Consider the following 70,832-nt stretch of genomic DNA (forward strand, 5'->3'; position numbering starts at 1 on the left):
CCTATATTTGTTATACAAGCAAATAATATTCCATCTTTAATACATCTGCGACTAAAATCACAATAAAGCCCAACTTTATGCTTTTCTATAGTGGGGATCTTTAGTACCTGAGGGTAGTGCTTGTGCCTAATATATGGAAAGGTTGCCATGGTAAAGAGGAACTCAACACTTGGTATATCTGCTGAAAATGATGAAAATGCTAGTAAGTGGATTCATTTTGTCCTTTATGTTATTTAGTAAATTCATTTTAGTGCTCATTTATTTTAAAAGGTTCAAAGTTATCTTTTAGGTTTTTACAAATGTTCAAAATGTCCTATTAACATTTTCTGTTATTAATGTGACGATAAGGATTAATTTGAATTGTTTTCAAGATGTAAAGCACCAAATTGGATTGTTTGGAAAAAAGTGTAAAATAGAAGATCAAAAAGTGGATTTTAGAAGGAAAAAAAAAACATTCAACCCCTCTTTGAGTAGATATCCAAATCCGTCCCTCAACATAGATCATTAATGCCAACCATTATTACATGAGTTAATCAAGAAAAATCTGATTTTAATCGAAAAATAACACCCAAAAACAGGTAAGATGATAGTAGTAGTAGTATAACTTAGTTTTATCAATTACTCACAACAATCTTAATTTCGCATTATCGATCTTGTAGATCAATTACACATAATTTTGTTTTTTGAAAGATAATTATGTTTTTTTAAGAACAATTAATTTTTGGATCATGTGGTACAATTTTTTTTAATCAATTTAAAGTGTACACAACTTATCATCATTGTGTGTCTCGTGAAAAAAAAAATGAAAAAAAAGAAAAAATATGATTGGTGTGCTAGTTATACGTGTTCCTCTACGCTCAGACCTGATCGATGTTACACAATCTCATGCGGTGTTTCTTGAAGAAGACTTTAAGAAGAGAATTTCAATTTTTCACCTTTTAGAAGGAAGTTGAAATTCCAGATTTTTAGTTGTTTAAAATTCTGTTTTAAAATTCCAAAATTTTAAATTTTTCATAAAAAAACATCAAAAGAATGAATTCTAAATTACAGAAATTCAAATTCTCTATCGTCAGTTAAAATTCTCTATCCAAACATATTCTCAAGTTAAGGTAAAAAATTTGACAAGTACATACATAAGTACTCTGTTGCCCGTGCAGCGTCTCCCGTCACGTGCCCGTATCCACGAGACCGTGACGACTCTCTCCTCTCACACAATGTTCTGAAACCAAATCGCTGAGTACTCTGAGTAAGTAGCGAACGAAAGTGAGAGTGAGTGATTTCCCATTTCCCAACGACAATGGCAAAAACCGCGAAACCCTAACCCCAAAACCCCTTTCAGCAAATTCTCCACTGTCTTCAAAAGCCACGGCGCCATGGACTTCGATCACCACCTCACGGAGCTTTCCGCCTCCTCGCCGTTCATTCCATCCGGCGAGGACTTCCACTTCTACTACAAATTCAGGAACTTCCGCCGCCCGATCGAGGAAATTGCGAGGAGAACGCAGTCGATGCTCGACAGAATCGGCTCCGCGGAGAACATTTGGGGCAGAGGCTCGGCGTTCCCCGGTGACGTCGACGACGCGTACGAGTGGCTCGTGAACGCGAACGACGACGTTTTGGAGCTGGTGGAGGAGCTGGTGGACGAGTTGCGGATGCTCAAGAAGGACGAGGGAGAGGAATGTGACGGCGCGAATCCGAAAGTGCCGTTTCATATACCGACGATCAAGAAGCCCCAGTATGCGTACAACATTGTGGTTGATAATTCAAACGAGCCTTTTGAGCATATTTTGTTGGAGAAGAGTGATGATGGTCAGCGTTACATTCATCCACTGGTTCGTTCACTCACACTGAATTTCCAAAAAATTAATCTGACTCTGGTCTGGTTTTAGTGTTTTTGATGTGTTGCAGATGGAAAAGAATTGTTGTTTTGAGTTATATTGATGTTTAAATTGGGGTTCTCATTTACTGTTAAAATGGTGTCTCGTATTTGCTTATGTTAGAAAGAAATGGATTTCAAAGGTGGGTATGGTGTTGGTGTTTATGTATGAAGTTGTTTCATGATAGGCTAATGGTGATTGAGTATTTGATGAGTCTAGCTTGCATGCAGTTGTGACATGGTCTTATTGAATTGGAAAGTTAAAAACTTGGGATGATTAGAAGAATATTTCTGTTACATTGAGTATTTTTTATACTCTGGTTTATGGGCATGCAAACATGTATCTATGCATGCAAATGCAGCATAAATTTCAGTAATATTTGGCATCCAAACTATCCATGATGATGTCAGAAGCTAAGAACTTTTTTATTGCCACTATAGTATGCTATTAAGTGCTCATCTGTGGTAACATTCTGTTTATTTTATTCATTATTTGGTTCTTCAGACAGCACATAATAAAATCAAACCATGAGATAAGAAACTCTTGTTTCAGCTAGAATATTGGGCTTCACATTTGAGAATGGCATTAGTTAGATTCTACTGCTTTCCTTTGATTGTAATGCTCAGAATATATGAGGTTATATAAAGAAAGCCTTTTTGGTATAAGAGAACCGAGCAGTGGCAGAATGGGGGTAAACAATGGGACCAAACTGGCAAATTCTTAGAGGAGTTTTGGAGGGATGCAAAACAGTGTGAATGATACCAACAAAACTTTTACTAGGAAAAGGGATGCCTATGGAGGAAGTGCGACTGTAGGAGCTGGAGTCAAAGAATCCAATAATGGAGTCAAGCAATGTGAAACAAGGAGAAAATACGAGGTTGGCAAATGCAAAAATGCAAGAGAAGATAAAGAGAGGGAATGTTTTAGATGTGACAAGAAAATTCAATCAAGATCATATATGCAAAATCAAGCAGCTTAGAGTCATGGTATTGATGGAGGAGTAAGGAGAGGTGGGAGATTGTGATAGTCCAAGAGAAGAGGGGAATTTCAGCTATCATTGCATAGTGTAGCTGGATTCACATCAAGAAGGTCCCTCATATTGTGGGGCAGTGGCTGGAAGAAATTGTGCTAATAGACTGTGGAGCAACACACAATTGTATCACATATCAATTGGTATCAAAGCTCAAAAAGGGCTACTTATGGAGGGCTTGACAATAAAGACTAAGTGAAACATCATAGTATGCGGGTGCCGAGATGTCGACTCTTAGGGGCAGGTGCTATAATAGGAACTTGGGTATTATAGGGTGCCTAATTCCTGCATCAAGTAATATAGTATGCTCAATGGACAATTTAAGTTCTTGGTTCTTCTCCCTTAACAGCTAGCTTTTAGGGAGGCTTCCCCAAGTACTTTGGTGCTTATCACCTGTGTATGTGCTTAACAAGAATCTTTCATAATTTAGCTAATGTTTTCTTGTTTGGTTTCAATTGGATTTTCGTAATTCTGGATTAATGTTCTTTTGCTCGAAAACCAATTCATATATTGTGCAAGAATGGTTCTCATTCAATCATTTTATTACATATCCACATCTTGTCCTATTTGGTCACTGATGATTTTTTCCCTTCAATTTTATTAGTCCGACTAGATTTGCACCTAATTTGTGTGACAAAAACTTCATAATATATAGCATAGTTATTAATCTGTTGTTTTTTAATTATATTCTACAATAATTAATTTATATTTCAGGAGAAACTCTCTGTTTTGGATTTTGTTGATAAAGAAAATCTCGAGAATCTTGTGCCAGTAGAGCCTCCCTCAATAGAATGCACCCCTTTCAAGCTTGTGGAGGATGTCAAAGGATTGAAGGAGGTGGCTGCTATGCTGTCTTCAGTTAATGAATTTGCGGTATAACATAAATGCTATTCATTATGTTTTACTAAAAAGCTTCCTTCATTTGTACTACTAAATTCTTGTTTCTGTGGCCTGATTGTACATTTCACTTAGAGCTTGTTTCCCATTATTTGTTAGCAGGGCCATGTTATAAAACAGATTTTCTTGTCTTAAATATGTGCAACTGCAATGGTTTGTAATACAAAATCAAAATTCATGCATTCACTTGATGAATTTCTTGGTATTCAGAATACCTTTGTTTTGTTTCTGTTCTGATTAAGCGAAAGAAATCCAATGAGTAGAATTACAATTCAGTTGCATATTGAACAGTTCTTGACAGGTGACAACAAACTCAATATCCCCGATGTTTTGGAGATCTAATGTAAATTGGACTATACACTGTGCTCTTCCTTGTGCCGTATCACATAATATGATTTGATTAATTATTTACTTTGTATCTTCCTTTTTTCAGCGATTTTCTTGTGTTTAGTGTAGGAAACTGATTGAGAATAGTATATCAAAATTAATTGTACTTTCCTCTAATTGTTATTGAAGTGTGTTTGATATTGTGTTGGCTGTTGAGTAGTAGGCATTGTTCAAGCTGGGCTCAATAAATTACACATTTATCAATTGGTTCATTCTATTTGAGAATGTGTACAGACCTACACAGCAAGTCTTAAGGTAGCCTTTCAAGCTTATTGGCATGGGCCATACATGAAAATAACCAAATATAATGCCTCTTTCTTTTTCCTGGTGTTTAGCTTTTGGCAGATGTTTCATTGTTAAGGTTAAGTTAGTATATGCTCATTGAGAAGTGCTAACGACACTCTTTCTGATACTCTTTTCAATACTCGTTCTGTGATTGACTGAAATTTGTTAAAGATCAACAATTTTGGTGGGTCTCACTTATCAATTGGTGATTATCAACAAATTTCAGCCAATCATAGAGAGAGTGTTGGAAAGAGTGTTAGAGAGAGTGTTGGTAGCATTCCTCATGCTCATTTTTCTGCATAGATGTATGTTTCTCTTCTTGTGATCATATTTATTTTTGGGTAAGCTGTTTTTTTTAGTAATTCATGTTTTGATCTTCTTTTGTATCTATGAAATTCTGTTACTAATTTGTTATTTTTTCTGAATGCTGTTTGTTTTCTATACATTTAATTTAATTATTGTCCCAGTATTCTCTCTTTTAGATACTTCTCCTGTCCCTTTCTTTCATTATATTCTTTTGACATTTTTATCTTGACGTGGAATGTTAAGGTGGATTTGGAACATAATCATTATCGGTCTTTCCAAGGTTTGACTTGCTTGATGCAAATCTCAACCAGGACTGAAGATTTTGTTATAGATACTCTGAAGGTCCGCAATCATGTTGGGCCATACCTGAGGGAAGTCTTCAAGGACCCTACCAAGAAGAAGGTCAGATGCACATGTTTGATGTTTCTTTAATTCATCAGATTTTCTTCTTTTTGTTGACTTTATTTATTGGAAATAGGTCATGCATGGAGCAGATCGAGACATTGTGTGGCTGCAACGGGATTTTGGCATTTATGTTTGCAATATGTTCGATACTGGCCAGGTTTGTTTGTAAAGCTCAGGATGTTCAATATTGGAATTACTTCCCATTAGTTATCAAGGAGATAAAATTGTATATTGAGTTATATAATTGTTACCACATTGTTTCTTATGTAAAATAGTTTCTCTAGGCAGTTGATACTTGCTCTGCATGTAGAGGGCATGTGAAAAATATTTGCAAAACTAATTTCTGTTTTACTTGATGAATTTGGCATGTAAACTGTTATTGTCATGAACAAACCATCCCAAAAGCTTAATTTGTTGGGTCAAAGCACATGATTGTTTTATATATACCAGCTATCTATGGTTATTTTACTTTATTTCTTGAAATTCATCCAAGAAGAATTAGCTCCATACATAATTCTTGAGCATTGTGTTTAATGTTGGATGAGTTTGATTCCTTAGAGTAATAAGATTGATTGTTTTGCTACAGCTTTGAAGAAAATTGCTGGAAATAAGTGCTGTAATGAGATCCGTGCCAGCTTTGCTTTTGTTTGAGACTTTTCTTGCTTGTCTTATCTAATGACTATTAGTTTCTGCACCTGATTATATAGTTTATGGCCATTTATATGAATATTCTGAGACATGTTTCCAGGATTTTATATTATACTCATGCTACCCTCGTACATTTACAAGATCAAAATTCGGCATCCCTGAAAATATTTCGGTGCTCAGCTTTTCATGCATCCATATTGTTGATCTGTTCTGTGACATTATTAAATGATGAGTAAACTTTAAAGTTCTATTGCTTTTTGATTATCCTTGTCATAATCCATGTTCCTTGATCGCATGCTGGGAATTCTTTCTATAACCTTCTCTTCTTTTTGTCAAATTGGGCTAATGTATATTTTTAATTTTGTTTCTCAGTCTTCAAGAGTGTTAAAGTTGGACAGATATAGTCTGCAATATCTTTTGCAACAGTTTTGTGGGGTTACTGCAAACAAGGAGTATGTTGTCTTTACTTTTTGGAATTACCCCCTTCTTCCAGTGTCTTAACACAGAAGCTTTATAATTTCTTATGGAATAACTATTCCTTTTATTCTTACCAACATTCTGGAAGGTTGACAAGTCAACTCCTTGCAGATACCAGAGTGCAGATTGGAGATTACGCCCTCTTCCTGATGTGATGCTAAGGTGCAACTATGTTTTAATCTTATCACATTTAATCCATTCTTGATTCTTCCTGTGGTTTAGTTTTTGGCCTGTCTTTGATTCTTTTGGTAGTACTGGCTTTTGGATGTGTAGTATTATAATTATAATTATAATACTACACATAGTACCCCTGGTACTGCTATCTTAATATATATATATATTCTATTTTGCTGATAAAAAAATAATAATAATTATAAGCACAAGGTATGTGGTCCAGGTTTCTGAGGACAGGTCTGGTAAGTTGTCATGTTCCTTGTACTCAGCTGGGGTTTATCTGTAGTTCACTTTAGACCAAGAGTTTGGCATTTATCGTAAGCAGAATCAGTCTTTGCAAGTGTATATGAGTGAATAACTCAGGTAGAACTCTATTATCTAGAGTTAGTTTAGTTAGTTGTAATAACTATAGTTAGTTGACAGTTGTCATTAGTTAGATGACAGCTGTAATTCTGTTACAACTGAATCTCTGCAGTATATGTACTGCTCTTGTAAGAGATTATGGTTTTTTTTTTTTTATCAGCAAAGATAGATATTATATATATAACAGAGTACCAGGGGTACTGAATTACAAATGGTTGGATGGCCATGTAGTTGGTTCCGAATCAGACTTAAAAGAGTCTAAAACGGAACCAAAACAGGCTGTACCAATGTAGATAACTATTGCTAATCTATGTGTCTATTCTTTACTAATACAAAAACCCTTCTCTAATGCTACTAGACCACTGATTAAAATGTGTTGAGAAGTCTTTCTCCAAATTCGATAACCATGTCCACAATAGGAATGCTGCGTCGTCAATCAGTTTGTTACTATCGAAAGAGTCATTGGAGAAAATCATCTTATTCCTCTGCTGCCAAATAGTCCAAGTTACTGCCAACCACCAGCATTTCCATCTAGTAGACCTTATCCCATCAACCATTATCAAACCATGTTGGAGGAAATGCTGCCTTGGGTCATTCGGAAAAGCTTCTCTGGTGTTCACCCATGATGATGTTTCCCACCAAATAGGGATGACTTTCTTGCAATGAAAGAACAAGTGTCCTGTTTCCTCTTCCATGTTTCTGCAAAATGGACAGCTCCTATCCGGGACCTCTATTTGTCTCCTATGTAAATTTACTTTAGTAGACAACCTATCTCTAAGGAGCCTCCAAGCAAATACTGCAAATTTGATTGGCACCTTTAGCTTCCACAACTCCTCAAAAGCCCTATCCTGTATCCCCTCAATTTCTGCCCCCCTCATTAGATTGTAAGCAGTCTTCGCTGTATATTGTCCACTTGGGTCTGCCTTCCACACCCACTCGTCCCTTCTGTTCCTCTGTATAGTCTTCCTCTCCATATCTGTTAGGAAGTTAGTAGCCATTGGTATCTCATTATCAAACAGTGTCCTCCTTCATGATAAGTTTCATTCCCACTCCACCCCCTTATGTCCACCCAACTGTTGGATTAGTTGGTTCTGTTGGCACGAGATTAGATACAATCTGGGATACTTTGTTACCAATGAGACCTCTCCATCTATCCACTCGTCCTCCCAGAATTTAATCCTATCTCCACTCCCCACCCTCCACTGAATCCCTTTTTTGAGCTCCTCGCCCTGTTGTGAGGTTTGAAAGACCCTTGCCCACAGCTGTCCTTCCTGCTGAAATAGATTCCACCTCCACTTGCCAAGCAGCGCAAGATTGAATGTGTTTATGTCCTTTATGCCCAATCCCCCCTTTTCTTTTGGTAAGCAAACTGTCTCCCATTTAATCCACACAATCTTATTTTTATCTGGCCCTCCTCCCCATAGAAATCTTCGTTGTAAGCTAAGTAATTTGTTGGCCACCTTCTTAGGAATCCTGAAAAAAGACAAAAAGTAAATGGGAATAGAATTTAGGACTAACTGGATAAGGGTCACTCTCCCCCGAAAAGATAGGTGTCTCTGCTTCCACTTAGACAATGCTCTCTCACACTTTTTTATAATAGGATCCCACATCTGTCCCCGCCTCGGGTTTGCCCCAATAGGTATTCTTAGATAGACAAAAGGAATGGACAGGAAACTAACAATTCAAAACACTGGCTGCTTCAAACTTCCATCTCTCCGGCATACCAATGGTACCAAAACAACTCTTTGCAAAATTAATCTTGAGGCTAGATACAAGTTCAAAAGACCTCAAGATTGCTTTAATGGCCCTCACATTCTCCATTGATGCCTCTCCAAAGAATATTGTGTCATCGGCATATTGCAAGATGCTTATATCAACACTGTTTGCTCCCACTGAGAAACCCCGGAATAAATTTCTCTTAACCGCCTCTCTTACTAGACCATTCAATGCCTCCGCCACAATATTGAAAAGAAAAGGTGCTAATGGATCCCCTTGCCTAAGGCCTCTCTGTGGTGAGAACTCAACCGAGGGGCTGTCATTGACTAGAACCGAGATAGATGCGGATTTTAGACATCCCACGATCCACTGGATCCATTTGGCGCAGAAGCCCAATCTTCTTAGCATATAAACCAGGAAATTCCATGAGACCGAGTCATATGCCTTCTCATAATCCACTTTGAAAACTAGACACGACTTCTGACTTCTTTTGACCTTTTCCACCACCTCGTTTGCTATCAATGCACTTTGTAGTAGATGCCTACCCTCTATAAATGTGGATTGTCTTTCATCTATTATGAGGGGCATAATCTTCTTCAATCTATTGGCCAACAGCTTAGCTACTATCTTGTACATGCATCCAATGAGTGATACCGGTCTGTACTCATCCAGAGTTTGCGGATTGGGCACCTTAGGGATTAAAACAATGAAAGATGCATTACATCCCCTTGGAAAAATTCCATTAACATAGAATTCATCCAAAAACCACAGAACATCAGGTTTTACTAAGTGCCAGAATTTCTTGATGAATTTGAAATTTATTCCATCTGGGCCTGGACTCTTCTCACTCCCACATCCCTACACTGCATCCTTGATCTCCTCCTCCATGAATCTCCCTGTTAGCATGTCATTGTGCTGATGCCCAATAGTCTGAAAGTGAATACCATCTAGGAGGGGTCTATTGTGATTCTCTTCTTTGAATCTATGTAGGAAAAATAGTCTGGCTGCCTCTTTTACTCTCGCTGGTTCTTCAGTCCATTCTCCATCAATCTGCACACCATGCAAAGAGTTACCTCTGCGGCTTGCATTCACCAATAAATGGAAGTATCGGGAATTGCAATCCCCTTCTTTTACCCATCTAGCCCTCGCCTTATGGCGTAGTAAGGATTCGTGATACTGTGCAGTTGCCCACAAATCTTCTTGAAGCTATTTCCAGATTAAACCCTCCTGAGGAGAAAGCTGTCTATGTATTGTGCTCACATCCAGCCGATTCAGCTCTCCCTCAATTTTCTTGTATCTTTTAAAAGTATCACCGAATTGATCTCTGTTCCATATCTTCAACCTTGCTTTCAACCTCTTTATTTTTTCTTTGAGCACGTATCCACCCCAACCCCTTTGCTGGTGGGTCGTCCAACACTCCTGCACAATTGAATTGAAGGATTTGTCCGACAACCAGCAATCAAGTATCCGGAATGGCTTTGGACCCCTGTGTACGAACTTGGACCTAAGCAAAACTGGGCAGTGATCAAAGAAATTCCTGTCTAGTGGTTGCTGTGTACTTCCAGGCCATTTTGTGAGCCGGTCTGGAGACACAAGGAATCTGTCCAACTTGCTCTTAGCAGTTCCATTAGGCCGGAACCATGTGAATTTCCTTCCTAACCATGGCGCCTCCTCTACCTCCATCTCCTCGATCCATTCATTAAACTCTTTTATATTACTCTCTTCTATCCCCCTTTGGCAAACTCCTACCCTTTCCGCAGGATCCCTTGTGTTGTTGAAATCTCCCAGAATACACCATAGCCCCCCCTGGTTTGCAGATTTCATTTGTTTGATGGCCTCCCATAGGTTTCTTTTGTTCTGTATATCACATGGTGAGTATACTGTCACGATATTAACTTGCACTGCCTCTTTAATCCACTGCCCTGACAGCCAAATGAATCCATTTCCGCTAGCCTTCCTTTCTAATTTGAATTTTTTATCACACCACAGGCATAGGAGTCCCCCAGCTGAGTTAACAGCCGGCTGCATCTCCCAGGACACTGCTGGATCACCCCATATTGACTGGCACATTGATTTCTCTATTGTCTCCTTTTTGGTTTCTTGTATGCAAATCATGTCTACGCTCTCCTTTTTAATTAGTCTCCTTATTGCTGCCCATTTCACCCCCCTCCCTAGCCCTCTCACGTTGTATGTGATAATATTCATAATATACAACTCTTATTCCCCACCTTATCTGCCTCCATCCTATCTCTCTCCTCCATTTCCATAAATCTGTCCTCCATCCTCCCCTGGTCTTCCGCAGCGGTTACCCCCAACTGGTTTGCTAATTCCCAAATGATTGTTGCTTCTTGCTTTACTGTTTCTCCTGAACATGTCTTCTCCCCTGCATCCTGGTGCTTTGAATTTCCACTAGAGCCATTCAAGTCTTGGTTTTGCGTAAACCCCTCATTGCTGACCCTACTCTGCTGCTGCAATATCAAATTGGTATTTTGTTGCTGTTGGCAGGTTGTTTTTTGTGTTAGTGGGCCATGTCGTTGGGCTTCCTGACTATCCCTGCATTCCTTCATTTGCTTGTGACACCACCTTGCTCGAGAATACACCTTCCATTTTTTTTTTTTGATCAGCAAAGATAAATATATATATAAGATAAAAGAAGTACCAGAGGTACTATTACAAAGTTGGGCTCCATATAAATGGTTCCTGAAAGCAGACAACAAGAGTCTGATTTGGAACCAAATTATGGAAAAAATACATATGTTTTAATAAAAATTGTAAACCCTACTACTGCAAAAAACCCTGTCTTAAGTTACTCGACCACTGATTAAAATGCAATGAAAAGTCCTTCTCCAAATTATGAAGCCAAGTCCATATTAGAAAAGACACGTCTTCAACCAGTTTGTTTCCATCAAAGGTTGCATTGGAGAATAAAATTTTGTTTCTAAGCTGCCAAGTGGACCATGTAACCGCCAACCACCACAACTGCCACCTCCTAGGTCTGATGCCATCCACCTGCAAGGAAGAATACTGCATAAAATGATCTTTTATGCTCCATGGAAGTGCTCCCTTCAAGTTTATCCAAGACATTGTTTCCCACCATATAGGTTGGATCTTAATGCAATGGATAAAAATATGGGAAGCATTCTCCTCCACCCTTCTGCAAAAGGGGCAAGTCAGATCCGAAATCTGCACTTGTCTAGCCCTTAAATTAGATTTTGTAGGTAATCTGTCCCACAGCATCCTCCATGCAAACACCACAATTTTACTCGGGATCTTGATCTTCCAAAGGTCCTCAAAATAATCATGAAGGTTCTCAACAGCTGCCTCCCCCCAAAACGATGAGTAACCACTACGAGTAGAGTAGATACCCGATGCATCTGCTGCCCAAACCCAAGTATCAGAACCTTGAATATGAATGGATATACCTTCAACTTCAGAGAGAAAGGAGATGGCTGTTTCAATTTCACTGTCAAACAGCTGTCTTCTCCAACTAAAGTTCCATTCCCACCCATAGTTGCTATGCTTCCCCAAGAGACCAATCAGCTGGTGTTGATGATTAGAATTCAAGTATAGCCGAGGGTACTTTTCAGCTAATGATTGGTCATGACTAATCCACCTGTCCTCCCAAAATCTTACCTTATCCCCAGCTTCTACCTTCCAATTAATTTGCTGATGAAGAGTCTTGCCATTGAAGGACTGATGGATAACTCTTTTTAAATCCCTCCACCAAATTGACTGTAAACTTGAGCTGTATACACCTTCCATGAGGTGGCTGTGTTTAAAAAATGGCATTGTGGATTAACTGTTTGGTGTGTTGGGCTTCTAGGGGGGGGGGGGGGGGGGTGTATAGTAAGGCCCATGTTATTTGAAATACCCTTGTCCTCCCGTGACCTCCTCTGCAACCCACTGCCACCTGCCCACACCAACCCGCTGCCCCACTTTCTTCTTTCGTGCACATTTCCTTGTTTTCAATGCTTTGCCCTTCCCGACATCCTCCTTGTTTCCTTACCTCGTATGGCACGAGATCACCTTTCCCCTTCAAAATTCCCATTGCACGTTCTGCCACGTTGCCTCCCTTTGACTCCACTGCAGCTCCTTTCTGGCTCTCCTGCTGTAACCCTGGGAAGTCTCCTTTACCCGCTGGATTGTGCGAGTCTCGTCGGTCCCTGGGTAAAGGCGAGCCATGACCATCGGTTCCTTCGCCGTGGGTGGAGGAACCCGGTGCGGGTCGATGGTGTCTAGCTGCGTCTCCGCGAGCCATGCTTCACTCTCGCACAGCCACTCCCTTGTTTTCTCCGAGGTTGGAGTCGCCATAAAGCTTCTGTCGAAATCTATGTCTTCCGATGGCTTTTGTAAAATCATTTATGATCTATGAAGCATGGACACCCCATCCCCTTGCCGTGTCCGGGTGTCCGACACGTGTCCGTGTTTGTGTCCGACACGACACCGACACTGACAAGTAAATTAGCATCCCATTAACTTTTTCAAGAGGTGAGGTGTCCACGTGTCCGGTGTCCGTGTTAGTGTCGGTGCTTCATAGTTTATGACCAATATACGAATCCCTTTTTCTCTCTTCTATCATTCTACAGTCATGATCATGTCAGCATAAGTTTCATTACGAAGCTTTTAGTCAGTAGTGAACTCCCCCAAAACTCAAGGATTCAATGAGCCTGGTGACTTGAACTTGAGCACCAATGAACTGACTGTTGGGCTTCTTTATTTGAAAAGATATGACTAGAAGTGTCATTCATATGGTACTCACTTTATAAAAACTCACTCTGAATTTTCCTTACAACTACCTGAATGCTTACTAACAATGAAGGTATCATGATGGACAAGGAAATAATGGGATGTGGGAACTGGGAAATGTGTATTAGGAAATGCTTGAAATTGGGATTATTAGGATGCCAAGTTGGCTATTTCTTGGTGCCAGTAAGGTTTCACTGTTTTTTAAGTTGATAATGTACTTAGGTACTCAACCTATGTTTTGGAATTAAGATTACTAATTACTTTTTTCCATTCTTCCTCCTTTCTATCTTTAGTTTTCCCTTAATCTTTCTCCCTATGTGTGTCAAAACATTAATTTATGAGTCAGAGATCTTATGTGATAATGACTTGTATATTGTCCTTGTGATTTGTATTACTACAATCTAATGAACTATTATTCTTATGATAGATATGGCAGAGAAGATACACACTATCTGCTTTATATATATGATTTAATGAGGATCAAATTATTTGCATTGTCTAAGGAGTCTGAAGGTTCTGATAATCCTCTACTGGAGGTACGTTGATATCAAACTAGCTGAATGAGCATGTGATCTACCAATTATTTCATCTGATCATTGGGTGCTCCTTTATTCCCTTGGTCTATTTTGTCTTAAGCATACTTAAACATGTCGTGGTTGATTAGACCTGTTTGACATTTCATTGCTGGCCAATATTTCAATATAGATAGTTGAAAAGGAAGCATTAAAGGGGAATAATCTCAATATTATTGCATGGTTAGAAATACAATTGTGAATCTACTTAATTATAATCAAGAATGACAGGAAATAGGGAAATAAAATATCCTAATAATTACAGGTAATGGTAATCAATCTCTGTCCTAATTAGTGCTAATTATAGGAAAAATATTCTGTCCTAAATTAATTATATATTAACAACATAGATCTTTAATCAAAATGCCAAACAACACTACAGAATGTCTGGTTTAATGAATATTCTCTTTCAGCCTTTTAACTAGAATTCCTTGTCACTGACAGGTTTACAAGCGCAGTTATGATGTCTGCATGCAGCTATACGAGAAAGAGCTGCTGAAAGAAGACTCGTACCTTCATATATGGGGGTTTGTTACCTTTTTTCTATTTTCAATCTTGCATTGTTAGTAGCTAGTTTTCCAGACTACATGTATACTTTTTATTACATTTCTGCCTCTTCTATGTAGAGCATGAGTTTTGAAGTTTTTGCATTGCACTTATTACTTTTCTATACAGGTTGCGAGGGGCTGGTTTTAATGCTCAGCAGCTTGCCGTTGTTTCAGTAAGTTTCTCTTTGACTTGCATACACAAGGGATAAGCATGTTTTTTTTTTTTTTCTTTTTCTCTTGAATACCATTTTTGCTGTTGATATGGTTAGTCCACTGCAATGTTGTCAAAATCACAATTTTACTAGTAGAATCCTACAATCGTACAATCCTACAAGTTTTGGATGGTGTTGGAAAATTGCCTTAATTGCCATCACCCCTAGCCCGCTTTAGTTGCGGCCTCTTTGGGGGCTGCTTTAATTGCAACCTCAAGGGTGGTAGTTTTGTCACACTTTGACTCGTGATATGGCTTAAATATAGCTTACAAAGCTTAGGTAGTTCTCACCTTACATGCTGCTGCTCTGGTTTTGTGATGTTGAGTTAGGCTCTAAGCCCCAATTCTAAGGAATGCATTGCATCTACTTTAGATTTATGTATGATCCACAAGTATTATATCTCACATACATTGTACATGTCTGACAGGGGCTTTGGGAATGGCGTGACGGTCTTGCTCGTGCAGACGATGAAGGTCCTGGCTATGTATTGCCAAATAGAATTATTCTTGAAATCGGTAAATGAAATTTATCTAGACTTCTATATTGTCTTTTGTCTGATAAGTAGAACTTTTGCACAGCAAACATCACTTCAGTTTTTTTTTTACCCATTTCAAAGCTAACCAGATGCCTGTCATTATAAGCAATCTACGGCGAATAGTAGGAAGGACAAAACACCCATATATTGAGCGCAGCCTTGATGTCATTGTCAACATTGTCAGACATTCTATGCAAAATGCTGCTGCCTTTGAAGAGGTTGCACTACGTTTGAAAGAAGAACATGCTGCAAGTGTAAGTAATATTTTAACAATTGACACCTTGCTAGAATGATGCAGGAATTTTCGGTGGTATTTCTGCTTGGTAATTTATAGTGATTTTCATATTGTTCTGAACAAATCTGAACGTTATATTCTTGGTAATTTATCCCCTGCACTTACTCTTAATTAAGTGATCAAGATGAGCTGGGATAATGTGACTTGTCAAATCAAGCCATGGGCTTTATCTTACTGTATTTAGCATGCAACATGCAACTAGTACTAAGAAGAGAATGGAAATCTTCAACCATAATCAACAATGGACATTGTATTTAATGTCTTATCAAATCTATAAGTGCTGAATTTGTTATTGTTTTAAAACGGATGAAGTTAATCATTGATACTTCTAACATTTAATTCACCAGATCTGATGATGTGATATCGGTAAATTATGGATATGCTTCTAATTTATCTACCTCTCGTTCCACTGTGTTTGGATAAGCCTTTTATCTTTTTATGTTTGTTTTCAAAATAGCTTATAAATTGAGATAGATTGTGAAAGAAAAAATTCTTTTAAAATTAAGCAAATCCACACACTATCTGATTACCGGCTTCTAGAAGTCTGTTCCCTAGTTTCTTGGAATTAGTTCTCTAATTGTTCGGTGCCCAACATGTTTCCTAAGCAGATGCTTTATGATTTTTTTATTATTTGTTTTTAATTACTAGTTTTTTACTTGTTGATAAATTGTATACTATCGTGATACAGTTGTCAAATGTGATACCCGTTAAGGATGGAACTGAATTACCTCGTACACTACAAAAGGATGGATGTGCAGCAAGAGGAAGCATGGGAATTGAAAATGGCTCCTGTGTTGATATCACACAAAACTGTATGCTTTCTTATGACCTAGAGGAAAAAAGTTTTCAGCATCAAGTTGAAGATGGACTATCCGATTCTCTCAATTCAGATCTACTAAGGGTCAGTCCCACTATTCCATACAAGAATCGGGATAATGCAAATGTTATTGTACTCTCTACAGCAAAGGTTGTAAAATAAAAATCCCACTTGTTATTCCAATATGGATAAAACAAAATTAAAAAAAGGCTTAATTACTGTTTTAGTCCTTGAATTTGGGGGTATGCTTTTTTTAGTCCCTAAACTTTAAAAATGCTTTTTTTAGTCCCTGAATTTTGAAAAAATACTTTTTGTAGCCCCCTGACACAGTGAATGGACACTGGCGGTTTTTAAGCACTTTGTGACTGGTTTTTTTAGCACACGTGTTTTTGTTTTCAAATGCAAATTCAAGTGGCTAAACAATAAAAATTAATTTAAGACAATTAAAAACTGTCACAAAGTGTCAATTTAGTATGTCAAGGACTAAAAAATGCAAATTTTAAAATTTAGGGACAAAAGAAAGCATTTTTAAATTTCAGGAACCAACTAACATATACCTCAATTTCAGTGACTAAAACAGTAATTAAGTCTTAACAAAAATAAATGAAAACTATTTCAATGTTCTGGCAATTAATCTAATCATAGCTAATTGGTTGATAAGGCAAGGGAGAGATACTAAAAAGGTGATGCTCCAGGGCAACCCACCCTAATGGGAGCTTTTGTCGTAATCTTTCCTTTGCCGTAGGGTTGAAAACGGGTTGTTTTTTTTTTTCTTTCAGGCCATCATTTTCAATTTTAACATAACTTTATTAGCAAATAGCAAAGCACAACTTTTTTACCACTAAACAAGCTAATTTAAACATGTACCATGTTTTTTGGTGAGACCTTATACTCAATTATTTAATGAGATGTGCATGAGGGTACCTTCTAAATTTATATTTGGACCATTATTTCTGTGTAATATTTTTCAAGATTGTCTTGGGTTTGATTCTTAGGTCAAGAAGGAGATCAAGCCAGACCAGATTAGATCGTCGTTAAATATTCCATCTCCCTTATTGTTGGGCAACAATGAGAAGTCAAGACTAGTTGCAGAAACTCCAAGTGTAACATATGAAACATCATACTCAAGGAAGAAACTTGTTTCAGGTTCACCTTCTACCTCCAACCCTATTGGGATGATGGTAATGGTAGATTCAGGCAAGGAAGAGAAGATGAACGATGAGTAAGAATAATGTCTAAGCTCCGAGGAATGATTTCAAACAAAAAGATCAGACAGATGGAGACAACCGAAGAATCCAAGGGCTTATAGAAGCTAGAAGCTTTCTTTTGATGTTGAAGTGGAAGGGGACAAGCTTTGCTTTTGGAAAGAGAAGAAAATGTGGAGTTAGTTACTCTACTCAAGATGTTGAGTTCAGAGATGTTTCAGATGTTTCATTTCATTTCTGGAGTTGCAACCATCTCATGGTTAAATGAAAATAGGTTAGATCATTATAAGTTCAAAATCAGATGTTGTCATTACCCATATCTTCTAATTCTAGATGTACTAAAATTTACTAAATCAATGAAAGATTCGAAATATATTCTCTAACTACCATGTATATTAGTTAAAGATCAAAGAAATAAATAAACAAAGGCTGCCTGTTATATAGGACTAATCTGAACAGGTGGATATGCTTGAAGAAAGGCTTTCAAACTCATTTTAACCTTTGGTCAACTAACTTGAAAGATGAACTCTCTTAGAGGGGTTTTGACCTATTTTTCCTACAACTTCTTGTTTATTGTTTATTGGTATGATGTGATAATAAAATAAATTTCTATTGATAACAAAATAATTTTTCTTAAAAATGTGTATATATATTCTTTAAATTTAAATATCAATGGATACTGTAAAAAAAATATTCCTAAAAATCTTATTTAAATTAAAATATATTTTTCTTTAACATATATTCTTCTTAAAAAAAAGTGGAATAGCAACTTGGATGACAACCAGACACTTGTCATATAAAAAACTTGAAATATTACATATAGATAGATAAATAAATAAAAAAAATCTGTGTAAAAAAATAATTAAAAAAATGGCTCATTAGTAAAAGATGTGAGAGGTTAGTAGGTGTTTAGTGGGTGCTGTGATGTGTGAATCACTCTTTTCATATTCTTAAAAAGCCAAATAATATTTAAATTTTAAATTAATATCTTCAGTGTAATTCAATTAAAATTGATTAAAAAATTATTATATTTCCATGTAACAAATAATATAAATAAATTATCAAATAATTGTCTATTTTACTTTTAAAAGATATTTGTACCTAAAAAGACAATTAAGAATTACATTGCTCAAGATTCAAATGAACTTCATAAATTAATAATATGCCAATCTATATTAGACATTTTAGTTTCATTCAATTAATTCTTTAAGATATTTTACATTAGTTTAATAATAATAATAATAACAATAAAGTATTTATCAAAATAAATTATCTATTTTTTAAGTAATATTTAAAGTATAACTATTATTTGAATCAGTTTTAAAAGAATGTTTATATTGAATATATATATATATATTATAACAACAACAAAAAGCTATGAAAAATATTAAAATAAGTAGGTAGATTGCGTTCAAAAATCAGAATTATGAAGACAAAGCCCAAAAGTCAATAAGATGAGATGGGGATTTCTTACTATAAGGAGGATTGTTTTGTTGGGGATATAAGTGCCACTATTTGCATATTTACAATAGCAATCGATAGGGTTTACATGTTGCATCATAAGAAAAACATGCATTCAAATCATGTGCATTGTGCAACTCTTATTAATTTCTCATGTACATATTGTGTTGCTAGGATTGTTATTTTTAATAAAAATTATTTGCTTATAAAAAAAATTCAAATTTGCTTAGATATAAAAAAGTGATTTTACCAAAGCAACTTTCAATCGAATATTAAGTGAATGAATATTATCGTGTAACTTAAATTTCTTAGAACGTTGATTAGAATATTAAGGAATTAGTGTAAAAGAATTTTTCTCATATTAAAATCTTAAAATAAATTAAAAATCTATTCATATTTTAAGAAACAACTTAATCTCAATAATTAATAAACTCATCAGGGATTATTGATCAATATTTTTTGAGAATAAAAAACCAAAAACAACGTCAAATCATAGTGTCATATCAAGAGAAAATATTGAGATAAAGAACAACCTTTGTAATACTTCTCGTGAGAGTAATTTTTGTAACCTTTAGTCACATGATTGGGTAAATGGTACTCCTGTAAATCACACAAAGATAAACTTTTGTAGCTCTTTAATTTCATGATTGTTTACAATTTAATGTAGTCCATTAATGAGTATTTATTCTTTAAAATTTTGTCTTTTAAATTTCATCACAACCTTTATTTTTAGCTTGCAATGCTTAATTATCATTTGACAAATCACAATATTTCTGTTATTTAAATCACACAGAGCAATCTTTGTAACTTTTAATTTTAGACGGTTTAAGTTTAAGGATAAATAATTATTTTTGTTCTGAAATGTATAGAGTATTAACAAATTTGTCACCGAAAAATGAAAATTTAAATTTTAGTATCCAAAAGTGAAAAACGTGCAATAGATCTATTCATCCGTTAACTTCCGTCCGTTACCGTTAATGAATGAGCCTATGTTGTACATCCATGGACGCATTTGTCAGTGTTCTACACATTCAGAGACGAAAATGACTATTTATCCAAAATATAATTTAATCTTCCTCTTTTCTCCCTTTTTTAATCGTTGCAAGTATAACATTACAATACATACTTACAAAATAGGAAAACAAACATAAGTTAGAATGAACATAATAATAAACATAATATTGATTAATAATGATAATCTATTGATTATTTTGAAATTTCTAATGTAATAGTACCTTATCCAAAATATGAGACTCAAACAAAAATACACCGTCATTAAGTTAATCCTTATAAAAAATAAGACAAAACTTGATTTTTCCAGTACATAATGTTGTCACAATAGAAATTTCAGAGTAATAGATAAATTATGTTTATTATTATGCTTGTTCTACCTTAGGTTTATTTTTTTATTTTTTTAAGTATTTATTATAATGTTATGCTTTCAACGATTAAAAAAGAAAAAAAAATGAAGATTAAATTATATTTTGGATAAATAATCATTTTTGTCCTTAAATTTGTAATGCACTGAGAACTTCGTTTATCAATGTGCCACGCAAGCTCTTGGGTAATAAATATTATCATATTTTTTTTACTTCCAAAATTAAAATTTGAATTTTTATAGACGAATTTATTCTAAATTTAATGCAGCCTATTAATGAGTGTTTATCATTGTAATTTATTCCCTTTAAACTTCACCACAATCTTTATTTTCAGCTTGTAACCCTTAGATATCATTCGATAACTCAGAGCCTTTGCGCTCTTTAAAATCACATATAGAGCACCATTTGTAACTCTTTAATTCCATGGTTTATGTTTGTTTACAATTCAATGCTACCTATTAAAGTGAGTTTGTCTTTTTAACTTTTATCCTTTAAACATTGCTATAACCTTTATTTTCAATGCAACAGACTTATTTAATGTTATTGTATTCTAAATGTATCCTAAGAATAAGCAAAAATAGAAACCTTAGTTACTAAACAATTTTCAATCTTCGTAACTCTTTGATTCCACCACTTTATAATTCAATATAACATATTAAAGTGTTTATCCTCCCCTTTAAATTTTACAACAACTTTTATTTTCAGCACAATTTATTTATTTCAAAAGTACTATAAGATTCAAGACTCTTTTTTCTAGTCTAGATTTACTCGGATATAAATATTTATATTCTATCAATTATTCTTGAATCTAACAGTTAGGAATTTAATGAATTCAGGTACTCGTTAGACAAACTTTACTTAAAATACACATTTGAAATGTGAATGAGCTATCTTCATCCAACTATACCAATCTATCAAATATCAATGCGTGTTTAATGTAGATAAATAAAAAGAAATTACTACTATTGTTACTGTGCTTCTGCACTTAGACGGAAATAAATTCCTCTCCGTTTAACAATTACTATTACAAGTTTAACAACTACTACAACATTTAATTACTACTTTTCAAAGTCATCATCCACAGAAAAGAAGATAAGAGGTGTCAGTACTGTATTCTCCGATTCAGACTCCTCGTGCCTGTTGCAATTCGGCAAATTTCCTGTAGAGGGTCCCCTTTACAAACTATTTACGTAAAGGGGCCCCTTTTCAAGTATTTAGAATAGAGGGGGTCTCATCTTAACAGGATTGGCGAGATAGGTGTGCCGCCATTCGGAATAACGAGAGATAGGTGTGCCGCCATTCGGAATAACGAGATGCGTGCTTGGCGGAGAGAAGATGGTGCCGCCATTGTCGTTGGCGAGACAGCTGACGTGGAAGTTGTTTCGCTGCTCCCACTGGCGAGATACATTGTCTCCTTCCTTCATATTGCTATATTGCATCCACCCAATGGACCCATGAATAAGTTTCGGTGCGGCAAATTTACTGTAAATGAAGCAACCTCCTACCAAACACAGCAAATGGAACAAAACACCAAATGAAAATAGACAGAGCAGCTCAAGCTATTTCCACAAACACACAAAGCAAAAACCTTGATGGGGGTTATGGTTTTAACAATTAGCCCTCTTCAATCTGCATCCAAAGCTTAAATCCCTCAAGCACAAAAAACCACACCAGCCAATTAATGTCTTCTCAACCTTCTACAGTGTTGGAGAAGATCTCCAATAGTTCTCAAATGCAATGACTTGCCACATACAAAGCAATGGGAAAACCCCAATTTCTTATAGAACACACTGATGAGATATAGCATCAACCATCAACCAAGAATTCCTTCGAAATCCAACCTTTGTTGAGACAAAAGAAACCTAGAAACAAATAAACACCCCCCCCCCCCCCCCCCCCCTCCCAAAAAAAAAAAAAAAGTTCTCCGCTTCAGCATTCAGCATTCCTAAAAACAATCTTAGGATATAAAATCATAAGAAACCCAAGAAAATTGAAGAGGAATTGCCATCTGGGTAGACATGAATTATTTGAAAAAAATGGAGTTATTGGGTTGAGAAAGAATGGGTACCTGAGATTGAGGTTGAGGCTGATGCACCACTTCACTTCATCACTGTGCCGTGTCTTTGCATTCAGACGACAGAGTTGAAATATACAACACATATAAGCTGTCTCGCAGGAAGCAATGACGGCACAATGGGGGAGGCTTCTCGCCAGTCATGCTGGCAGCACACCCATCTCACCGCAAATACTTAAAAAAGGGACCCCTTTACGTAAATAGTTTGTAAAGGGGATCCTTTACAGTAAATTTGCTGAGAAATTCCAACTTTCTTTGTGCTATAAATTCACAATTATAACCGGTTAAACAAAGTAGCCTTCAAAAATATAAAACTTTGGTCTTTGTAAATAAGATAAAGTCATAAAATAAAATAAACCATACGAAAACCAACGAATACTAAACCAAAAAAAAGTTCCTAAGAAATATCAAGCTGTCTTACAGTTATTCTACTCTCATTACGTAGGAGAGAATAGGCCACTTGGCACGGTTGGTCTATGAAGTGTGGAACAAGTTTGTGACACTTGTCACTTCTTTTCACTGTTTTTTTTTCCAATCTTTATAAGACCCAATGCACCCTGACTTTTGTTGTCATGCACTGATGCACATCACATTCATTGATTCATTCACTAAATACTGTCGATGGTTCAGTTTTATATTTCAAAAATGTTTTTCTTTTCACACTTTAGAAGGGTACATGTATACTTTTAAAGAAAAAAATTGAAAGGAAAGAGAGAAAAAACAATAAAATAAGAGTTTAATAAATATTTCATTTTTAATTTTTTTATGTAAATTTTTTTATCTAATTAATAATCAATTAGAGACTTTCTTTGATTTTTAAAGATAAATATTTGAGTATGAAATAACATACATTGAGAAATATTAGTCATTTAAATAAATTTTAGGTTTACTTGCATATTTTATCTTTATTTTTTTAGTTTTTGATAAATTTTATCTCTAACAAATTATTTTGTCGTAATTTACTTTTAATTTTTAAGAAATTTGTAAATTTTATCTTTATCATTTATTCATTGGTAAGAATAAAAGTTGGGAGTGAAATTTGTTGAAAATAATAAAAAATTAGGAATAAAATTAATTAAAAATAAAAAAGTTAAATGCTAAATTTTCCAAAAAATTAAAAAATTAGGTATAAAAAGGAAAATTATATTAGGAATAAAATAATAGTCGCAAGATTTTTAAAATTGAGGATAAAATACATCAAAATAATTAGTTACACATAAAATTCATTAAAAACTAAAAAATTAGAGATAAAAATTACAATTAAATATAAATTTTAATATATCAAAAAGTTAGTTTTTAACTCTCGATCAATTTTAATTTATGTAAAAATATAAAATTCGAAATAGAAAAAAAGAACAGCATTTATATTTATTTTACCAGAACTAGAAGAAGAAGGAAATTCCTATTGGGTTCACCATCTTGACCCACAAAACAGGGGTCGCTTTAACCGCCAGTTTCCAAACAATCTATGGGGGCGGGAATGAAATGAAAGTGCACCTACAACACTGGTTTTGCTTCTTCTTTTTTTTCATTGCTAATAACTATACAACTCAAAACAGTAGCACAATACCATGCCACATGCCCCTAGTTTTCAAACCATGATATTCTCTCTCTCTCTAGCTATTAATATAAACTATCATCTTTAATTTCTTCCTAGACTTCTCATCCTCATGCACTTTTGCACTTTTATTTATTGCTAAACTAAATATCAATATCAATTATCTTCTTCCTCTTTAAGTCAAACCATAACTATTCCATTTCTTTCCACCCCACAGTTTCTGAATTCTGGGTGTTGAGTTTCATTTTCTCCATTTTTTTTTCTCTCCCTTGGATGTGTTATTTTCAATCCAAAAGACCATGCAAAAAACTATATTTGAGAATCTGAAAGAGTGACTAGGTGGTCTATTTGAGCTTGTGAAGTTTGTGTTTGTGTGAAAGGTGTGAGGCTTATTATTCATAGAAGAGTTTGTGTTTGTTCACATAATTGATCGTGGTGTGGTGTGTGTCGGTGGCAATGGAGGCAAATTTGGTGGAGAGGGGTAGAGAGAGAGCTGGACATGTTAACAAGGTTGGTTATGTTAGAAGGGTCATTGCAAAGAAGAAGAAACAGCTTTATCGAAGGGTTAGGAGACCTGAGTTGAGTGTTTCAAAGACACTTCACCAATTATTTGATTCATGCAGAGAAGCTTTCAAAGGCCCTGGGACTGTTCCTTCACCACAAGATGTTCAGAGATTGACTCACATACTTGGTATGATGATGATATTACTGGTACTTTTTTTATTATTATTCTTATCGGCAATATTACTGATACTAATATTTGATGGGGTTGGATAAGAAAATTTGTAGTCACATGTTGGCAAGTTTAGGAAACAGAACTTTGCATTTGTTTGGATATTTAGGTTATTAGTTAAGAAAATTTATATTTTTTAACATCCACTTTCCCGAATTACATAAAATTACAAACAAGAATGCTCCCCTCGATCAAATTGTCTTTGGGACATGACGTCTTAGTTTTATACCCCACTTTCCCGAACTTTGCATTTGTTTGGATATTTAGGAGCATTTCATTAGTTTTCTTAATATGTACAGTTCGAAAACTATATATGCATCAATATTTTCGATGTATATTCTAGTGATGTATTGTGCATTTGCAATTTATTTTCTCTAAGAATTTAGGCATTTATTATTATTAATTCATGGTTGTATTATTGTATATTTATATCAACGTATTCTAGCTTAGTTGGGTGAGGAGTGTGCTTGAATTGTGGTAAATTCTCTACTGGTGCTGATTCTTAATGTCTTCAGATAACATGAAGCCAGAAGATGTGGGGCTAAGTAGAGATCTGCAGTTCTTCAAGCCTGGAAATATTGTCAAAGAGAACCAAAGGGTCACTTATACAACCGTGTACAAGTGTGACAATTTCTCAGTAAGTGTTTCATTCTCATTACTCCCTAATCACCAACACTCACCACTGTAATTGCTACTTGCTTAACTCATTTATGGGGACATTTTCTCTATGTGCAGCTCTGCATCTTTTTCATACCTGAAGGAGGAGTCATTCCTCTCCACAACCACCCGGACATGACTGTTTTCAGCAAGCTTTTATTAGGACTAATGCACATTAAGTCCTATGATTGGGTTGAGCCTGAGGCCTCTGATGATAACATGTTGCAACCACAATCTCAATGTGGGTTCTCTCTCCTTTTTGCTTTTTTTTTTTTAATTTTAAATGACCATGAATTAATGGGGTGTGTAATTAGTTCTTTGTAAGCTGACCCCCACACATGCGTTTTTTTTTTTTTTTTTGCAGTGAGATTGGCAATGTTAAAAGTTGATAAGGTGTTCACATCTTCATGTGACACTTCTGTGCTGTATCCAACAACAGGAGGCAACATCCATGAATTCACAGCCATAACCCCATGTGCTGTGCTTGATGTCATTGGCCCTCCTTATTCCAAAGAAGATGGAAGGGACTGTTCCTACTACAGAGATCACCCTTATACTTGTTTTCCTAGTAAGTAACTCTCTCATTGTGCACAATCATTGTATGTGAAACTTTTAGCAAATCACATTTATATTGTTTGCAAGTATGCTATTGTTTTTTTTTTTAAGAAATTGTATGGCACCTTCAGAAATTTGAGTATTTTGGTACTGTTATTGAGAGAAACTCTTGCGTTTCCAAACTCATTCAACTATTGACTATTTTTTGACTTAAAAACAATTGTACCAAAACTCATATATTTCTCTTGGTACTACAAATCTCAATTTCTTTTGCTCATTTCCATAATAATTTTTTGCTTTAAGGACAAGACTTACACAGTTCTTTGATGTTATTTTCCAAATCTATTTGAAGTTCATCTTGAATTAGATATAAACATAGGTGAAACTCTCGTTTTGATTAGAGATTTGTGTGCATCTAATTTTTGTCCTTGTCTTAAAAGAAATTAAAATGGGATTCAAATGTTTCCACTTGTCATATAATTCCAACTTATTCTGTCAAACTTTCACCTATTGAGATTCTTATCAACACACTGATTCAACTTGAATATCGAATTTGAAAAAGATAAAAAGGGTAACAATACATATGCACAAACATTAAACAGTGTTAGATAATGTTAGCATCAGATCTCACGTCTTCTTTTGTGCATCACTATTCCTACTTGACGAGGTGACACCTCCGCTTGTCCACTATTATTTCAGTGTCTGTCTGAGAGGATGTACAATTGTACATTACTGCCATGTCTCTGACCATTAATGATTTACCCTGCAGACCAAAGGATTATTGGTGAGGCAAAAGAGGAAAATGATAGTTACACGTGGCTGGAAGAAATTGAGATGCCAGAGAACTCTGAAATGAATGGTGTTGAGTACCTGGGTCCAACACCCTCTTAGTGTATGTTTGGGAATCACTTGAATCCAACTCCGATGGTCTTTCAATGAAAGCTACAATATGGTTGCTTTGAAATTTTTACATTGGAACGTGTAATTTCTCCGTGATTTTAATGCTAATTCAAACACACCCTTAGTAGTAACATCTTACCGTGTACTACTAACGCTACGGATCATACACAGAATCTCCCGTCGCTTTCTCTTTTTGTCCACATTCAATGAATGCGTGCTGCACGTGTTGGCTTTTGTTCTTTTATGTTGAAAATGTACCTATAATTCGCACATTTTTGCTATAGTTGGTATTTATAACATCATGGGACTTGTTGTCATGTATAGGAAAACTATGGGCTTGAGGTGGTTCAGCTGTCAATAAGTTGGGAGTTTATGATTCATCCTTTCCGGCTTCTTTTGTTACTTTTTTTTTTTTTTGCAAAGGGTCCACAGTGGTAACTTTATTGAACAAGTGGTGAACAAGGTTGACTCACTTGTTATGGAGAGAAAGCCATCCATGACTTGTTATGGGGAGAAAGACATCCATGACAGGCAATACTTTTATGTTTGTGGGAAAATAAATAGATAATAAATATTAGAGTGAATTGCACTTTAGATTCTTTAATATTGAACACGTCTTTATTTTTTAGTAAATTACACCTCAACCATGAGGTTTGTCCTAATTACATTCGATATTTTTTTTTATTTTGAATCGTACAAAAAAAATCTTTTAATTTCTGGATATTTGTTACAATTTAATTCTCTTCTTAGGTGTAAATCATTACACCAATCCTCTTTTTAATAGTGAAAAATGTTACACTGGTCCCTCTAAAAAAAATAGAAGAGTATCATGTCATAAAAACAAACAATATGAATATGAGGGAGTCGGTATAATTTATTCTTTCTTTTTCTATTCTTATATGATTTTTTAATTGATTAAAAAACATTACTATTTAATTGATTGAAAAGCATTACTACTTTAACGCCTCATATGATACTAACTTTTCTAATTATTCAAAAAATTATCAGGTGTTAATATATTTTATTCTAAAACTTATTGAAAATTATTAGTAGAATTTGAGTTTGAATTTTTCAAGGTTTTGTAAACGAAGATAATAGAGGAGAGATTTTATCAAACAATGGAATAAAATTATTGTTTCATATAATTATAAAATATTAAAATGACATTTTTATTCTATTCTATTTTATTATCTACCACTAACATAAACATAGCTTAAAAGGTTTCTTGGTGGGTTAAGAGAGAAGACATTTCAGAATAAATTTTTCAATTTTGGTTGAGATAAGAGTGGTCTAGACTTTTCTTTTAGAGTTAATGTTCTAACCTTAATTGTATCTTAGAAATATTTTATCATATTTCCTTTTATGTTGATGTAAAGTCTCATCATTTTATTCTTAAAAGTTGTCTAAATGAGTTAAGAGATAAAGGGTGTTTATAAAATATCATTAACCCTAAGTACTTATCAATATTGACTTTTTTGACATACTAGAACAATATGTGATTAAAAAAGGTATATAAAATAAATGTAATGAATTTAATAAATATTTTTTTCTAATTATAGAAATAGTATGAGAAATGTATATTTATAAAAAGAAAATATTAAAAATGTTTAACTATGAGAGAAAGAAAGTGAGAGATTTTTTTTAAGAAAAATTGGACATTTTAATTTATAATATAGACATAAATATTAATAAAATAAAATATTTTTTATGCATAAAAATATGTCCATTGTACAAAATAAATATTTTTTTTATAAACTAAAATTTATAATAAATAAAAACTTTTAAACATATAAATTACAATATAATTATGAAATAAAATAAACATAATACGAGAGAGTTGAATAATGTGTTTGTGAAGTTTAAAACTTTTTGCTACCTTTAGCAAAACACAGTTTTAAAAAATCACAAATATTTCATTCAAAGGGAAAGTTTGAAAGGATGATTATATTTTTTAATTTGATAGGTTTAATTCTCCTTCAAATGGTTATAATATTATTTATGTCCTTTCTCGTTATCATCAACAACAATTTCAATTCAAAAATTGTCAAATCTCAAGTATTTTTTAACACAAAATCATTCTTAGTTTTTACAAACAGAAATGAACCCGACAAAAAAAATTGAGAGAGAAATATAATTTAGATGATTTTGTAATAAAAAATGACATTAATTATTTATTTTATAAAAAAGTCTAAAATCTATTAAAGTAAATTTCAATGATAAATATTTGGTATAACTTAATATTTAGTTTTTTTTTCAAAGTTTATATAATAATATCTTGTTTAACACTTTCTTTAAATGTCCAAAACTATCAATGCTAACTTCTCTTCTTCCTTTTTATTCTTGATACACCATTCATTGTCATGATTGGTGGTAGAGCTCCTCCTTCATTATTGTGTCTAATTTGGTTGAACTCCTCTTTCATTGGTAGTTTGTGATTGTCGTGGTGATTGGTGTTGCGGTGTAACAACGAAAATACATTTTTTTTCTACAACTTTGATCTATATTAATCGGTTTGTAATCCATATAAAACTTATGGATTAGCAATTCGTAACAAGCATACGGATTGTTAATCCGTATAACCTAAAAATATTTTTAAAAAATCATTTTTAATGTTTTTTTATAAATTTAGTTATATTTTTTATAATACATTTATTACTCATTTGTTTCTATAGTTTCATAATTTTAATCCTTTTTAGTTTAAAATTGATTTTTTTAGTTTTTATAATTTATATTTTAATTATCTTTTAGTCCTTATAATTTGAAAGTAATATTTTTAATCTTATAGTTTATATTTTGATTCTCTTTTAATCCTTACCATCAAAATATGATTAATATTATGAATTACAATTAACTACAAAAATATTAACAAGTAATCCGTAAGTAATTTATCGCAAGATAATTTATAATAAAAAAAAAGTTAATAATTTATAACTAATTTGTTTTTTACACGCCCGCCCAAATATTATTATAGCCCTTCAAGACAGTTGTTCCCTTCAGGGCAACATGAACAACTCAATGGCATGGATACAATAGAGATGCCTTCCAATGACTATTCATAAACAATTGCACCTAGACAAGGAAGTCCACCCAGAGAAAACTCGATTAAGTATAATGATAATCAGAGTCACTAGCTCATTTTCTATATACATATAAATGATACATCTCCAGCATAACCAACCATATGCAGTACCTGTAATCTATGCTTCATCTTTTTATGAAGTTCAAACTTGAAATGTCTGTCAAGTGTGCATTCAGTATTATGCCTAATATTGACCTGCAAATTAAGCAAGAAGCAGTTTTCAATTCAATGTAAATACTAAATATCAATGAGAATGGAAAAAAATAAAATTTATCATCACAAAGACCTTGAAGATCATCGTTTCCCAAAACCAACAGCGACCTTTCTCCTCCTGCGGTTTTCTATCTTTTCAGGGCTTGGGAGTCCAGTCATTCCCTCGTACTTTGTTTCTAGGGCCTGTAATAATTTTACCAGAACGTTTATTAACATTCTTTCTCCAGAATTCAATTTCTGTGTACTCAATGTAGGCATGATAGATCTCCATATTGTCCGACAGATGAAATAAACAATTAGAAATGTGATAAATTGTCTTCAATGATTAGTTTGTGTCACTCTTACTTCACTAAAACCAAAGGACCAAATAGAAACTAAAAGAAGAGATAAAGGAACAAATTCAGAAAAGATAAAAATAAAGGACTAAACTTAGAAGTTGAAAAATACACTTAACAAAAGTGGGAGAAATGTTAAAAATTTGCCTATGCAGCTGTTGAGATGGCAATTTCAAAGCTCACATCTTAGGTTTTATATATTATATATATGTTGTCTTAATGAATTTCTCCATTTATTAAGGGAAACAACAAAACACAATTTTTCCTTTTCATGTCATCTAGATTCTAGATGATTATGCCTTTGCATTTGTGTATGCACTAAGGAAATTGCAAACATGGAAAATTAAGCAACACTGTTCTTCCAAGTTCCAAGTGCAATATTTATTCCTAATTTATGACAATAAACTTTTGTAACGCAAGAATTTGCCCCAATGCTTTTCGAAAAAAGATAAGCCTAGTGCATGAGCCTCCCGTTAGGAATCTTCTCTACTTTACTAACTGCAACTAGAGGTAGGACAGACGCACACAAGAACCAACACAAGACAGTACACGCAGAGATAAAAGATTCACTGTTATTGATAGTTCTTTCTCTCTTTACACAAGGAAGAGCTCTCTTCCCTTACAACACTAAGACACTTCTCAGGTTCTCTCAATACAATCAATTTCTCCCATTTTCCCCCTCCTTAGAAAAGCTGCTATATATTCAAAACTACTAACTAACCTGCCAGAACCTAACTGTCACTCCTTCTCATCTTATTCTTCCTACTGTATTGTAACAACGACTTAGCTACAGTAGATGATTCCTCTTGCCTAACAATAACCCCCCAGGAAAAGAACCTTGTCCTCAAGGTTGAAAGCAGGGAATTGTTGCATCATATTTGATCTGTCCTCCAAGGTTGCTCCTTCAGCATGCTGTCCTTTCCACTTGATGAATACTTGCGGAATTTTTGCTCCTGCTGAACCAAACATTCTTGTTACCAGTACTTGTTCCGGTTGTATCCCTTGTTCTTCAGCTTGTAGTTCCTTTGGCAATTCTTCCTCAATCTGATGTTCTCCCACTGCAAGTCGGGGTCTGTGATAGTCTGGTTCTTGAAATCTTTGTGAGAAAAATGATCTAACTTCCTCCTTCACTCTATGTGGTTCATCAGTCCATGTTCCATCAATCATGACTCCTTTTAAGGAGTTATTCCCGCGGTTAGCATTCATCAGCAAATGAAAGTAAAGTGAGTTGCAGTCACCTTCCTTGATCCATCTTGACCTCGCCTTCTGCCTCAATAGAGATTCATGAGCTTGAGCAGCTACCCATAGTGCTTCCTGTAATTGTTTCCTTGTCAGCACTTATTGGGGAGATAGCTGTCTATGAATTGTGTCCTCCTACATTTTCTTTAAGTCAGCCTCAATCTTCTTGACCTTCTTGAAAGTATCTCCAAATTGTTCCTTATTCCAAATCTTCAGCCTTTCTTTGAGTCTCTTTATTTTTTCTTTGAGCAAGTAACCTCCCCACCTCGATTGCTGATTGGAGATCCAGCATTGGTGAACAGTTACCTTGAAAGAGTTGTCCAATAGCCAACAATATAGAATCCTAAAAGGTTTAGGACCCCAATCTACAAACTTAGACCGTAGCAAGATTGGACAATGATCTGAGAAGTTCCTCTCCAATGTAAGTTGAGTACTTCCAGGCCATTTACCAAGCCATTCAGGAGATACCAAGAATTTGTCCAGGTTACTCCTAAAAGCACCATTGGGTCTGAACCAAGTGAATTTTCTTTCCAACCATGGTACCTCAACAGCCTCCAAATCGTCTATCCAATCATTGAACTCTTTTATGCTAATATCCCCTAATCCCTTTTGACATGTGCCAAACCTTTACGTTGGGTCTCTAATGTTGTTGAAATCACCTAGAATGCACCATAGTCCCCATAGATTGAATCTTTCAGCTGCTTTACATTATACCATAATGTTCTCTTATTTTGAATGTCACATGGTGAATAGATGGTAACTAAATTGATTTGTTGTGCCTCCTTAAGCCATTCCCCTACTAAGAGAATAAATCCATTGCCAATGACTTTCCTTTGTAACTTGAAGGTTTTTTCACTCCACAGACATAAAATGTCTCCTGCTGTATTAGTAGCAGGTTGCATCTCCCAACTAACTTCAAAATCCCCCCACAGTGCTTGACACATGGATTAGTCAATTGTTTCTTTCTTTGTCTCCTGAAAATAGATCATGTCTGCATTCTCCTTCTTGCTCAATCTTCTAATTGTTGCCGATTTTACCCCCCCTCCCTAATCCTCTGACGTTGTGTGAGACAATATTCATGGAGTATTGCTTCTATTTCCCAACCTATTTGCTTCATTCATGTCTCTTTCTACCATAGACTTTATTTTTTCAATGATTTCATCCTGTTCAAACCCTCCTGTAGCCCCCAGTTGTTTGGCCATGCTCCAAATATTAGTTGCCTCCTAAATCTGATGGTTCTCTGAGGTTACGTCGTCACCTTCCTTCTGTGGTACTGATTCTCTCCCGGGGACAATGATGTCATTAAGAACATTCCCAACTTGTGCCATGTCCGGTAGGTGTTGGTTATGTAGACTGCTCATTTCTGTTTCTGTCACTGTAGCAATGTGAGTAGCCCATTTGTGATTTCTTATGGTACCTCCTATGTCTTGAATAAACCTGCCATGTACTATTAGAATCCCCTGTTTTATTTTGTGGACTGAAGCCCAAGTGTTCTATTTTCGCATTTGGGGTGTGAATAGAAAAGCCCATCCCTTTATTTAAACATCCTTCAGCCATCCAAGTGTCACATGCTGATGCTGTTTTTTCAAATAAAAGTTGTGCCCCTGTCGCGTCACTGCTCTCTCCCTTTTCTTGGTTGCCATTTTCATGTCTTGGTTGCTCCCCTGCTGCATGGGTGGTGGTCCCGACGTACTGAGACTCCCCCTGTTTGGGTACAACAGCGTCTGGGTAGGTAGACGTTGTCTCTCTACTCTGACGCGCCGTCGGATCGATAGTTTTTTGCCTTCTGTCTATCGTCCGCGGGATAATTCCTTTACCCAGTGGATAGTCGTGCTCGCTTTTACCGCTGGTTAATGAGATGATCTCGTGGTCCTCGTTACCGGCAATGGGACTGCTGGTGGTCCTACATGGTTCAGTTCGCGATTCCGACGCCACCAGGTCAAGCAGCTCACCTTCGTTCACCATCATGTCTGTCGTTCTCAGAGTGAGATTGTCGAGGTAGCTTTCCTCGAAATTGATCTCATTCGACGATCCCATGAAGCTACATCGTCTTCTATGGCAGTCGTGGGTGTCGCAACCGCATTCCTCCCCTACGCGCACTTTGAAAATTTCGCCGCCGATGTGGACGTTAACAATATGCTGGATTGTAGGCCTCCATGGAGTCTTAATGAGCACCCTTGCTCTGTCCAGCCTCTATTTTTCCTCGACATCATCGTCCACGTCCACTATCTCTCCCATGGCAACCACTATCTTCCATATGTGTTTCGTATCCCAAGCTAGAAGCGGAATACCCCAACATTGAACCCAGGTTTAGTCTGAATCCTGTGCGTAGACTCGGGCTCCATTTCTCCAGTGAGTGGAACATTGAAGCGCCTCCATCTTTTCCACCGTTCATCATTTGTTTTGCTCTAGCGCCAGTAAGGCCAAGTAGCAAAACTAAGTCATTTCCTATGTACTTGGGTGTTATGTCCAATCCTATCTCCCACAGTAGGTCGTTCTCCATTCTTTCGAACATGGAAGGATTTTTTAAACGCCCTACCCACACCTCATTCAGCCATTTCTTGTCTTCTGGTCCTATGTCAAGGTGAACCGAGGATAATAAAATTTCGCGGCTTTGGGGTTGGTTGTTGGGAGGCAACCTTTACCCTGGATTCCTTGTATTTCTTGTCAGCACCGCCGCGTATGAAGCTGGATTTGTTTGGTGGTGTGGTTGTCTGGCTCAATCAACTTCTTTTTCTTTACTCTCCTCATGCCCCTGTGGTTTGATTCCTGAAGCTATCTTTCTTGGCATCTCCCTTCCATACTTTGGAATGTTAACATATAATTTCATCTCGCCAATGACGATCTTGTCCAACTGCCTTGCTAGGTAGTGAGCGTCGTTCACCCCTTGAATCTAGCAAAACCGTACCTTCTTCCATTGTAGTTTCTTCGATTGGGTATGAAGATCAATGGTGCCACAGCTCCTTCTCAGTGATTTCATCAGAAAAACGTGTGAAGTAGAAGGATGATATGTCCTTGTGATCCCTCCAATTTGAACGAACGTAATGTTGCTGGTGTCTTTCCCTGTTTCCTGCATAGGCCCGTCGAAGGTCCTCCCTGAAGCTCACTCTCTCAGCTGCCTAACCTCTAAACCTCTCTCTCTCCCATCCAGTGTTTCTCTCTCTACTCATTCTCTCTCTAGACTTTTTAGGTTCCCATGATGCGCTATATATCAATATGTCATCGAAGAAAACCAAAACAAATTCCCTTTAGTTCATCTAGTAACTCCTCAATGGGAAACTTGTCAGGGATAGTCTCCTTATTTAAAGCCCTGTAGTTAGTGCAAAATCGCCAACTTCCATCTTTCTTTTTAACCAAAATCATAGGGCTCGAGTTAGGCCTTATAATTCCAGCCTCAAGCATCCCACTGACTTGCTTTTCAATTTCATTTTTCTGTAGATAAGGGTATCTATAAGGCCTAACATTGATTAGATCAGTTCCTGTTCTGATAGGGATGGCATGATCGACTGCCTAAGGTGGAGGTAGTCCTTTCCTTTCAGCAAATACACTAGGAAATCCATCCAGTACCCCTTGCACTTGTTTTTTGTTCTACAATAGAACCTTCATATTGCACTTTCAAACCCAGTTGCTGCACTAATTCTTGAGAAATAAAGTTGTGGCAAACACCACTATCAATCAAAATCAACACTCTTTTACCCTGAATCAACCCTTCCAATTTCATTGTTTGTGGTTGAGTAAATCCACCAGTTGAGCAAACGAATAAGTCCATCCATTGGCACTCCACCTCTGTTTCTCCTGTATTCTCAAGCTCCCCTTCCAATCTTATAATCTCCTCTTCATTATTAATCCATTCATCCCCGGCCAAAATAAGCAACCTGAGGTTTTCTTCAAAGCACTTGTGACTAGCAACATGGTCCTCCACAATGATAACAAAGTTTTGCTTCACAACAGCGAAGCTACTCCTGGTAGGGCAAGTTTCAGACTCCCCTATTCCGTGATCCCGAGCTCGTAGACTCACTCTGATTTGCAGCCATTACATTCGAAGAGCTATGCGCATCCCCTCTTAGAGTTCGATTATGATGTTGGGTGTTGTGAAAGGTGTTCGTTACGGATCCTCCAACACTATGTATCCACATTCCTCCCTTGTGTTGAAAATGAAACCCAAGACTATGCAACTCGACCACTAGATTCCCTTCTTTTTCAGCTTCCTCGAAATCATCCGTCAACTCCCATGGAGTTGACAGATCCTTCGGTTTGCGGGGACGAATTTTTGTGCGGATCTCCTTGCAAAGTCCCACCAAAAAATGTTCTCTCAATTGCGCTTCCTTTGTACCGGAGACTTGAGCCACCAACACCTCGAATTACTCAATGAATTCAGTCATGGTCCCCGTTTAGCGCAACGTTGCCAAACGTTCATAAGTATCTCCCTTTCCGGTACCACCATAGCACTTTAATCAGCATTGCCTTGAAAATAGACCAACTTTTCCGCTTCGTCTTATGCCTCCAATACTGGAACCGGTGCAAGGTGTTTTCTTCCATGGTGATAAAGGCCAATCTCACTTTTGCGCTCTGTTGGACATGTTGCACGGCAAAAAACTTCACACACGCGACCCAACCTAATGGATTCTCTCCTTCAAACATTGGCATTTTCACCCCTTTCGCCCAATAATGGAATAATGGCGTGATGAATTCAGTATTGAATCTGTCTCAGACTCGCTCGCTTCATCCTCTAATTTTGATAAAGGCTCCAATTCCGTCGCGAACTCCTCATCCTCCAACCCACTATTCTGCTCCATAGATGCATTATTGGCATCATTATACATGATGTCTTTCTATTCCATGAGCATCTTCATCATCTTGCGCAAATCTTTAATGTCGTCACACTGTTTTGACACCTTTGCAATCACCTCAACTTGTTTTTTGGACGATTTCTGTAACTCAATGGGCATCGCCTTCAATTCGCTAGTTGTTGTTTTCAATGCTGCAGCCGAAGATTCCAGCGCAATGAATCGAGCCTCGTCACGATCCAAGATTCTTTCTTCAACAAATCGGACCAGTTGTTAGGAATATTCTCTACTTTACTAAGTACAACTAGAGGTAGAACAGACACACACAAGAACCAACACAAGACAGTACACGCAGAGATAACGGATTCACTGTTATTGATAGTTCTTTCTTTACACAAGGAAGAACACTCTCTTCCCTTACAACACTGAGACACTTCTCAAGTTCTCTCAATACAATCAATTCCTCCCTTTTTTCCCCTCCATCTCAAGAAAGCTGCTATATATTCAAAACTACTAACAAACCTGCGAGCAGTTGACAACTGACAGAGTCTAACTAACTCCCAACAACCTAACGGTCACTCCTCATCTTATTCTTCCTCCTGTACCGTATCAACGGCTTAGCTACGGTAGATGATTCCTCTTGCCTAACACCCACCTAGTGGGGTTTAGGGAGGGTAGATGCATGCAGTCAAGTAGAATCCTATTTCCAAGATTTGAACCTGTGACGTCCAGGTCACAAGGTAATAGCCTAACAGTTTTGCCAAGGCTCACCCTCTACCATGAAGGTTTTTCTAAAATAAAAAATAAAAGGGTAAATAAACTTTGGGTCCCTGTCAAATAGGGTGTTTTTGATTTTAGTCCATTAAAGTTTCTTGTTTTTGTTCAAGTCTTTTAAAGCTTTAATCTTTTTATTTTAGTCTGTTGTCAAGTAATAGTGATAATTGATGACATAACAGCGACTATGGCAGCTCATTGACTAGCTACATCACAACGGAGTTTGGCACCGCAGTTCGACGTCATCAATTATTTTGATCACATGAAGATTTACATAGTTTACTAAAAAATAATTACACATGACTGCCCTGTTAGACTCCTTGATGACATGACAAGTCAATGAACTCTCAACGTCATCATTTAACATTGTTATTTGACCACAGAGACCAAAAAGTTATTGAAGCAAAAATAAAAAAAGGTAAAACAGTACCCCAAGTAGAAATTAGATTTTTAGTTTTGATTACTGAAGCTCAGTCACCTCCACCATATAGTAAGTGCATGACATAACATAACTGTAAACCTCACACCAACTCCGCCTAGCTAATTTATGTGATGAAATAAATGTTTTCCTCGTTATGTATTTCTCAAGTCAAGGAAAGTACACAAGTGACAGAGTGACAAAACAGCGAGAGTTTTTCCTAACCTGTAACTGTCCACAAATACCATCAAGAACTTCTTCAGTCATTCTCTCAAAGAAAAGAATTCCCTGCAGACACAACAATTATACATAAGCATATGGGCAATTACCATCAGATCGTAACATGAAATTAGTTAAAAAAGTTTGGATATTAACAAACTTAGCCATACAATCAAGTGAAGAAATCCATAGAAGAGAAGGGAGAGAAGGTTGATGACTAATGGGATGCACTTAGTGAACCCCAAATGTGTATTTACAGTAATAATGTGGGCTTATAACAGGTTCAGTAACACCACAAGTGTCACACATGTAGAGTGAGAACCCCTTTTTTTTTAATGAGTATCACTGTACACATCAGGTCTCATTTATACATGAAAATATACAAAGTAGTTTAGGGCACATTTTTTAAGCTTTTTAGGGGAAAAAAGTGATTTAATGTTCAAAAATGTGAATGTTTTTAGAGATTTTTTCAAAACCTATCATTATAGATTCCTAAATCCTAAAATATTTTTTTTATATTCTGATTTCCTTAAATGCTTACCCAAACAAGTTAGCATATTTCAAATGTGATCTTTTTAAGGAAAAAATCTTGAACAAACACACTCTTAATAGCACATGTTGAACAAGACCTCTTGCTGCCTAGGTTCAAAAGGTTTGGATGAAGAAAAAGCAAACGACAAGAAAATTAGACAAGAGTTTTTTTTTGAACTGCAAAGATAATTTATATTTATAATTAAAAGTACCAGTGGTACTACAGGTTACAATGAAGAATTGACTTCTGAAATTTAGCCATACAGACAACCATCACAATACAACACACAAAACCTGCCCTTCTTAGTAGCATTAGATAAATGCTAAAGACATTGCTGAGGACCACTGGGAAAAAGGGACAGTGAAATCCTTTTCCCACCCCTTCAGCCAGGTCCACATAACGAAAAGAATGCTATCTGCCAATTTAGAGATATCGAAGGATTGATTCTGAAAGATGATATCATTCCTGAGTTTTCAGATTGAGTTTGTAGCTGCCAACCACCAGATTTTCTATCTTCTAGCAATAGCCTGTGTTCCTGCAGTAGGTGAATGTTGGAGAAAATTATCCATTGGTCTACAATGGATGATTCTGTCTTCCTTTACCCAGGATAAGAATTCCCACCACAGGGGCTGAATTTTGTCACAAGTGAAGAACAAATGGGAAGCAGACTCAGGTTTGCTGTGGCAGAAAGGGCATAAGTCACTGTCAGTTTGAATTTGCCTCTTCGCTAGGTTATCCTTAGTAGGAAGTCTATCCCATAACAACCTCCAGGCAAAGGACAAGGCTCTCGGGGGGATTTTAATATCCCATAGTTGCTGGAATGCCAAGTGCTGGACTTCAGAAGCCTGCTCCTCTTTTAAAACTTGATAGGCAGATTTAGTAGAAAAGATTCCATTAATGTCAGCTCTCCAAACCCAGGTGTCATTCAAGTTGCTATTTAACCTGATCATTGAAATTTGATCAATGAAATTGGAAGCAATTCCCATCTCATAATCAAACAGGTTTATTCTCCATAGAAGATTCCATTCCCACCCATTTTCAGAGAAGGATCCCATATCAGCCACTCTGTGATTTCTTTGAGAGGAAATTGAATATAAATCTGGAAATTGATCTTTGAGGGGAATTCCATCCTCAGCCCAAGCATCTTCCCAGAACAGGATTTGGTCACCCCTGCCCATCTTCCAGCAGAATTGTTTAGAAGCAGCATTCATGCTTTTGATGTTGATTAAGTGCCTTTAGGTCAGCCCACCAGGTAGAAAAATGATGTTTTTGAGGCCCCTGATCCAATCCTCTCCACCCTTTATATTTAGAGATCAAAATCCTATTTCACAGCTGGTGTGGTTGGTGAAACATCAGCCATTTCCACTTGATTAGCAAAGAATTATTTAGAATTCTAAGATCTTTGATCCCCAAATCTCCCACATCTCTAGAAACACAGCATTGTGACCAAGATACCCATGCAATCTTCTTTCCTTCTTGGTTACCTCCCCACAGAAATTGTCTTTGAATGGAAGATAACCTATTAGTCACTGTTTTAGGGGCCCTGAAAAAAGATAAGTAGAACAAAGGTAATGCTGTTAAGACAGCATTAATAAGAGTGAGTCTACCAGCCATGGATATATTTCTCTTATTCCACCTGTTCAGCCTATTCTCAAATTTCCTAATTATAGGATCCCACACCACCTTTCTTTTGGGATTGACACCAATCGGAAGTCCTAAATAACAGAAAGGAAATTGCAGCAAAGCACAGTTGAGATAACCTCCTGAGAATAACCTTCACAGTTTTGACATTTGCCATAGATGCTTCTCCAAAGAATATCGTATCATCAGCGTATCGAAGAACATCCGCAGGCACCTTATTGCTCCCCACCAAAAAGCTTGAAAAGCATTGATTTGATATTGTTTCCCTCATGAGACCTGTCAAGCCTTTAGCCACTAAATCAAATAAAAGAGGAGCCAAAGGATCCCCTTGTCTCAACCCTCTTTGAGGTTTGAATTCAGCAGTAGGGCTGCCATTCACAAGGACAGACAGAAGCTGAAGTGAGACAACCCCTGATCCACCTTATCCACCTCTCATGGAAACCCATTCTTCTGAGCATATAGAGAAGAAATTGCCAAGAAACAGAATCATAGGCCTTCTCAAAGTCCACTTTGAAAACCATGCAGGATCTCTTAGACCTCCTAGCCTCCTCAACCACTTCATTAGCCACCAAGACTCCATGCAGCAGCTGTCTCCCTTTAACAAATGCTGACTGCCTTTCATCAATAAGCTGAGGCATGATCTTTCTCATCCTATTAGCCAGCATTTTAGCAATAACTTTATATATGCAGCCTATGAGGGAAATAGGCCTAAAGTCACTAATAACCTGGGGATCCTTTATCTTAGGTATAAGAGCAAACTGACTGAATAAATTAGACAAGAGTGACTTGGGCATTTTATGTTACACTTTATAGTTCTAGCTGAGCCTGACTCGAGATCAAACTGACTGAATAAATTTAAAATCAGGTTTTCTAAAGGTAAAAATTTAATAAGTAAAAACTGATTTTGATGTTTAAAATATGAGCACAAGGTTTTTCAAAAAGAAATTTCGCAAAAACTAAATGAGGGAAAAGGAATCAATTTCCACATTGCTGGAATCAATTCCAACGCAAAGGAATCAATTAATAAATAAAGGAATCCATTTTTGAGCAAAGATTTCTCACAAGGAATCGACTCCCATTTGGGAGGAATCAATTCCCAACGGATATCAGCAAATTTTGAAATTAAGAGTGGGAAAATCTTTTTCCGATTATCTTTTTATCAGAAGCTCACATCCTGTGGGCCTGATAAAATCATTTTCGCTGTACAAAAAAATCGCCATCAATCTGATTGTCCCAATGACCACCTCCGTTTGAGGTAGGACCGCCAACACCAGAAGCATTTCACACACTACTCACGCAACTAGCAAAACATATTCTCTTACAAGTCTCAATCATCTCAAAGTATCATCCTTTATCTTTATTTATATATTTGACATGCTTAATTGTCTCTCTTTCTGCCTTAAATGGAGAAAGTGGATTTCTGCTTGTCTTCACTCAGCTACTATCTCAATTTTAGTAAATGGGAGCCCTACAAAGGAACTAGTCCCCTCTAGAGGACTGAGACAAGGAGACCCTTTGGCTCCTATGCTTTTTAATATAGTGGCTGAGGGCCTTACTGGCATGATGAGAGAGGCTTTGAATAAAAACCTATATAGAAGCTTCTTGGTTGGGAAGCAAAATGTGCCTATAAACATATTGCAATATGCTGACGACACAGTCTTTGTTGGAGAGGCTTCTTGGGATAATATTCTTGTGTTGAAGTCCATGCTTAGGGGCTTTGAAATGGTTTCGGGTTTGAGGATTAATTATGCAAAAAGCCAGTTTGGGGTTGTCGGGTTTCAGACCAATTGGGCTCATGAAGCAGCCCAATTCCTGAACTGTAGACAGTTGGACATCCCTTTCCATTACTTGGGCATGCCTATTGCTGTTAAAGCCTCCAGCAGGATGGTTTGGGAGCCTTTGATCAACAAGTTTGAAGCTAAGCTCTCAAAGTGGAATCAGAAAATTCTATCTATGGGTGGCAAGGTCACCTTGATAAAATCTGTCCTGAATGCACTTCCTATATATCTTTTATCTTTCTTCAAGATTCCTCAAAGAATAGTAGATAAACTGGTGTCTCTTCAAAGGAAATTCATGTGGGGGGGAAATCAACACCATAACAGAATTTCTTGGGTAAAGTGGGCTGACATATGTACTCCGAAGATTGATGGGGGATTGGGGATCAAAGACCTGTCCAAATTCAATGCAGCCTTAAGGGGAAGATGGATCTGGGACTTAGCTTCCAATCACAAGCAGCTTTGGGCCAGACTTCTAACCTCCAAATATGGAGGATTGTCAGATTTGCAGAATGGTAGAGATAAAGGTTGGCACTCCCATTGGTGGAAGGACCTTAGAAAGCTTTATCATCAGCCAGATTTTCACATTATCCACCAGAATATGACCTGGAGGGTTGGATGTGGGGATAAGGTAAGGTTCTGGCAAGATTCATGGCTAGGACAGGGATGCAGCCTTCAGCAGAAATACAATCAACTATTCTTGATTAGCAGATAGCAAAACCTTCCCATCTCCAAGATGGGGAAGTTTTCTCAGAATACATGGAGCTGGGATCTTAAATGGAGAAGGAACCTTTTTGACCATGAGAATGAGCAAGCAATAGCTTTCATGGATGATATATCTGCTTTTTCTATTCATCAGCAGCTGCAGGATACTATAGTGTGAAAAGCTGACCCTACTGGGATTTATTCTACCAAGTCAGCATATAGGCTCTTGATACCTACCAATAGCCCTGGTCAGCACAGTAGGAATTTCCAGATTCTAAGGAAGCTTAAAATCTCCCCAAGGGCTGAGATGTTCTCATGGAGGTTGTTTAGGGATAGACTCCCTACCAGGGCTAATTTGCTCAGGAGAAATGTGGCTCTACAGGATACTATGTGTCCTCTTTGTGAAAATCACCAGGAGGAGGCTGGCCATCTCTTTTTTCATTGCAGAATGACTATAGGGCTGTGGTGGGAATCCATGAGTTGGACCCGGATTACAAGAGCTTTTTCAAATGACCCAGCTAGACATTTTATTCAATTATGTGATGATTTTGGGGCACAGAGGAATCACAGTAGGTGGTGTGTATGGTGGATTGCTCTAACTATTACTATTTGGCAGCATAGGAATTCCCTCCTGTTTAAGGGCACCCCATTTGGACCTCCCAAAGTGATGGTTGATGCTTTATTTCATGCTTGGTCTTGGCTTAAAGCTAGAGAGAAAGGTTTCAATATTCCATTTAACCATTGGTCTACCAATCTTCCGGAGTCCTTTGGTTAAGTTGTAATATCTCCTTTCGTGGTGGGTTTTTTGTTGGGTTTTGTTTTGGAAGGTGGCACCTTGAGTGCCTTGTATTTGTTATACTCAGTACTTCTTTTGTTGGGTTTTGTTTTGGAAGGTGGCACCTTGAGTGCCTTGTATTTGTTATACTCAGTACTTCTGGTACTGTTATGTTTCTATATTAATAATACTATACTTTTGCCTTCCAAAAAAAAATTGTCTCTCTTTCAATCTACCATCTTTTATCTCTATCTCTAAATTGAATTTTAATCTTGCTTTTTTATAAAAAAAATTGTCAATAGTTAAAAATAACCTTGTAAAAAATTTTAAAAATCTAAAATATAATTTGTATAAAAAAATATTTATTTCTTATGAATTTTAATTACAATATATTCATAAAATGTTTATTTATTATGAATTTTAATATATAGATATAAATGTTTATTCTGTATTATGCACAGACTAAAATACTAGTTGCTTTAGTTATCCAAGTCGAAAAACATACTTGTAGATGGTCAAATTCATGCTGAAATATTCGTGCAGGAAGGTCAGACAAGTTGACTGAAAACCTTGTTCCATTGATATCACGTGCATCAATCTTCACAGATTCTGGTCGCTGAACCACAATGATGAGGAGACACATAATTAAGTAAAGGAGTAAATAATTATGAAACAAATGACAAGAGGGCGATGTTCCTGCAGTTGAGTTGAGCACATGTTGAAAGCAACAATAAAGAAAAACTTTAGCTACATACACAGAAGTCATAACTTTTGGGTATACTAAAACATAATAATAAAGTTGAGCTCACAACAATGGTAAAAGGGAAAACCAAGCACTCTGCAACACATTTCCATTGAAGCTCATCACGATAAACACTCAAGTATAACCAATGTAACAATTCCTTAGAAGAGTGCGGTTCTGCTAAATATTTGTTTCTTGCAGAATACAGAGTTTCTTCTTTCTGCCTTCTAACTTAGTAGTTTGAAAAAAGTAGTCAAACATTAAGATTCTACTTAAATGAAAATTAGGAAGAGGAGTAAAAATTGCTGGTCATGGGAATGTAAGACAGATTGTCACATCCTACAAAATCCATAAAGATAGCATAAATAATAAAAATAATATTAAAATATGGCAAACCTATGAAACCTGGACACAGTGGCTGACAGAGGTGTTTAGGTGTCCGACACAACCTCAACACCGACACGCAACAAACACGTTTTTGCAGTGTCCAAATTTTGTTTTTCAGCTTCGACATGGCCCATTTAGCTTGACACGCACCAGACACACCCCTTGTTTTTTTATCAAAAATTTAAAAAATCAGCTTAAAGATTAACTTATAATGTTGACAGCTGTATGTCTATATTAAGAATTAATTAGACAGCTGGAGGTTTATTTTTGGAATTAATTTTCTAGAAGATTGAACAATTAGGATCAAGATCAGATTATTCCGATTTGATATGATTTGATTATTATTTTGGGTCAGAATCAAATCTCTCCGATTTGATCTTATCCCTTTTTATTTACTTTCCTTTCTGCATTTATTATGTAATTGCCAGCCTTGCCTATATATGTAAATCTTTTATTCCTGAATAATATACAACAATTATTCTCCCTCTCCTATTGTTTTTTCTCCCCAGCAGTCCCTAAAATCACATGGTATCAGAGTTTTGGCTCTGATCTTGTGGTATCCCGCCATGGAAAAAAACGTTGCGATTGGAGAAAATTCCTCCACCACTTCTACGAATTCTGGTGGTAATGAAACTGTATCATCCCCTATCATATTTGATTCTCTGTCCATGGCTACCAATTTACAGCTTGTGATTCAAAAGCTGAATGGTAAAAATTATGTTGAATGGGCTCAATCCGTGGAACTGGTCCTTGATGGCAAGGGAAAGTTGGGCTACCTGACAGGGGATACCTATCAACCAGGAGTGACCGACCCCTCTCTCCCAAGATGAAAGTAAGAAAATTCACTAATCATCGCATGGCTGATCAACTCAATGGACTCTTCCATTGGGAAGTCATACTTATTCCTCCCAACTGCGAAAGATGTGTGGGAGGCTGTCCACAATTACTATTCTGATCTAGAAAACTCTTCTCAGATTTATGAGCTTGAGACTCAGTTGTGGCAGTCCAAACAAGGAGACAAGGATGTCACAACCTTTTACAATATCATGGTTACTCTCTGGCAAGAGCTGGACCAGTGCTACGAGGATGATTGGGAAAATCCCAATGATGCAACCAAGTTCAAGAAGAGAGAAGAGAATGATAGAGTTTACATGTTTTTAGCAGACTTAAATCAAGAACTGGATGAGGTGCATGGCAGAATTTTGGGCAGAAAACCACTGTCATCAATGCGAGAAGTGTTCTCTGAAGTTAGGAGGGATGAATCCAGGAGGAAAATAACTCTAACGGTACAAGGACGCAAGAAGCTAAAAATTCAGCCCTGGTTGCAAGAGGACACGAACCAGAAGGAGAAATAAAGAAGCAACCTTGGTGTGATCATTGTAGAAGACCATGGCACACGAAGGAAACCTGCTAGAAACTCCATGGAAAACCACCCAACTCAAAAAAGAAACCAACTGGACAGGGTCGGGCTTTCCAAACCTCAAATGCTGAAAATGTGGAGCAAAAAGGCAACTTCGAGTCATCTCTCTTCACTAAGGAACAACTAGAGCACCTGTATAAACTTTTTACCACAAAAATGTCAGTGACTCCATCCTCTTCTTTGGCTCAAAAATGTATCTCTTTCTCTGCTACTCTCCTTAGTTCCAAACCTGATTCCAAAGCTCCATGGATCATCGATTCTGGAGCCTCTGACCATATGACAAACTGTTCAAAATTGTTTTGCACATACAGTCCTTGTGCAGGTCACAAAAAGTCAAAATAGCTAATGGTACCTTTTATACTATAGCCGGTGTTGGTTCTATTCCTGTATCTAAAACTTTAACCCTTCACAATGTCCTTCATGTTTCAAATTTATCATGTAATTTGTTGTCTATAAGTAAATTAACACAGGACTTAAATTGTTTGGCTATTTTTTATTCCTTTACATGTAAATTTCAGGAGTTGAGTTCGGGGAGGATGATTGGCAGTTCTAAAGAGGTTGATGGTCTCTATCTCTTTGAAGATAAGTCTGGTCCTAAGGAGAAACTCCAAAAAAATTGTCTCAATTCAATTCTGATTCATGAAGATGAAGAAATAATGCTATGGCATTATCGGCTAGGTCACCCCAATTTTTAGTATTTGAAGCATTTATTTCCTGACCTCTTTAAAAATAAAAACCCAAATTTATTTTCTTGTGAAATTTGTCAATTTGCAAAACATCATCGTTCCTCTTATTCCCCTAAGGATTATAAACAATCTAGTCCATTCACCTTAATTCATAGTGACGTTTGGGGACCTTGTCGGAACCCTACACCAAATGGAAAAAGATGGTTTATAACCTTCATAGATGATCATACTCGAATAACATGGGTTTACTTGATGAAAATAAAATCTGAGGTTGAAAGCATATTCAAAACTTTTTTTCAAATGATACAAACACAATTTCAAGTGAAAATAAAAGTTTTCCGTACTGACAATGGAAGGGAATATTTTAACAAGCACTTAAGCAAGTTCTTTCTTGAAAATGGCATAATTCATCAAAGCTCTTGTGTTGACACTCCACAACAAAATGGAGTGGCAGAACGGAAAAATAGACACCTTCTTGAAGTAGCTAGGGCATTATTGTTTCAAAATAAAGCACCAAAATATCTTTGGGGTGAAGCAATTCTCACTGGAACAAATTTGATAAATAGAATGCCTAGCAAAATCTTGAATTTCAGAATTCTATTATATGTTTTCACAAGTGTTTTTCCAAATAACAGGCTCTCGTGTACTCTACCTCTTAAAATATTTGGGTGCACTATTTTTGTACATATTCATGAACCGAACCAAGGGAAACTTGAGCCTAGAGCAAAAAAATGTGTTTTTGTTGGCTATGCTCCCAACCAAAAGGGATACAAATGTTTTGATCCCACTTCCAAGAAAACCTTTGTTACTATGAATGTTACCTTTTTTGAGAAAACTCCTTTTTTTTAGTGATCGTCTAAGGGGGGAGACAAGAGGAAGATGTTCAATATTTTCAAACACAAAATTTAGATTTCTTAGAAAGTTTGGATTTTTTAGAAAATTTAGAAGAGACAAACATTGGAAAAGCAAAAAATTTGGGTGAATCAAACCACTCAAGTCAAGACAGCCATGAAAATGATATTTCAGAAACTGTATTGTCAAAACCAGAAGTTGAAAATGAGACAATTAGAGTTGGTAACAAAGGTATCCAACCCTTTGACCGTGTTTACTTAAGGAAAAAAAGACCTCAAAGAATAGAACCAAATGATTCTCGAAATTGCCAATCATCCGAGGATCCATCAGGTAAGAATCCTTCTAGTTTTGTTCAACCCATTCAAAATACTGTGAAATCTGAATCTGTTCTTACTGTTCCTGATCTTGTTGAACCTATTTTTGACAATTCTGACCTTCCTATTTCTGTTAGAAAAGGTGTAAGGTCCTGTACAAAACATCCTATTTCTAATTTTATATCTTATGAAAAATTGTCTCCTACCTTTAGAGCTTTTACTTGTGAACTGAAAAAAATAGAAATACCAAGAGATATACAGGAAGCTCTAAGGGTTCCTAAGTAGAAGGAAGTATCTTGGAGGAGATAAGAGCTCTAGAAAAAAATCAGACTTGGAAAGTGGTGGACCTACCAAGAGGAAAAACAACCGTGGGATGCAAATGGGTGTTTACTATCAAATATAACGCAAATGGGTCTGTTGAGAGGTACAAGGCCAGGCTAGTTGCCAAAGGCTTCATACAAACCTATGGTATTGATTACTCAGAAATTTTTGCTCCTGTTGCAAAACATAACACCATTAGAGTCCTCTTATCATTGGCTGCAAATTTAGATTGGCCATTACAACAACTTGACGTAAAGAATGTCTTTTTAAATAGGGACTTAGAGGAGGAAGTCTACATGGACTCACCTCCTGGTTTTGAATCTCAGTTCAATCAAAAGATTTGCAAGCTTCAAAAGTCTCTCTATGGCTTGAAACAGTCACCTAGAGCATGGTTTGAGAGATTTGCCCAGTTTATTAAGAAGCTGGGATATTCTTAGTGTCAGAGTGATCACACCATGTTTGTGAAACACTCTTCTGAAGGAAAGATGGCAGCATTAATTGTCTATGTAGATGATATTGTAATTACTGGGGATGATTATAGAGAAATAAATAATTTGAAGACATCTCTTGCGGGTGAATTTGAGATTAAAGACCTTGAATCCCTAAAATATTTTTTGGAAATGGAGGTTGCAAGATCAAAAAAGGGGATTGTGGTGTCTCAACAGAAGTATATTATGGACCTACTCAAAAAAACTGGGATGATGGGTTGTAGGCCAGCAAATACTCCAATAGACCCCAACCACAAACTTCGGAGTGAAGGCAAAGGAGACCCTGTAGACACAACCCGATATCAGAGATTAGTGGGGAGGTTAATTTACCTATCCCATACCCGTCCAGATATAGCCTTTACAGTCAGTTTAGTGAGTCAATTCATGCAATCACCACACGAAGAACATTTGGTACCTTAAAAGTACTCCATGCAGAGGATTGTTTTTCAAAAAAACTGGACAGCAAACTATTGAAGTATTCACAGATGCAGACTGGGCAAGATCTATTACTGATCGGAAATCAACATCTAGTTACTGCACATTTGTTTGGGGAAACTTGGTTACTTGGAGGAGCAAAAAACAAGATGTTGTGGCCATGAGCAGTGCTGAGGCTGAGTATAGGGCAATGGGCCCAAGGTGTTTGTGAGATTTTATGGCTTAAAAGGATTCTAGAAGAATTGCAGCTTCTTATGACTCTTCCAATGAAATTGTATTGTGATAACAAGGCTGCAGTCAGCATCTCCCAGAACCCTGTTCAACATGACCGAACCAAGCATGTTGAAATTGATAAACATTTCATAAAGGAGAAGATGGACGCCGACCTAATTTGCATGCCTTTTGTTCCTTCTTCATAGCAAGTTGCTGACATTCTTACAAAAAGATTGTTTAGGCCCAACTTTGAGTTTCTTTTAAGCAAGTTGGATATCTATGCACCAACTTGAGGGGGGTGTTGACAGTTGTATGTCTATATTATGAATTAATTAGACAGCTGGACGTTTATTTTTGGAATTAATTTTCTAGAAGTAACAAATGTTAGGTCCTCTGTCCTATGAGGTGTCATCTTATTTCTTTTGATATTGAATGAATGAAAGAGTTGACATGGTTGCCTAAATAGCTTTAAAGACAATCTTTTGAAGTATTGGATCAACATCAATGTTTCTCTTGACTTTCATTAAACACTAAAGGTAAAGGGACAGACTTTATCTTTGACTTCTCTACTCTTAATGTAGTCTCATTGTCCATCTTTTTAAACTATGCAAGTCTTGAAGGAGCTATCTTTTGACAAACTCTAATTCCACTTCTTATCGTTTTTAACTAGTGTGTCTTTACTCAAGTGCAAGACATAATAAAATTTACTTCACATGTATTACATTTGATTTCAAAATTTTAACCGCAATCCATCTTAATTTTATTACATAATTCCATGGAGTTATGGTGCCATCAACTTGTTCTTTAGCTTGACCAGAAGTACTTATCTCTATAATAATTTCATATGAATGTCTTTTAGAATTTAATTTAATACTATAAAAAATTTGTTAATATCATAAAATTACAAAACTGGAAAACTATAGCCAATATCTAAAAAACATAAATAAAGAAACATGATACAAAATATAGAATAAAGAATAGTAGAGAAACTTGTAATTTTCATTTTCACTGTTATAGAAACCAGGTAGTCTCAACTTCCAAGTTCCTCCAGTGATATTTTAACAAACATATTCTCCTCAAATGCATAATGAATTTAAGGGTAATAAAACCTAAGGCCTCATAGAATTAATGAATTCTAGATAATTAAAAACAACCAAAGAAAAAAACAAAGTAAACAGAGATATGCGAATTCAGAAAATAATAGAAATCAAAATCAAAAACAAAAAAGAAACAAAAAAACAAAGCATTGAGAAAACTGGGAACTAGAGACACAAGACAAAAGGAGTGCAAACCAGAAAAGCAAGACAAACAAACGCAAACCAGAGATGCCGACAAACGGATGAAGGCAGGTTACTCAGTATACTGAATTCTACTGAAAATGAGAACATTTGTTGGTTATACAACACTGATGCAGAGAACAATCTTATATGAATAACTAAGGAAGCTACCCTCATAGGACTCAGTCCCTTACAAAAGAGTCTCTCAGCTTTCCAAAAACAACTCAAAGAATGCATGATGCCTTTCCTCCACCAACTAAAATGTAACTCAACAAACAGAACCAGAGGAACCAACCGCACACTCAGCCAGCCTGCAGTAGCATTGAACCAGATAAAGACAGAGCACTGCCACATTAGAGAAGACAAGGAACACTAGAACAGATGGGAAATACAAGCGCAGAAGAAGGATGCTGGAGAACATGTTTTGTTCATAGGGAAATGCAGAAAATAGGGTTGGGAGAGCCAAAAATGGACTTTGGGTTCCACTGGTTTTTTGGTCAGGTTTAGGGAATCACATGATACCACCATTTTTATTTGTAATCATGCCAATCCTAGACTACCTCACCAAATGTTCCAGAACATGATTTCATTCAGACCACTAAAAATGGCAGAATCATGCAATCTTACAAAATAACATGATTGTATGATACAAGGAACTCAGCATTCAGCAAGAACCAAATAGGTGGAAGAAAAAAATCAATATTTAGCAAACCTTGAAGTATGGTTATGCTAAAAAGGCTGGTTAGATACTTCAATCTTTTAGTTGCACCTTACATTTAACAAGGGATTTGTGTGTTTCAGACCTTTACATCAGCATTGATGCCTGGGAAAGATAGGCAACCTTCATTAAATAGTGTCAGTTTCTTTGAGTATTGGCTAACTCTTGGGTTTACAAGAACAATTTCCTCTCCTTCACCACGCTCACCTACTGGATTGAACACCATAAGTTGAACATTAATTCCTAATTGGGGTGCTGAGAGACCAATACCATCAGTTCTGTGGAAAATGAAGCCAGCCAATATTGTTAACACTTCAGTAAATTGCAAAGATGTTATTTCAATTACAATATTGATAATATTAATGCATCCATTCATATAACTTATTTTATATTCAATATAATTTAAAATATATTGCATGCCTACTTCTAAATCAAACGGCCTTTTCTATGATCTTAGTGTAGGGTTGTTTTAGCTAAAAGTACTAAAACAAAATACATTGTTTGGAATCAGCAAACTTCCCTAGTGCCCTCAAATTTCAAATATGGTTGATATTGCTTACAAAAGAACCACTCTTGTATTGTAAGAAAACATTTATTGAAAAATGCTTATATTCAGGTTTATGATCAGTTTTTATTTGTGTTAGCTTATACTGTAGGGTTGTTTTAGCCAAAAGTCCTAAAACAAAATAGTGTTTTGAATCAGCAAACTGCCCTAATGCCCTCAAATTTTAAATATGGTCGATATTGCTTACATAAAGACCACTCTTGTATTGTAAGACAACATTTATTGAAATATACTTATAGTCTGGTTTAGGATAAGTTTTAATTTGGATTAGCTTATACCGTATTCAAAAATCAAAATAGCTTATAATCAAAATGTTCACAACGCACTAAAACCCAAAAATTCAATAAATGGCACGATCTCACTAGGAGTCAGAACTAATAAAATGAACAGAGAGGTGAACCAACTATGTGTTCTAGTACAAAAATTGTATATTCCACATTTCATTAATAATTCAATTCCATTACAAAAAAAAGCACAACAAAAGTTCACCATAATTTTACTCAACTAAAGCAAACATATAGATAACACTTCGACACGGAGAAAGCTTACTTGTACATTACATCAAACATTTCGTGGACAAGCTTCTTCAGACTATCATCGAAGGCAACTATGCGCTTATTCCTGGCCCTCAATCTCGGGTCGGGATACTCCACAATTTTCAGAGGCTGCGCAAATTCAAAATCGCCAGCTTCAAACACACACAGAGAGATTAGGGTAGGAGGTTTGAGAAAAAAAGCGATAGGGTTCAATCGGTGGAATAACTTACGAGAAGCCACTAGGTCTTGGGCAGTTGAGAAACTGGGCTTGGCCATGGCGCGTGGAGGAGCGGTTCGAGGAGGGTTTACGGAGAGAGTCCGGTTCAGCAAGGAGGAATGGTTGAAGCAGCGGTTCGAAATGGCGAGAAGCGCTGAACCGCGATGAAGATGAGGGTGGGTTGGGTGGAGGCACCTCAGTGAAGCCATGGCCACAAAGTGAGGAGTGTCACTCGGATTATTGTATGGAGATTAATTTGTCCGCGGTCTAGACTTGGACTTTGATTCTTTATATACTAACTTCAAGTTGGAAAATATTTTTTATAATTTAAAATATAAAGTAAATATTTTTTTTCAAAACAGTTTTTTATTTGTTAACTTGGAGCTTTCCGCGATGGAGATATATTTTTTTATCTTCAGTTTTCTCCTGTTTTCCAGGTGTCACACATTGTCGGCTTTTAGCCCTTATAGATAGCTATGGTTCTTTCTTAATACATGCTACATGAGTCATTCAAATCTTATTCTTATTATTATTAAATTTTAATTTATATTATTATTATTATATGCATATATTCCATACGATTTAAACATTTTCCTACGACTTATTTATTGGTATGATGTGACAATAAAATAAATTTGTATCGATAGCAAAATAATTTTTCTTAAAAATGTGTATATATATATTCTTTAAATTTAATTATCGATGGATACTGTATAAAAATATTCCTATAAATCTTATTTAAATTAAAATACATTTTTCTTTAACATATAGTCTTTAAAAAAAAAGTGAATAGCAACTTGGATGACAACCAAAACACTTAGTCATATAAAAACTTGAAATATTACATGTAGATAGATAAATAAATAAAAAATCTGTGTAAAAAAATAATTTAAAAAATGGTTCGGAAGATGTGTGAGGTTAGCAGGTGAAAACATACATGGACATAAAAAGACAATTAAGAATTACATTGTCCATTGCTCAAGATTAAAGTAAACTTCATAAATTAATAATATGTTAATCTATATTAGACATTTTAGTTTCATTTCATTCATTCTTTAAGATATTTTATATTAGTTTAATAATAATAATAATAATAATAATAATAATAATAATAATAATAAAAAAGTACTTATCAAAATAAATTTTATATATATATATATATAAAGTTTAAAATACTCGAGCCTGACACGTGTATCCTGTAGTTGACAAAATTGGAATTTTGAAAAACTTGCAAGATTGACACGTGTTTTGTGTTTTGCTCATTTCCATTTTTCTCTCTCCCGTGGAGTCTGGAAAGCTTTCCAAGTGTTTTGCTTTTTTCCATGTCTCTCGCTCCGGTGGAGTTTGGAAGTGTGCATTCCCAAGCCTTTTTGCTTTCTATTTTATCTTTCCATTTCTCTCTCTCCCGTGCTTTCTAGAGCTGGTGCTCTGGGAGGAGTAGCGATTCGGCGGTTGAAGATGCGAAGGAAGGCACCACACTAAGTAAGGTTGCGTGAATGGAAAGCATTTTAGAGGTTGTTTCCTTTTTGTAGCATTTTGGTGTTTTTTGTCTCTTTATTTTGACCTATTTACAAAATTCGTAGTTTTGTGCTTTGTTCTGTGTTCAGAGTGTCATGGGGGCACAAAAAAAGTTTTATTTTTGTTGATAGAGGGTTTTACTCGATTGAAACGTCGCTGCTTCTGCTCGCTCTTAAGGTGATAATTTATTCTTTTTTCTATATATGTTGAGATCTTATAGAAGAGGCAGTGTGGTATAGTCTTATTATTAATACACAGAAGAGGCTGTGTGGTAGTCCTGTAATTTTGACATGGGTTGAATTCGATCTTTTTGTGATGATGAGCAGGACCCAACTGAGCATACTGCTATTGGCAACTTAATGGTTCAACAGCTTGATGGAACTGTTAACGAATGAGGTTGGTGCAAGCAAAAGGTGCTTAGCTGGTGGAACTGTTATTCCACGTTACCACGGGTTTGAATAATCATTTTGTTTGTGAATGCATGTTTGGATTTCCTTTTATTTTTTTCCAATTATATAGGTAACCCTTAAATTTTCCCTTCAGTTTATGCATGTTTGGATTTCCTTTTATTTTTTCCAATTATATAGGTAACCCTTAAATTTTCCCTTCAGTTTTTTGAGTTTATATATGTATTCCCTGAATCGATCTAGCATGAATAGCTTTCTAAGGGTACTCTTCTCGGGATGAGGCAAACCATTTTTGAGTTTATATTTGATTCCCTGAATCAAAGGTACCCTTCCTTCAGTTTTTTGAGTTTATATATGTATTCCCTTTTGTGATCACAACAATTTGGTGCTGTCAAGTGGGTTGGTGTTCTTTTTCTCAGGGGATTGCAACAGCCGTAGACGTTTCAACACATAGATTGCTAACCAAGATAGCATTGCTGGAATTTCTCGCATGAGATTTGTCTGCACAACTCCAGGATCCGCAACACTAATATGCAACAATAGGGAAACTGAATGTAAAAGGTGAAGTAGAATCCATGAGACAAGAATAAAGCTTTATACAAAAAGTTTAATACATTTTGCACCTCTTTTTCATTTGTCTCATTTTTTATTCACTTTCACCCAGAAGATTGGATCCTCTAATCTAGCAACCCAAACCCACTCCAATAAAGCCATGATTAGTTGTTACTTAGACAACTTTAGCTTAAAAACTGATCAAAAGTGGATTTATACAAGTGTAGCAGGTGCTATTTAAACCTTTTTTCCTATCCAACTCATTGGATGATTATGCAGTTACAATCTGGTGCATTTCTTGTGGTATCACTTAGTTTTAATAAAAAAAATTACCTTACTAAAAAACCACTTTTCAAGCAACTCATTTTTCCTAAATATTCTTAGATGTTATCCCGGTAAATTAACAGTGATTCCCCGATTAAAACATTATTCAGAGGAACTATTATTTTCAGAGAAACCTTCCCAACTGGATTCCAATGCTCTATGTATTCAGAGGATGCAGTTCATGATGGAACTAGAGATTGACCTTCTAGCTTTGGATCAACCGGAGAGGTAATGGAAAAATTAATGGTTGTTTTTCTATTTCATTAATTTGCTAAGCATTGATGGATTTTGTGCTTTAGCGGCTGCAAACGTATTTTTCGGGCTGGAATCTCTTAATGATTTTCTCACCCAAGCTGCAACTCATAGAGGTGAGTTACTATATTCCTTGTGATTTCCCAAATTACATCAACTCTCTTCATACATCTTAATTTCAGCTTTCGAGAGCATCACTCCTTATTGTGCTGCTGCCTTTAAATCTCACTGTTATGGTTGACTGGCTCCCAACCAACGGTAATTTGTAAGTATGTCAGACCATGGGTTTCTTCGGTGGTGATTGGAAATATTTGGTGAGTTGGAAAACCAGCCCTTCATTCTTTTAATGAGAAGGATGCAGAGGAAAATTATCCCCCGGAACAAAAGGATCAAAACCTTACACGCCCCAATCAGGGTTTATGGATTGTATCCTTCCGTCCATGAGGATCGGACACCCATATTCCAGGACCATACAATCCTGTTACATGAAATGCATTTCTAATGCCCAAAGTTTGAATAAATAACATCATTATGATAGTTTGGCCTCTTCACTTTCTTTGTATTGTAGTACCCTTTCTTGAGTGCTTTGATTTTGGAGGATATTTAATCTCCATTTATTATTACCTGTTATGTCCTTGGTACTTTATTTTTGTTTTGAATTATTTAAAAAAATCTTCAAGTTAAGCAGCATTTACATATATACTGTTTGATTCTTTTCAGTGCATAAATATGAGAGATCAGAGGGCCTGAATATGTCAATTCAGCGATGCACACTTCTTTCAAACTGCAAATCTGACATCTTTTGATATTGAAACAAACTGATGGAGGATCTTTCTGGACTGTTTTTGCTTCTCCTTAAAGTCTATTTCAAAGTGTGAACTTCACATGTGGCTTTTCTAATCTTCCCATTCCATTGTGTTTTGTGTTTCTGGGACAGTGATTTTTAATACTCGCTCATGCATGTTGAATATTGATTATTCTGACAACATTAGTTTTTTTATAATTTATGAATGATCCTTATTGAAGGACTTGTGTCTGTTAGATGTCATATATAAATCACTGTCCCAGTTTTATAATTTATAATACTAATTCACTGGTAGTTTGAATTATATGGAATTATTTACTGTTTCCTCCGCACCTAAATTAAAAAAAAATGTGTCTGGATTTCTTTGCACGCTTTGTCACATCTAGGAAGGGGAATTGGGTTGGTTTAATTTCATATAGTACGTCATGTGTTTCAATTTTCAATTTTGCATATGATTGCATTAGAGGATATAGAAAGGCAATAAGATTGTTTTTGAGACAAAGCCGATAAGATGAGATACGTTCTTGCGATAAAGAGGATTGTTTTGTTGGTTGGTTCGAGGTGGCATAAAAAGAGATACTAGGAGTTTTGGGATATAAGTGCCATTATTTGCATTTACAGTAGCAATCGATGGGGTTTACATGTTGCATCATAAGAAAAATATGCATTCAAATCATGTGCATCGTGCATTCAAATCATGTTATTTTTAATAAAAATTATTTGCTTATAAAAAACATTCAAATTTCCTTAGATATAAAAAAGTGATTTTACCAAAGCAACTTTCATATTGAATATTAAGTGAATGAATATTATCGTGTAACTTAAATTTCTTAGAACGTTGATTAGAATATTAAGGAATTAGTGTAAAAGAATTTTCTCATATTAAAATCTTAAAATAAATTAAAAATCTATTCATAATTTAAGAAACAACTTAATCTCAATAATTAATAAGTTCATGAGGGATTATTGATCAACTATTTTTTTAGAATAAAAAACCAAAATAGTGTCATATCAAGAGAAAACATTGAGATAAAGAACAACCTTTGTAATACTTCTCATGAGAGTAATTTTTGTAACCCTTAGTCATATGATTAGGTAAATGGTACTCCAGTAAATCACACAAAGATCAACTTTTGCAGCTCTTTAATTTCATGATTGTTTACAATTTAATGTAGTCCATCAAGGTGTATTTATTCTATAAATTGTCTTTTAAATTCCATTCACAACCTTTATTTTTAGCTTGCAATGCTTAATTATCATTTGGTAAATCACAATATTTCTATTATATAAATCACATAGAGCAACCTTTGTAACTTTTTAATTTCACGACTATTTAAATTTAAGGATAAATAATTATTTTTGTCATCAAAAGTGTAGCGTATTAACAAATTCATCACCAAAAGATTAAAATAAAATTTAAGTTTCCAAAAGTGAAAAACATGCAATAAATCTACTCATTCGTTAACTTTCGCGTGTAACAGATCTACTCATTCGTTAATTTTCGCCCGTCATAGTTAATGAAAGAGTTTATGTAACACATCCAGAGACGAATTTGTCAGCATTTTACACATTTAGGAACGAAAATGACTATTTATCTAAAATATAATTTAATTTTCCTCTTTTATCATTTTTTAATCGTTGTAAGTATAACATTATAATACATACTTAAAAAATAATAAAGCAAACATAAGTTAGAACGAACATAATAATAAACATAAAATTGATTAATAAGGATAATATATTGATTGCTCTGAAATTTATAATATAATAGTACCTTACCCAAAATATGATATTCAAACAAAAAATACACCGTCATTAAGTTAATCCTTGTAAAAAAAAATGAGACAAAACTTGATTTTGTCACTACATAATATTGTCACAGTAAAAATTTCAAACCAAACACTGAAAATTTATGATATATTGACTTATTGTCTTTTTTGTATTTTTATATTTGCTTAAAATTACATTCCTTGTCACTTCGTTTTTATTTTACCCAAAATAAAATTTGTATTTTCAACTGAAAACACTGAAAATAACATTTATTGTTTTTTCTCATTTTCACTGAATATATTTTCAAAAATCCAATCAAACAAATTTTCGTCACCATTTTTTGTTCTTGGTGAAAATTAAAATAGACAATAATCAAACCAAACACCCTAAATAATTTTCAATCTTAGTAACTCTTTAATTCCACCACTATTTATAATTCAATATAACATAATAAAGTGTTTATCCTCCCCTTTAAATTTTACAACAACTTTTATTTTCAGCACAATTTATTTATTTCAAAAGTACTATAGGATTCAAGACTCTTTTTCTAGTCTAGATTTACTCGGATATAAATATTTATATTCTATCAATTATTCTTGAATCTAAACAGTTAGGAATTTAATGAATTCAGGTACTCGTTAGACAAACTTTACTTAAAATACACATTTGAAATGTGAATGAGCTATCTTCATCCAACTATACCAATCTATCAAATATCAATGCGTGTTTAATGTAGATAAATGAAAAGAAATTACTACTATTGTTACTGTGCTTCTTCACTTAGACGGAAATAAATTCCTCTCCGTTTAACAATTACTATTACAAGTTTAATAACTACTACAACATTTAATTACTACTTTTCAAAGTCCTCATCCACAGAAAAGAAGATAAGATGTGTCAGTACTGTATCCTCTGATTCTGACTCCTCGTGCCTGTTGCAATTCCAACTTTCTTTGTGCTATAAATTTACAATTATAACCGGTTAAACAAAATGGCCTTCAAAAATATAAAACTTTGATCTTTGGAAATAAGATAAAGTCATAAAATAAAACAAACCATACGAAAACCAACGAATACTAAACCAAAAAAAAGTTCCTAAGAAATATCAAGCTGTCTTACGGTTATTCTACTGTCAATCTGTGTGTACGTAGGAGAGAATAGGCCACTTGGCACGGTTGGTCTATGAAGTGTGAAACAAGTCTGGGACACTTGTGACTTATTTTCACTGTTTTTTTTTTCAATCTTTATAAGACCCAATGCAACCTGACTTTTGTTGTCATGCACTAATGCACATCACATTCATTGATTCATTCACTAAATAATGTAGATGGTTCAGTTTTATATTTCAAAAATGTTTTTCTTTTCACACTTTAGAAGGGTACATGTACACTTTTAAAGAAAAAAATTGAAAGAAAAGAGAGAAAAAAACAATAAAATAAGAGTTTAATAAGTATTCCATTTTTAATTTTTTTTTATCTAATTAATAATCAATTAGAGACTTTATTTCTATGATTTTTTAAGATAAATATTAGAGTTTGATGATTATATATGTATTTTTAATGTAAACAAATTTATACTGTAAATTAATTAAAAATTATTATTAATATAATTTTTTAAAATTATTATTATAAAAGTTAATAAAATTTATGATGAAATAATCTTATAAAATTACTTTAGATTATCTATGCATAATTTTTCTCACTATATATATATATATATATTATAAAAATCAACATATTTATTATACTTATTTGTGATTATATCATAATAAAATAATATATCATTTATTTAATAAACAATGTGATAAAATAGAATAGATGTAACTTTCATGTATTTGAGTATGAAATAACATACATTGAGAAATATTAGTCTTTTAAATAAATTTTAGGTTTAATTGTATATTTTATCTTTAACTTTTTAGTTTTTGATAAATTTTATCTCTAACAAATTATTTTGGCATAATTTATCCTTAATTTTTTAAAAAATTTTAAATTTTATCCTTTATCATTTATCGATTAGTAAGAATAAATGTTGGGAGTCAAATTTGTCAAAAATAATAAAAAATTAGGGGTAAAATTTGTTAAAAATAAAAAAATTAGATGTTAAATTTATGAAAAAATTAAAAAAAATAGGTATAGAAAGGACAATTATATTAGGAATAAAATAACAGTCTTAACATTTGTAAAATTGAGGATAAAATGCATCAAAAAAATTGGTTAGAAATAAAATTCATCAAAAACTAAAAAATTAGAGATAAAAATTACAATTAAATATACACTTTAATATATCAAAAAGTTAGTTTTTTTACTCACGATTAATTTTAATTTATGTGAAAATATAAAATTCGAACTAGAAAAAAGAACAATATTTATATTTTTTTTTACCAGAACTAGAAGATAAAGGAAAACAACTAGTACACGCACCTTCATTCCAAGTGGAGTTTATCGTAAATTCCTATTGGGTTCACCATCTTGACCCACAAAACAGGGGTCGCTTTAACCGCCAGTTTCCAAACAATCTATGGGGGCGGGAATGAAATGAAAGTGCACCTACAACACTGGTTTTGCTTCTTTTCTTTTCTTTTTTTTTCATTGCTCTAATAACTATACAACTCAAAACAGTAGCACAATACCATGCCACATGCCCCTAGTTTTCAAACCATGATATTCTCTCTCTCTCTAGCTATTAATATAAACTATCATCTTTAATTACTTCCTAGACTTCTCATCCTCATGCACTTTTGCACTGTTATTTATTGCTAAACTAAATATCAATATCAATTATCTTCTTCCTCTTTAAGTCAAACCATAACTATTCCATTTCTTTCCACCCCACAGTTTCTGAATTCTGGGTGTTGAGTTTCATTTTCTCCATTTTTTTTTCTCTCCCTTGGATGTGTTATTTTCAATCCAAAAGACCATGCAAAAAACTATATTTGAGAATCTGAAAGAGTGACTAGGTGGTCTATCTGATCTTGTGAAGTTTGTGTTTGTGTGAAAGGTGTGAGGCTTATTATTCAGAAGAGTTTGTGTTTGTTCACATAATTGATTGTGGTGTGGTGTGTGTCGGTGGCAATGGAGGCAAGTTTGGTGGAGAGGGGTAGAGAGAGAGCTGGACATGTTAACAAGGTTGGTTATGTTAGAAGGGTCATTGCAAAGAAGAAGAAACAGCTTTATCGAAGGGTTAGGAGACCTGAGTTGAGTGTTTCAAAGACACTTCACCAATTATTTGATTCATGCAGAGAAGCTTTCAAAGGCCCTGGCACTGTTCCTTCACCACAAGATGTTCAGAGATTGACTCACATACTTGGTATGATGATGATATTACTGGTACTTTTTTTATTATTATTCTTATCGGCAATATTACTGATACTAATATTTGATGGGGCTGGATAAGAAAATTTGTAGCATCTTTTGATCCTAATTAAAAATTTGTAGTCACATGTTGGCAAGTTTAGGAAACAGAACTTTGCATTTGTTTGGATATTTAGGTTATTAGTAAGAAAATTTATATTTTTTAACATCCACTTTCCCGAATTACATAAAATTACAAACAAGAATGCTCCCCTCGATCAAATTGTCTTTGGGACATGACGTCTTAGTTTTATACCCCACTAACGGATCAATTCATTTTCTTTTGGCCGCAGTTTATTCTAGTGACGTATTGTGCATTTGCAATTTATTTTCTCTAAGAATTTAGGCATTTATTATTATTAATTCATGGTTGTATTATTGTATATTTATATCAACGTATTCTAGCTTAGTTGGGTGAGGAGTGTGCTTGAATTGTGGTAAATTCTCTACTGGTGCTGATTCTTAATGTCTTCAGATAACATGAAGCCAGAAGATGTGGGGCTAAGTAGAGATCTGCAGTTCTTCAAGCCTGGAAATATTGTCAAAGAGAACCAAAGGGTCACTTATACAACCGTGTACAAGTGTGACAATTTCTCAGTAAGTGTTTCATTCTCATTACTCCCTAATCACCAACACTCACCACTGTAATTGCTACTTGCTGCTTTGTGTGCTTAATTCATTTATGGGAACATTTTCTCTATGTGCAGCTCTGCATCTTTTTCATACCTGAAGGAGGAGTCATTCCTCTCCACAACCACCCGGACATGACTGTTTTCAGCAAGCTTTTATTAGGACTAATGCACATTAAGTCCTATGATTGGGTTGACCCTGAGGCCTCTGATGATAACATGTTGCAACCACAATCTCAATGTGGGTTCTCTCTCCTTTTTGCTTTTTTTTTTTTTTAATTTTAAATGACCATGAATTAATGGGGTGTGTAATTAGTTCTTTGTAAGCTGACCCCCACACATGCGTTTTTTTTTTTTTTTGCAGTGAGATTGGCAAGGTTAAAAGTTGATAAGGTGTTCACATCTTCATGTGGCACTTCTGTCCTGTATCCAACAACAGGAGGCAACATCCATGAATTCACAGCCATAACCCCATGTGCTGTGCTTGATGTCATTGGCCCTCCTTATTCCAAAGAAGATGGCAGGGACTGTTCCTACTACAGAGATTACCCTTATACTTGTTTTCCTAGTAAGTAACTCTCTCATTGTGCACAATCATTGTATGTGAAACTTTTAGCAAATCACATTTATATTGTTTGCAAGTATGCTATTGTTTTTTTTTTTTAAGAAATTGTATGGCACCTTCAGAAATTTGAGTATTTTGGTACTGTTATTGAGAGAAACTCTCTTGCGTTTCCAAACTCATTCAACTATTGACTATTTTTTGACTTAAAAACAATTGTACCAAAACTCATATATTTCTCTTGGTACTACAAATCTCAATTTCTTTTGCTCATTTCCATAATAATTTTTTGCTTTAAGGACAAGACTTACACAGTTCTTTGATGTTATTTTCCAAATCTATTTGAAGTTCATCTTGAATTAGATATAAACATAGGTGAAACTCTCGTTTTGATTAGAGATTTGTGTGCATCTAATTTTTGTCCTTGTCTTAAAAGAAATTAAAATGGGATTCAAATGTTTCCACTTGTCATATAATTCCTCCTTATTCTGTCAAACTTTCACCTATTGAGATTCTTATCAACACACTGATTCAACTTGAATATCGAATTTGAAAAAGATAAAAAGGGTAACAATACATATGCACAAACATTAAACAGTGTTAGATAATGTTAGCATCAGATCTCACGTCTTCTTTTGTGCATCACTATTCCTACTTGACGAGGTGACACCTCCGCTTGTCCACTATTATTTCAGTGTCTGTCTGAGAGGATGTACAATTGTACATTACTGCCATGTCTCTGACCATTAATGATTTACCCTGCAGACCAAAGGATTATTGGTGAGGCAAAAGAGGAAAATGATAGTTACACGTGGCTGGAAGAAATTGAGATGCCAGAGAACTCTGAAATGAATGGCGTTGAGTACCTGGGTCCAACACCCTCTTAGTGTATGTTTGGGAATCACTTGAATCCAACTCCAATGGTCTTTCAATGAAAGCTACAATATGGTTGCTTTGAAATTTTTACATTGGAACGTGTAATTTCTCCGTGATTTTAATGTTAATTCAAACGCACCCTTAGTATTAACATCTTACCGTGTACTTCTAACGCTACGGATCATACACAGAATCTTCTGTCGCTTTCCCTTTGTGTCCACATTCAAGGAATGTGTGCTGCACGTGTTGACTTTTGTTCTTTTATGTTAAATGTTTCGCACAGTTGGGAGTTTATGATTCATCTGTTTTGGCTTCTTTGTTACTTTTTTTTTTTTTTGCAAAGGGTCCACAGTAGTAACTTTATTGAGCAAGTGGTGAACAAGTTTGACTCACTTGTTATGGAGAGAAAGCCATCCATGACTTGTTATGAAAAGCCATCCATGACAGGCAATACTTTTATATTTGTGGGAAAATAAATAGATAATAAATATTAGAGTGAATTGCACTTTAGATTCTTTAATATTGAACACGTCTTTTTTTTAGTAAATTACATATTGAGGTTTGCCCTAAATACATTTGATATTTTTTTATTTTGAATCGTACAAAAAAAATATTTTAATTTCTGAATATTTGTTACAATTTAATCCTCTTCTTAGGTGTAAATCATTACACCAATCCTCTTTTTATTAGTGAAAAATGTTACATTGATCCCTCTAAAATAATAGAATAGAAGATTATCATATGTCATAAAAACAAACAATCTCAGGGAGTCTGAATTCTTTCTTTTTCTATTCTTATATGATTTTTTAATTGACTAAAAATATTACTATTTAATTGATTGAAAAACATTACTACTTTAACGTCTCATATGATACTAACTTTTCTAATTATTTAAAAAAATAAAAAAATTATCAGGTGTTAATATATTTTATTCTAAAACTTATTGAAAACTATTAGTAGAATTTGAGTTTGAATTTTTCAAGGTTTTGCGAATGAAGATAATAGAGGAGAGATTTTATCAAACAATGGAATAAAACTATTGTTTCATATAATTATAAAATATTGAAATGACACTTTTATTCTATTATATTTTATTATCTATCACTAAATAAACATAGCTTAAAAGGTTTCGTGGTGGGTAAAGAGAAAAGACATTTCAGAATAAGTTTTTCAATTTAGGTTGATATAAGAGTGGTCTAGACCTTTTTTTTTGAGTCAATGTTCTAACCTTAATTGTATCTTAGGATATTCTATCATGTTTTCTTTTATGTTGATGTAAAGTCTCATATAATTTTATTCTTAAAAGTCGCCTAAATGAGTTAAGAGACAAGAGTGTTTATAAAATATCATTAGTCCCAAGTACTTATTAATATGGACTTTTTTGACATACTAGAACAATATGTGATTAAAAAAGGTATATAAAATAAAAATAATGAATTTAATAAATATTTTTTTCTAATTATAGAAATAGTATGAGAAATGTATATTTATAAAAACAAAATATTAAAAATGTTTAACTATGAGAGAAAGAAAGTGAGAGATTTTTTTAAGAAAAATTGGACATTTTAATTTATAATATAGACATAAATATTTAATAAAATCAATATTTTTTATGCATAAAAATATGTCCATTGTACAAAATAAATATTTTTTTATAAACTAAAATTTATAATAAATAAAAACTTTTAAACATATAAATTACAATATAATTATGAAATAAAATAAACATAATATGAGAGAGTTGAATAATGTGTTTGTGAAGTTTAAAACGTTTTGCTACCTTTAGCAAAACATAGTATTAAAAAAATCACAAATGTTTCATTCAAACGGAAAGTTTGAAAGGACAACTATTTTTTTAATTTGATAGGTTTAATTCTCCTTCAAATGATTATAATAAATATTCTTTATGTCCCTTCTCGTTATAATCAACAACAATTTCAATCCAAAGATTGTCAAATCCCAAGTATTTTTTAACACAAAATCATTCTTAGTTTTCACAAACAGAAATGAACCCGGCAAAAAAAATTGGGAGAGAAATATAATTTAGATGATTTTGTAATAAAAAATGACATTAATTATTTATTTTATAAAAAAGTCTAAAATCTATTAAAGTAAATTTCAATGATAAATGTTTGGTATAACTTAATATTTAGTTTTTTTTCCAAAGTTTATATAATGATATCTAGTTTCTTATACACTTAACACTTTCTTTAAATGTCCAAAACTATTAATGTTAACTTCTCTTCCTCCTTCTTTATTGTGTCTAGTTTGGTTGAACTCCTCTTTCATTGGTAGTTTGTGGTTGTCGTGGTGATTGGTGTTGCGGTGTAACAACGAAAGTACATTTTTTTTCTACAACTTTGATCTATATTAATAAACATTCGGATTTGTAATTCATATAAAATTTATGGATTAGCAATTCGTAAGAAGCATACAGATTGTTAATCCGTATAATCTAAAAATATTTTTAAAAAATTATTTTTAATGTTTTTTTTTATAAATTTAGTTATATTTTTTATAATATGTTTAATTACTCATTTGTTCCTATAGTTTAATAATTTTAGTCCTTTTTAGTTTAAAATTGATTTTTTTAGTTCTTATAATTTGTATTTTAATTATCTTTTAGTCCTTATAATTTAAAAGTAATATTTTTAATCCTATAGTTTATATTTTGATTCCCTTTTAGTCCTTACCATCAAAATATGATTAATATTATGAATTACAATTAACTAAAAAAATATTAACAAGTAATTCGTAAGTAATTTATTGCAAGATAATTTTTAATAAAAAGAAGTTGATAATTTGTAATAAAAAAAGTTGATAATTTGTAACTAAGTTGTTTTTTACACACACGCACGCACACCCGCCCAAATATTATTATGTTAACTACTTTATGCAAGTAAAAAAATAATAAAATTATGTCATATATTAGTTTATGGAAATCTAAATTTTGATATATATGTTTATGAATTACAATGTATTATATTATTAAATACACTAAAAAATAATAATATTATGTGATGGTATATGTTAAAAAATATATTTATTGATATATCAACATACTCATATAGTGTAGAAGACATAAAAAAAAACATTTAACATGAAAGTTTTTTAAAATAAATAGATTTATTTATAAATAATTAGAATTATGTATGATGTCATTAGGGGTAGTTAGTTTGTCATTGAATTTTTTTGAATATTTTTTTAAGATGAACTTAGATTAGTATATATATGACAACATAATGTCTGAAGAAGTTAATGTGAATGAAGAAAATTGAGACGAACCTAGTGTTTTTAAAAATATTGATTGTTTTGATGTCTTGAATTCTTCTCAGGTATTGATATGATTTTGTAATTAAAGTAAGTAAATGAATGTTCCTTGAAGACTAAATATGTATTATTCTTTTTGTAGTGTTTGTCACCTGTAATGTTGTTTTGTATTAGGTTCGTTCTGTTGCATATGATATTGATTTTGTGGCGGTGATTATGAGATTAGATACATATACGAAATAGAGGAAGGACTTCATATATTTTAATTGATTTTGAAAGGAGTGGAAAATATAGGACATACAGAAAAGATTTAGTTCGAACATAATTGACAGTAGAAAATGTTAGTGTCTCTTTAAGCTGTGAACGAAACTAGTGTTTGGAGGTGAAAGATAGATGATGTCCCTTTATACATTCATTTTTAAATAAACAAAATTCTATAAATAAATTATTTATTAAATAAAATAATTATTAAAAATAAAATTAAATAAAAAAATATAGTTAAATAAATAAATACATTTTAAAAATAAATGACAATAGTTATTTATAAAATAATTAATTAAATAATGTTTTTAGTAAATTAATAATTTATTAAATGATAAAAAAATTAAAAACACAAATTGGGAATTTGTATGAGCATACGGATCCCCTAAAGCAACGCATAAAATCTTAGACGGGGAGGAGGGGACTCACGGTGATAGCGACCACAACAAAGGAAGAGGAGATCGTGGCGCAACAGAGCACAAGATGAACGGAGGGTGAAGGACGGGACATCCCGACGCATGGGAGCACAAGAACAACATCAATAAAGGAAGGGGATGGGTGTAGGGGATGGTGTTTTCAATTTTAAGTGAAGGACAATTTTATCAATTCACTTACAATGTTGGGTGTAGAAGAAAAGTTTGCATTGCATGAAGTAATTGTTTAAACTTTATCATAACATAAGTTTTGTCTATGATGATTTGTTTTTAACTTGTTACTCAAATCTTCTCTTCAAGTCTTTATATAGGCTTTAAAGATGTTATGTTCATTGTGAGAGAGAGCCCTTGAAACAACTAGCATTTTCACTAACAATATAGAATTACAGAAACAATGTTTCAAATTGTACAAAAAGTATTTTTTTTAACCTTGTCATTTTAAGCAATATCCCAAGTGTTACTTCACTTGCCTCTCTAGGTCTTTTATCCAAATATTCTTTAAAGAAGCCCGTGTAAGTTTAACCAAACTGTACAAGATTAACAAATGAAAACCCTAGATTCATAAGTTTAAGTTTAGGTGTAACTAACAATGCTCATAATATTTACAAGATTCACACAAAATATTATCAAATGATTGGAAATAAATAAGCTTAATAAATTGGAAGTTCATTTATTTTTAGGACTTTTATAGACAACTCCATAAACTAGTCGTTGTTAGAGCTTCCTCATTTTTGTCAAATATGGATTTGTGAAAAAAATTGAAGTTGTTTACAAACTAAATTTTTACAACCCAATACCAACTGAGTTTGAGGGAAATGTCTTGGAGAAGGACGATGAACTTAAAGTGTGACTTAGGTTCGAAAAAATAATTAGTTTCATAACCAGATCAAATGACTAAAGTTTGTAGGATACTTCAAGATTTCATAAGGGAGTCAAATACCTTAATTTTGGTAATTTAAAAATATAATTTTTTATAATACTTAAAAAAATCAATGATTCTTAACAATATGTTCTCAAGTTTTTTTTTAAAAAATGAATTTTTAAATAAAAATCATTAAAATGATTAAACTACATTCATAGGATTAATTTATTAATGTATTTCTATTAAAAGAATAAGAGCATTTTAAAAAATCTAATATTTAACTTGAAGGAAAAAGCCCAAAGCAAAGGGCCCAAAACGAGAGCTTGTAACATCTGAGAAACACAAGGAAATTACTATTTACACCTCCCTTTTGTATTTTTTTTATGAACTTGTTTTTACAAAATATAGTTATTCTGGAAATTAGATTTAAGAGGCCACAAAATTTAAGCATACCCTAAATCACACTCTAAGGAAGCCATAAAATCCACCCACCCTCGTTATGTTCTTCTGTGGCTTATAAGTTTTTACAAAACCCTCCACCACCACTCCAAAACTGTAAGGCTCCACCCACGCTGTTTTAATCAATCGCTTTTATAGAAGGGAGTGCACCAGTAACTAAAGAGGGCTGCAAATAACACAAGTCCGTGAGGAATTGAATTACACAAACAATCAGGTCTTTTTATTTCTAGGCTCTGCAAGGGAAACCAACCCGAAACGCAGCGTTTTGCCGCTGCAGCCCTAAAACTCAACACTGCTCGCTTAGTGGGGTAAGCCGCGACGACGACGACGACGATGAAGGTGGTGGCACTCGTTAGCGGCGGTAAAGACAGTTGCTATGCCATGATGAAGGCTATTCACTATGGCCATGAGGTTTCTTTCTTTTTTCTATTTTCCCAAAATTAATTTTCATTATCATCTTATTTATTTATTTATTTATTTATTTATTCTAATTATAATTTGTGTTGCAATAGATTGTTGCATTGGCCAATTTGATGCCGCTTGATGATTCCGTGGACGAGCTCGATAGCTACATGTACCAAACTGTATGTCTCTCTCTTCCATTTCCCTCTTCTGTTTCCATTGCTCAATTCTAACTTTCAAGTTATTGTTGTTTTGGTGAAATTTGGAGAAAAAATTGGACTTTTTTCCTTCTTCTTTTCAAATGTTTTTTTTTATCAGCTCTTCTTTTCAAATGTGGTTCATAACTGAAGAAACAATGAGATAACAAAAAATTCCCTCCCCTTTAAGATTAAGATATGGTAATGGGTGAGATAGCAGGTTCTTGACTCTCCTTAAGTTTGAGTTGCAGCTAATTTGACCATCTTGCTCTTTATTGACACTTTCCTCCTTATAAATTTTTGTCATTTGTTTTTAATTTGGTAATGTATGTATTTTTTTTTTAAATATAAAGAAATGAACTTAACTGTGTGGGAGTCACCATCTTAGACCTATGCTTGTATTTATTATTTACTGGTGGATAGTGTTTTTCCATTCATGTACGAAAATGAATATGAAAACGGGCTGCTCAATGTTTTCCACAGGTTGGGCATCAAATTATTGTCAGATATGCTGAATGCATGGGATTGCCATTGTTCAGGAGGCGAATACAAGGATCCTCAAGGCAAGACTTCTAATTATAAATCTTTTGATAAAACCAGTTGTTTTATTTGAGGGAAATCAGTAGGTTAGGTTAACTTTTAGTTAAATAAGAGCAATTACAACGTGTAATTAAATTCCTATCGACATTCCATAGTTATCCATACCATATAGCTGTGTCGAGTGGCTGACCCAAAATCTGCTATAGTGTGATACAAGTACTAGCCAGATGGCTGCTATTCTGAAGTTTTTTGAGATAAATACTAAATATTTTACACTACAAATACATAAATGTTCAAAAATAAAAATTACTTCAAAGGAGAGACATATTGATAATTAATAATCAAAAAGTCATAATTTGAAGCTAAACACACATTAGTCAATAATAACAGAAGTCAAGGAATCAAATAACTTTAAGCTTCTGAGAAAGAGAGCTTCAATGAACTCTATGTTTCAAATGTAGACTGAAATCCCAAAAAAATCTCCCCAAAAAATAGGTTCAGCAATGCACAAGCACAGGGGTAAAGAGGGGATTTCCTCTGTCAACCATAGTGGCTGAGATGGCTGTGATTTTCAAGGATAGCTGCTACAGTTCCTGTTACATGAAAGTGATCTGCTACAAGTTTAGAATAGCGGCCTGAGGCCACTCTGCTGCGATAGTGCACTATTAGCCACTATTTGACATAATAATAAGTTACAAATGTTTATGCTAACTTTTCTAACCAGTGGGTTCTTGATCGTCTGCTAGAATGATTCCAGCCCCTTGCCCCCTTCTCTCCCTATCTCTCTCTTAATCTCCTCAACACTTCTGTTTTCTGATGACTATTGGTTGGTTAACCTTTGAAGCAATAACCTATTACATTAGTTCTACCATCTTAAATTATAA

The 70,832-nt window shown here is 34.6% G+C and overlaps 5 protein-coding genes and 3 long non-coding RNA genes across 14 annotated transcripts in view; 5 read left to right on the forward strand and 3 right to left on the reverse strand.

Annotated features, from left to right (window-relative positions):
* The first annotated feature begins 1,151 nt into the window (after positions 1-1,151).
* LOC114400407 (protein RRP6-like 2) lies at positions 1,152-17,878 on the forward strand. Of its 2 annotated transcripts, none has more exons than XM_028362848.1 (13): positions 1,152-1,832; positions 3,622-3,780; positions 5,026-5,184; positions 5,261-5,344; positions 6,208-6,287; positions 6,424-6,474; positions 13,739-13,847; positions 14,328-14,410; positions 14,559-14,604; positions 15,071-15,158; positions 15,260-15,432; positions 16,162-16,440; positions 17,286-17,878. In XM_028362848.1, the coding sequence occupies exons 1-13, from the start codon at positions 1,374-1,376 to the stop codon at positions 17,514-17,516; spliced, it is 2,001 nt and encodes a 666-aa protein (XP_028218649.1). In that variant the 5' UTR covers positions 1,152-1,373; the 3' UTR covers positions 17,517-17,878. The 2 variants fall into 2 exon arrangements, with proteins under 2 accessions (XP_028218649.1, XP_028218650.1); XM_028362849.1 differs by having other exon boundaries at positions 16,162-16,374.
* Positions 17,879-21,231: 3,353 nt separating this feature from the next.
* Positions 21,232-22,727, reverse strand: LOC114399835. The gene is made up of 2 exons (XR_003663845.1): positions 22,404-22,727; positions 21,232-21,836 (listed from the first exon to the last, which is right to left on the reverse strand). It is a non-coding gene; the product is annotated as an uncharacterized LOC114399835 (long non-coding RNA).
* Positions 22,728-23,973: 1,246 nt separating this feature from the next.
* LOC114398261 (plant cysteine oxidase 2-like) lies at positions 23,974-27,191 on the forward strand. Its single transcript, XM_028360441.1, has 5 exons — positions 23,974-24,658; positions 25,216-25,337; positions 25,436-25,598; positions 25,722-25,925; positions 26,682-27,191. Exons 1-5 carry the CDS (start codon positions 24,424-24,426, stop codon positions 26,801-26,803), a joined length of 846 nt encoding a protein of 281 aa, XP_028216242.1. The 5' UTR covers positions 23,974-24,423; the 3' UTR covers positions 26,804-27,191.
* On the reverse strand, positions 26,400-26,897 carry LOC114398264. The gene is made up of 2 exons (XR_003663533.1): positions 26,783-26,897; positions 26,400-26,675 (listed from the first exon to the last, which is right to left on the reverse strand). It is a non-coding gene; the product is annotated as an uncharacterized LOC114398264 (long non-coding RNA).
* Positions 27,192-29,637: 2,446 nt separating the features above from the next.
* Positions 29,638-52,754, reverse strand: LOC114398262 (peptide deformylase 1B, chloroplastic-like). 3 transcript variants are annotated; one of them, XR_003663529.1, is made up of 8 exons: positions 52,489-52,753; positions 52,272-52,410; positions 51,243-51,435; positions 43,810-43,920; positions 37,883-37,945; positions 30,178-30,287; positions 30,003-30,086; positions 29,638-29,881 (listed from the first exon to the last, which is right to left on the reverse strand). XR_003663529.1 is itself a non-coding variant. In XM_028360442.1 (7 exons), the coding sequence occupies exons 1-6, from the start codon at positions 52,682-52,684 to the stop codon at positions 30,186-30,188; spliced, it is 804 nt and encodes a 267-aa protein (XP_028216243.1). In that variant the 5' UTR covers positions 52,685-52,753; the 3' UTR covers positions 29,697-30,086; positions 30,178-30,185. The 3 variants fall into 3 exon arrangements, 2 of the variants coding, with proteins under 2 accessions (XP_028216243.1, XP_028216244.1); XM_028360442.1 differs by having other exon boundaries at positions 29,697-30,086; XM_028360443.1 differs by lacking the exon at positions 43,810-43,920 and having other exon boundaries at positions 29,712-30,086; positions 52,489-52,754.
* A 973-nt stretch (positions 52,755-53,727) lies between these two features.
* On the forward strand, positions 53,728-56,637 carry LOC114398263. 3 transcript variants are annotated; one of them, XR_003663531.1, is made up of 6 exons: positions 53,728-53,989; positions 54,083-54,170; positions 54,320-54,961; positions 55,387-55,504; positions 55,576-55,644; positions 56,249-56,637. It is a non-coding gene; the product is annotated as an uncharacterized LOC114398263 (long non-coding RNA). The 3 variants fall into 3 exon arrangements; XR_003663530.1 differs by having other exon boundaries at positions 55,405-55,504; XR_003663532.1 differs by lacking the exon at positions 56,249-56,637 and adding an exon at positions 55,711-56,228 and having other exon boundaries at positions 55,405-55,504.
* A 3,991-nt stretch (positions 56,638-60,628) lies between these two features.
* Positions 60,629-63,824, forward strand: LOC114398260 (plant cysteine oxidase 2-like). The gene is made up of 5 exons (XM_028360439.1): positions 60,629-61,412; positions 61,932-62,053; positions 62,164-62,326; positions 62,450-62,653; positions 63,413-63,824. The coding sequence occupies exons 1-5, from the start codon at positions 61,178-61,180 to the stop codon at positions 63,532-63,534; spliced, it is 846 nt and encodes a 281-aa protein (XP_028216240.1). The 5' UTR covers positions 60,629-61,177; the 3' UTR covers positions 63,535-63,824.
* A 5,006-nt stretch (positions 63,825-68,830) lies between these two features.
* Positions 68,831-70,832, forward strand: part of LOC114400147 (diphthine--ammonia ligase) — an 8,450-nt gene continuing 6,448 nt past the window's right edge. The window contains exons 1-3 of one of the 2 annotated variants that reach the window (XM_028362444.1): positions 68,831-69,220; positions 69,322-69,393; positions 69,892-69,971. In XM_028362444.1, coding sequence (XP_028218245.1) covers positions 69,143-69,220; positions 69,322-69,393; positions 69,892-69,971 — 230 coding nt within the window. In that variant the 5' untranslated portion in view covers positions 68,831-69,142. The remainder of the gene's footprint in view (positions 69,221-69,321; positions 69,394-69,891; positions 69,972-70,832) is intronic. The other variant, XM_028362445.1, reaches the window with a different exon arrangement.

This window comes from Glycine soja, chromosome 19 (genome assembly GCF_004193775.1).
Source record: "Glycine soja cultivar W05 chromosome 19, ASM419377v2, whole genome shotgun sequence".
NCBI lineage: Eukaryota > Viridiplantae > Streptophyta > Magnoliopsida > Fabales > Fabaceae > Glycine > Glycine soja.

What these genes read in the sequence shown, in the direction of transcription:
- LOC114400407 (XM_028362848.1), top strand. Translation starts at nt 1,374, where the DNA reads ATGGACTTCGATCACCACCTCACGGAGCTTTCCGCCTCCTCGCCGTTC. An exon ending in TAGAATTATTCTTGAAATCG is followed by an intron (nt 15,159 to 15,259) that starts GTAAATGAAATT and finishes CCCATTTCAAAG; the next exon opens with CTAACCAGATGCCTGTCATT. An exon ending in TTGTACTCTCTACAGCAAAG is followed by an intron (nt 16,441 to 17,285) that starts GTTGTAAAATAA and finishes TTTGATTCTTAG; the next exon opens with GTCAAGAAGGAGATCAAGCC.
- LOC114398261 (XM_028360441.1), top strand. Translation starts at nt 24,424, where the DNA reads ATGGAGGCAAATTTGGTGGAGAGGGGTAGAGAGAGAGCTGGACATGTT. An exon ending in GTTGCAACCACAATCTCAAT is followed by an intron (nt 25,599 to 25,721) that starts GTGGGTTCTCTC and finishes TTTTTTTTGCAG; the next exon opens with TGAGATTGGCAATGTTAAAA. An exon ending in CCCTTATACTTGTTTTCCTA is followed by an intron (nt 25,926 to 26,681) that starts GTAAGTAACTCT and finishes TTTACCCTGCAG; the next exon opens with ACCAAAGGATTATTGGTGAG.
- LOC114398262 (XM_028360442.1), bottom strand. Translation starts at nt 52,684, where the DNA reads ATGGCTTCACTGAGGTGCCTCCACCCAACCCACCCTCATCTTCATCGC. An exon ending in GCATCAATGCTGATGTAAAG is followed by an intron (nt 43,921 to 51,242) that starts GTCTGAAACACA and finishes ATTGTGGTTCAG; the next exon opens with CGACCAGAATCTGTGAAGAT. An exon ending in GTATTTGTGGACAGTTACAG is followed by an intron (nt 30,288 to 37,882) that starts GTTAGGAAAAAC and finishes AAATTATTACAG; the next exon opens with GCCCTAGAAACAAAGTACGA.
- LOC114398260 (XM_028360439.1), top strand. Translation starts at nt 61,178, where the DNA reads ATGGAGGCAAGTTTGGTGGAGAGGGGTAGAGAGAGAGCTGGACATGTT. An exon ending in ACAAGTGTGACAATTTCTCA is followed by an intron (nt 62,054 to 62,163) that starts GTAAGTGTTTCA and finishes CTCTATGTGCAG; the next exon opens with CTCTGCATCTTTTTCATACC. An exon ending in GTTGCAACCACAATCTCAAT is followed by an intron (nt 62,327 to 62,449) that starts GTGGGTTCTCTC and finishes TTTTTTTTGCAG; the next exon opens with TGAGATTGGCAAGGTTAAAA.